At 38.9% G+C, this 72,089-nt stretch overlaps 1 protein-coding gene across 2 annotated transcripts; it reads right to left on the reverse strand.

Moving 5' to 3' along the window:
• Positions 1-15,477: 15,477 nt before the first annotated feature.
• Positions 15,478-52,951, reverse strand: Ttk (TTK protein kinase). 2 transcript variants are annotated; one of them, XM_051207864.1, is made up of 22 exons: positions 52,870-52,951; positions 51,702-51,855; positions 49,621-49,834; positions 49,209-49,315; positions 45,770-45,913; positions 45,212-45,326; positions 44,985-45,057; positions 44,798-44,892; positions 41,852-41,939; positions 40,567-40,684; positions 36,911-37,041; positions 34,854-34,987; positions 32,873-33,011; positions 30,264-30,356; positions 24,696-24,853; positions 24,427-24,578; positions 23,357-23,481; positions 21,331-21,411; positions 18,438-18,614; positions 18,012-18,096; positions 17,398-17,495; positions 15,478-15,751 (listed from the first exon to the last, which is right to left on the reverse strand). In XM_051207864.1, the coding sequence occupies exons 2-22, from the start codon at positions 51,853-51,855 to the stop codon at positions 15,677-15,679; spliced, it is 2,556 nt and encodes an 851-aa protein (XP_051063821.1). In that variant the 5' UTR covers positions 52,870-52,951; the 3' UTR covers positions 15,478-15,676. The 2 variants fall into 2 exon arrangements, with proteins under 2 accessions (XP_051063821.1, XP_051063814.1); XM_051207857.1 differs by having other exon boundaries at positions 34,854-34,990.
• Between the last annotated feature and the right edge of the window lie 19,138 nt (positions 52,952-72,089).

Raw genomic sequence — 72,089 nt, forward strand, 5'->3', positions numbered from 1 at the left:
TACTTATTTTTGTGCTACAGAGTTCACTTCATTGCTCATGCCCCTTTTGATCCTTGCTGGGCCATCAGTCTGTGGGGCCACCCCCCCCCCCAGCACACCCCACAGCCTCTCCTCTATTTCTCTCCTACACACTCCTAAGTTGCCTTCAAGTTTATGCCCATAAACATAGTGTTTTAAGTGCTCTTGAATGTGTTTCTTTATGTAAGCATGCTAACTTTCCTGTTAATCTTTAAAAACCCATTAGCCAAGCTTGACAATTGGAATTACTATTATGGAGAAGGAAGTTGAAAGGCAAAATTTACACTGTATTTAAGTAGTTGAATTGTAGTCTCTACTGTCTGAGACTGGAAGATAGGGAGAGAGAAAAACAAAGTAAGATATGGAAAAGTAGTTGAACATAGTGCCTAGACCTGCAGTCTCAGCTACTAGGAAAACCGAGGCAAGAGTATCGCTTGAGCTTAGGAAGTCAAGCCATCCCAGGTAACATATGGGGGGGGGCGTAGGAGAGACAGTGACAGAGACAAAGGTGGAGGGGGGGTGCTTAAAATTGAAACAAACAAGAAAAAATTCTTTCTAAATTAGAAAGAGAGTCTGAATATGGTGGTGGCACAGTGCTGCAAATCCTAAGACTAAGGCAGGAGGACTGCCACAGGTTTGAGCACATAGCAAGAGCCTGTCAAAAATAAAATAAAGGCGATGATAAAAGAAACAGTGGTATATATATATATATGTATATATATATATATATATGTATATGTATATGTATATATATATATATGACATGCAAACTGAGCTGTAGGAATAACCAGTTTCACTTTAATTTCTAGTCTTTCTTAAGGTGTGTGTAGTGGGAAGGAAGGCAAAAGATTGGCAAGATTCATGATTGACATTTGGCATTAATTTCTTAAACACTGCCTTTAACATCATGTCCTTGGCTCACCTATATAATACCCTCATGTATCATGATTTAATATTGCAATGGCCACCCCTTCCCCCATAACCAGCAATGTTAACCAGCTTCCAAGTCTCCTCTGTTTCTGCTCCGGGCACTCATGACCTACTTGTTCTTTCTTCCGTTTCCTCACTTGGCAACAGCTGATCTCAGGGCATGGTGTCTATGTCATGGCTCCTGAGTTTAGAAACAGATACCAACTGTGCAAAAATACATAGGGAAATCAAAATATCAACAAGTCCACTAAGCCTAGATTGCACAAGCAGATTGAGTGTTCCTTTGTACAGATTTCAATAGCGTTGGGTTTGAGCAAGGTAAGAGTCCCCTGAGATCCTAGTGCTTAATTTGAGGCTAACTTGGAGTCAAACTAAAAACTAGAGTCCAATTCTTCCCATTAGTTTTCTTCAATTCCACAAACGAATGCAAAGCCATGTGTAGACTAGCATGCAAGCGGTCCTCTTCCAATCCTCAGTACCACTCCTTGATTCCATTCCTTCTCTCCCTTGTATATCGTGATGTTTTAAAAATGTGAGCCAGAGATGAGGAAACAGGGGCATTGACTATCTGACAGCATAGTCTCAAGAGGAGAGAGAGTCCCTATCAGCCCTCACTCTTTGCTTTGGCTGATACAGTTCTCATTTGCAATGTGCATACTCTATCTCTCTGGATGGGCAATGTAGTTTTCTCATCAAGTAGTCTCTCACCTAATTCCCCTTGGCCCAGTCTTGAGAGCATTGGCCTTACTGACACCTCCTTCTTTGTCACCTGATCTGAGTCCTCGTGTAGGTAGAAGGGATGAAGCTGAGGAACAGATCTGTCTTAATTACCAAAATCACATGCTCTGGGTAATGAGCTCATTTGTTCATGTTAAAATATGCCAGGCAGCAGTGGGACTTAAAACATCTTAGAATATTCCTGATCTGTTTCCTGTAAAATAAGTCTATTAAGCCTATTGGTGGCCATCCATAAGTTTTCTTTGTCTACCAGCTATGACTAAATAAAGGAGAAGCTGTGGGCCTACATACATAGTCAGGTATTATACAGTACTACATGGTACTACTAACCATATTATCCACAATACAAAGCTGGAAGGTTTAACCAATTTGCAGGAAATCTACCATCGGTGACTATCTTTGAAGTAAAACGAGATGAGAGTCAAACTCTTTCCATCAAAACATACACCTGTCACACACATACACACAAATGTCTATACCCGTGTGTAGACTGGTGGGCAGTGCTGATCTCTTCGTATCTCCAGAGCCACCAAAGCTATGTTCATGTGTTTACATTTTTCAGCTAGTGTGCTTGGAATGAGGAACACCAAAAAAGTTATATTTTAGGCTTTCACATTTAAAGGGGGAAGAGGGAAAGGAGGAGGGATGAAGGGAAGGAGCAACAGAAAGCAGGGGAGTTGGAGGCACAGGAGAAGGAAGAGAAGAGGGAAAGAGTGGAGGAGAAAGAGGAAACAGAAACATGCTACACTGAATCATAAGGGGGTCAGGATGCCTTGGGCTCAGACTTTAACAGAGGAGTGAGACTCAAAGCTATGAGACCCACAAAGACATCTGCTTTCCTATGGAAAACAAGAATTTCATGTTATCTAGCGTTCTTCTAATGACACATTAACAGATAACATTCTAAGTCTTGACATTGTTCTTGGTGGTATTTTCTCACATATCAAGAACCTCCCATGGTGAATGGCTTCCTACTGGCCAACCTCCTGATAGACAGTGTCCTCTGCCTTCCTATTCCTAATTCCCCCTTGGTTGAAGGAAAGCTGCTACAGTTAATCATGTCAAGTCCAAATGTCACAACATGCAGCACCATAGAGGGGGCTTCTTTACAGTTCTTACCTTTAAGAACAAGGAGACATTTCCTAGAGTCCCTCAGGACTCTGATCATACTTCACTTGTCAGAATTAAGATGTGTACCTATGAGCCTGCTGTGGCTGTCATTCTAGCCTAGGATATGTGCCCTGAACTAAACCAAAACCCAGCAGAAAATGAAACCACCACAGTGGGGTTGGGGCAAGGGGAACAAACCTACTATTCTCTGAGTGGAGGGGAGAGTTAGATCCACTGTAAAACCGAAAGGAAGGGGGCTGGGCATGGTAGTGCAAGCTACAATCACAATGCCCCCCGCCCCTTACCATGATTTTCATGGTTACTATTTTTCTGAGCAGAAGTACAGGAAAAGGGGGAGGTATAACTGACTATTAGAGGCCCTGGGTTTGATCCCTGCACCCCACATTCACAAATCAGAGGAAAAAGGAAAAATAAAGGTAGGGATGGATGACGGACTAGCAGGTGTGGCCAACCATCCAGTCTGAGTACTAACTTAGGCACACATGGCTGGGAAGGAGCTCTTCAAGGCTGACAGGAAAGGGCCTTACCTTCAAAGTCAGACCATCTCCTGACCAATAAACACAGGAAGAAATCTATAATAATGGGTATCTGGGGGGTAGATTTTTAGTGTCCTGCAGTAAAATGAAGCACCTTTATTATTTCCTTCATTTCCTATCGTGACCCCATGAGTTAGGGACAGGACTATAATGAGAAACTGAGCACTTAAGTGACAAGGTCACACAGTAGCAACAGTGGGTGCAGGACTGTAACTCAGGTGGTTGCCTCAGATACTGTTCCTTCCATCATCACCTCTATCTTAAGGGTACAGTCAGGGTTCATGAGGGGGCTCAGCAGGAAAAGGCACTTGCCTGATGACTTGAGTTGCATCACAGGAACCCACGTGGTAGAAGAGACAACCAACTTCCACATATACATCCTCCTCCACAATAAATAACTAAAGTTTCCTTATTAATCAATAATAATTAACACACTCATAGGATACTTGTTAAATGCCTGGTACTATGGGCTTTCAAACATCATTGCAGTACATCTTCAGAGCTATTGTACAAGATGTTATCATTACCACACTGTGGATAAAGAAGCCAAAGTCTAGAGAAATAAACACATTATTGTATATACTTATTAAATACTAGTATTAGATATCAAATAATGGTTAGCAAAACTGGGAAATGTGCAATCAACAGAGCAAGGATTCCAACTAATCCTAGCAACTCCAAGGTCAATGCCTTTGGTCACGCCAACAGTAAACGTAATAGACTGTTCAGGTTAGGGCCTGAATGTTTAATTCAAGGTCTGGAAGAATATACAGGTACTCATACTCAGTTCAGTCAGCTTCTGTGATAGTGACTTCTATATCCATTCAGGACTGGGTCTCACTTCCAAAATTAGGTGTTAATTTTTCTTGTTTTGTATATAAATAGAGATTCATAAAATGAACAAAAATTAATATGACTTTTTAAAGCTATGATTATATTTAAGGTGACGAATAGGATGGGTAAATCAAAATTCGTATCAGCTCTAACAACAAACAGCAATTCCCTGAACTGTTTATTAAACTCGATGGGCTCAATTTCTTTTTTTTTAATCACAAATATTGTTTTATTAATGCTTATCAATGTATGCACAGAGGGTTTTCTGTGATGTCAGATAAGGGCCCTGGTAGCAAAGTCACCATAGAGATAGGTGCTCGAGTCCCTTCATGGGCCTCACAGGTTGTCAGGGGGTTCATTTGGGAAATTCAAATTAACTTCCTTGTGAATTGTTTATTAAAAAGCATCAGTCCTCATACAATATGCTCTTGATTATTAGTGGATGGGTTCAATTTCTATAGAAAACTATGTAACTTAGCCTAAATTACACGATTCTGCCTCCCACTCAAGACAGGGTCTCATTATGTAGCCCTGGCTGACCTGAAACTCATTATGTAGACCATGGTGCCTCACTCAGACTCACAGAAATCAGCCTGCCTCTGCCTCTGCCCCCAGAGTGCTGGGACTAAAGGAGTGTGCCACCACACATAGCCACAATTCTAAAAGACTAACTTCCCACAGATTTCCACAACATATTATTTGGGGAGAAAACAACTCTCAGACACCTACTGGTTTCTGTCTGGTGAAAATCTGTCAGCTCAGACAGAATAAAGGAGCTTTTCATTTGATCCTCATTGTCCCTTGCCTCTCCTGTCTTAGGCCTTGAATTGCTTCTCATCCACTTGGGAACAATAATCATTGAAATGCCATGCCCAAGAGCATGGGTTTCTTCTCAATGCCCAGTCTCTGTTTCTCCTCCTGGCATCTGTTTCCCTCTCTCCTTCCTTTATTGTTCCTCCCAAAACTTCCTGCATGCCAGACAATGGCTGCCCCAGGTAACTCACGAGGAGTCCAAAAGGTGTGCCTCACAAAAGCTCTTTCCTCCCAAACTTCCTACATGCCAGCCTCAAGCTGCCTCCAGTACTCACAAGGTGCCTGGCAAAGGCCCTCTCCTTCCTGTTTGCTTAAGAAACAATGGAAAAGTTGCCATTAAAAAAAAAAAAAATCAAGTGTGAGCACTTAGGGTATTTGGCAAAAATACCCTGCGAAGGGAACACTGTTGTCAAGGCCCTTCCGTGAAGAGGCCGGTGCCTAGAGCCGTGGTAGGACCTTTGAGAGTCCATGTCCCCTCCCAAATGTAGAGGATGGTCTTATGAGGCCAGTTTTGGAAGCACTGCTGCAGAATAAAGGAAAATAATTACATATTGCAACACCAAGGGATTCGATGTCATGAAACACCAAGAAGCTAGTCATGGACTAGATGCACACACAGTGAAGACTGTGGACGCGAGACACAATGAGCAGCTGCTGTGCAATTCATTAGACCATGTGAATACTCAGACTCAGGATAGGTTCAGAGGGGCTGGGCTCAGAAATGAAGCATGGCTTATGCTGCTATGGGCGCACAGGATATGAGTAAGCGTGAGGAATTCTGGGTTGGGCGTGGCTTGGAATGACTGACCCGGTGGAAGAGAAGAGAGGGCTGACTAGAGCAAAGACAATGCAGAAGAACGGGAGTGCCTGTGATGCAGAGGGCCCAGAACGCCATCTGAGGGGGGGGGGCGCTGGGGAGAAATTAGGACTGAGTGCTGGAGAGGAGGAGGAAGCCTTCAGGGTGTGTGGGATTGCTGGTGAGACAACTCTTGTAGCAGGTGCATCTGCCAATGATTTCCCTCAGCCGCCCAGAGGCTCTTATTCAGAGGGCTTGCTAAAAGCAAATTGTTGGGCCCACCTCCTGAATCCAGAAGTCAGGAGTAGAGACAGAGTGTCTGCATCTCAACCCAGCGACTCTAATGCCGGGTCACTCCAGAAGAAGCCATGTTGTGCTGGTTGGACTAGAGACCACCTCAACTATGAACTAGTGCCAGGACAAGGGTCGCCGTCTAAAGAGTGGAAGTCGAGGAACTGGTGTGTGGTTGGAAATGGGTATGAGAGAATGATGAAAATGGAGAGATATTTAAGTGTTCGACTCAGTGGACCCAAATAGCAAGAATAAAAGGGTAGGTTCTACGAAGAGCCATCTCTGTTGCAGTAAATCTTTGGTAAAATGGAACCCTTCCTGCTGGTTCTGTTGTTTCTGGTGATGCGAAATTAAGCAGCAACAGACAGCTAGTGAGGACTTAATGAAAGCAGACCTTCACAGGAGGTCTGCCAGACACATGCTCTAGGCACTGTGGGATAGATTGGGTAACTGTGATTGGCAGTGTCCTCCAAGCTAACCTGACCCACTTACATGCTTGTCCCAGGCTGAGCCCTATACCATTGTTTCATATCATCCATTTGCATAGACTCTACACCCAAACCAGAAATACCTGTTTAGGACCAGAATGACAGCTGTTGTCACTGCTACCTCCACCCCCACCCCAGGGCTGGGAACTGTGAACCTTGACTCACTAAGCCAGTGGCTCCCAAACTTTTGGGATGGGCAGCACCCTCAAGTTTCTCTCGCCCTTACTGCCAGGGGATATCTCAGCCCTAATGTAACTTGGGTAAGCCTAAGACAGAAGGAGTCCAGTCTGGGATAGAAGCATTCAGAATCCTTGGGGGATACTTCACTGGGGATAGCAGCAAGAGATTACCCTCTTCCCCTGTTGGCAACAGAGTAGAGAAGGACAGCCCAGTATGCATCCCAGAACAATAAGCACACAGCTACACACTGATGTCCCTGTCTTGTCAGCATGCTTATGACAAATGGACAAGGTTGTGGCCCCTCAGATCACAGAGGACAAGAACATAAACAAGCATAGAAATACTTGACAAATGAACAAGGTTGTGGCCCCTTAGATCACAGAGGACAAAAACATAAACAAGCATAGAAATACTTCACATGGGACCATGCATCTCACAATATTTCTATGGAAAACTAAACCCCAAGTTCTGCATAGTATTCATTCTGTCAGCCAAGGACATTTCCAGAAAAAGTCTGCAAATACATTTCTAAGATCCTAGTGTTATAAATTGGACCATTCACAAAGAATGGTACCCACAAAGATGTTCCTTTGTCTAACATGTTAGAGAGCATCCAGAAAGAGTGGTACCCATGTAGATGACCCCTTAATCTAGAATGTTAGGAAGGATCCTAACCCAGGAGCCAGACAGAGATATTGCTAACACAGTTCGGAAGCAGACAGCAGGGAGACCTGACCTACAGGAACTTTATTTGGTGGCACTCAGAGAGAAGCAATGAGATCTGATGACATGAATCTTCTAGGGCAACCTTTGGATGCCCTAGAGAGTCAAGGGCCACGAGTAAAGTGGGGAGATGAATTGCTACAGGGAACCCATTGATAAAGGTGGAAGTGGCAAGAGCTCTTCTAATAATAGACATGCCCCGGAAGTGGACCCATTGGAAAATCCTTGGGCCAATTAAACTGGATGCCAGAAGTAGTGGCTCATGCATATACTCCTTGGGAGGCTAAGGCAGAAGGGCTGCCAAAAGTTCAAGGCCAGGTTGGGCTACACTGTGAGCTGTTTACTCAAACAAACAAGCAAGCAAATCTACTTGGGTGTGATGTAGAAACCTAAAGACAGGATAAGAGAGAGAGAGAGAGAGAGAGAGAGAGAGAGAGAGAGAGAGAGAGAGAGAGAGAGAGAGAGAAAATGGATTTCAAGTCAAAAATTTAAATACTGGCATTGCTGAATGCCAAACATAAAGTTAGTAAATTTGAAATAATTAAATGACGCAATTATCCATTTGAGGGCAAAGCAAGAAAACATTTTTAAAATAACATGACTTACAAGAATAAAAAGGTTTGATAAGACAGTGATGAAACTATTCAAAATCAAAACTATACATGACACATAAGTGTAAAAGCATAATATAGCCCAAACACGATGACAAGGTTGAGGAGGACAGGGATGGAGCTCAGTGGATGGAGTGTTTGTCCAGCACTCACAAAGCCCTGGGTTCAGTTCCCACCTCTGCATGTCCTGGGGCCTGTTGAACATGGTGGCATATGCCTATAATCCCAGGACTCAGCAGGGGAAGGCAGGAGGATCACTCTTATCTACATAATGAGTTCAGGAGCAGCCTGGGCGACATGTACAAAAACAATTGACAAAACAAAAATTAGTCAATGCTAAATAAATGATCTTTGAAGCTTTGGAAAGACACAGGAATCATGAAAAGGAGCAAAGCCCAGTAGCTTTAGTCCTTAAAAGTCCTTGCTCAGGGGAGGTGCTTAGTCTTGATGTGCCAAGCTTTGTTGACACCCATGGGAGGCCCTGCCCTTTTCTGAACAGAAACAGAGCAGTGAGGCAGAGGGGAATAGGGGGAGTGGTGGGGGGAGAGGTGAGAGGGGAAATTGGAGTCGGAATGTAAAATAAACAACGTCTAAAAATTGCTATCACTTCAGCCGTGAAATTATAGCTCAGTCCAGGGACAGAGTGACTGCATACCGTGTGCAAGTCACTGCATTCAAGTTCCAGTACAGCAGCACTGGGGGTGGGGTGTGTGTGTGTGTGTGTGTGTGTGTGTGTGTGTGTGTGTGTTACATAACAGGAATTTCAGAATTTTTTCCACAATTGCAGGTTCAATAAATCAAAAATAAATAAAAATCCTGGTGCTAGGGGCTAGAGATGGCTCTGTGGTTAAGAACACTGGCTGCTCTTCCAGAGGAACTGGGTTCAATTCCCAGCACTCACATAACAATTCACAACTATCTATAATTCCAGTTCCAAGGGATCTGACACACTCATACAGATACAAGTGCAAGTGAAACACCAATGCACATAAAAACAAATACATCTTAAAAAAAATTAAAAACAAAAAAGGCCTTGTCCTCAGGTTGTGGCCTTATACCACTGTGATGAGTCTGTAACTTCACCAATTACAACATCAAATAAAGAAACAGGCAGCATCCTGCTGGGGTGACTGACAGTGGGGAGTCATGTTATTGGGGCAGGGACCTAGGACACATCTCTGTACCTTTCTCTGAATCCTGCTGTGAATCTACAACCACTCAGAAGCAAAAGGAAGAAAAGGAAAAACCACCATGCAAGGAAAATCAGACTACAATAGGGAAACTGAAAGAAAAGAAAGCCTTTATGAAAACTATCTTTAGATAACTAAAAGTTAATGTATGTCTACAGACTTTTGCTAAAGGGCATAAAGATCAATGATTACATTGAGAAAAATAAACCAGTAGTTTGAAAACGGTAAAATGAATGATTGTGAGTGCTTCCTGCTCCTGTGTCTACATCCGTTTGATATGACAGTCCTGTCTTGCTTTGGGAACTGAGTGAGCACAGTCCTTAGAGGTTCCTGTACAGTATGCCTGTCTGCCACCGTGGGAGTAAGTCCAGTTTCCCCTCTAAAGGATGTGCTGCCTAGCTACAGGAGATGCAGTTCACAGCCTCCAGCTCAGCTGCCAAACAGCCTGTATCCTGTGACTCATTGTGATGTGTGTACCAAGAAAGACTGGCCATTCTGCTGATGGTGATTTCTAATATATTTCTATCCTTCCCAAAGACCTTCATGGTTCATCTCAGCTCACCAGTGGAAGCTGTACACACGTGAGTCAGGTTACCATGGATCACCAGCCCCAGCTTAAAAAGCCAACCAGACAACTCAGACAACCATGAAAAGCACGTATTTCTTGTTCTAAAATAGGAAGTTTTGGTGGGGCAGTAGTAGGTCATCGAGAAAACACTTGTCTCCCCAAATTAGAAAAACAAAACAACAACAACAACAACAAAAAAACCTACAATTGTACATTTAAAAAAAAAAGTTTTTTATTTTTCTTATTATTTTTAATTGTGCATGTCAGGCACACATGAATGTAGTGTCTGTAGAGCCCAGAAAAGGGTTCAGGTCCCCAGGCACTGAACCATCTGATATGGACATAGAACACTGAACTCAAGACCTTTGCAATAATATTTCTCTAGTCCCAAGTGGCTCATCATGCAGTAAAACCTGGCTGGAAAATGATTAGCATATTAAAAAAGATGTTATAAGCTGGGCATTGGTGGTGCATGCCTTTAGTCCCAGCACTTGGGAGGTTGAAACAGGCAGATCTCTGTAAGTTTGAGTCCAGCCTGGTCTACAGAGCTAGTTCCAGGACAGGTTCCAAAGCCACAAAGAAATCCTGTCTTCAAAAACAAAAAAACAACAACAACAAAAAAAAAAAGATGTTATAATACTTAACCTATGTCAGAATTAATATTAGAAAACCCCATGTCATTTACCGCATGGGAATTTAGGATGTAGTAGCACATGCCTGTAGTCCTAGCACGCTGGAGGCTGAGGCACAGCAGGATCATGAATTCAAAGATAGCCTCCTATCTCCAAAAAATAAAAACAAACAAAACTAAAGTTAGAAAGAAAAAAAAAAAAGTGTCACAGGCATCAAATAATCAACTTAAAAAGAGGTTTGTGTGGCTCAGAGCTTGGAAATCCCAGTGCATGGTGGGATTAGCCCTGTAGCTTTTTGACTGTGTGCAGAAAGGCCATCATTGTAGGTAGTGTGTAGTGGGGCACAGTGTTCCCTTCATAGCAGTTGGGAAGGAAGAGAGGAAGAGGCTAGAGTCCCACAGGCCCCTTCAAAAGAACACATCCACAGGGATGCTTCCCAAACACAGCATGGGCTGAGAAGGCTTTAACACACAGGCCTTTGGTGGCACTGTAGACACCAGTTTTAGCATTGTGCCTGGACACAGACTGAACTAGTCAACTTTTAAAAATATCATTATTAAATGAAATAATATAATAATATAAAGGCATTCTAGGGGTTTGTTTGTTAACATATCTAAAATGCCAAACCCTCAAACAAGTGTTAACTGAAGACAAGGAATGTAGCTCAGTGGTAGAGGGCATGCTTAGTGTATACACAACCCTGACATACACACACTCAGACACATACTAAACCACACCCTTGTAAATCAAAGATATAAAACCCAGACCACTTAGCAATGCTGAGAAATAGAAGAATTCAGCAAAGTGGCTGGTTATAAACTCAATATACTAAATCTAGTTACAGTTCTGTGAAACTAGCATCAAAAAGTTAGCAAATATAGTATTTGTTCTTAGATTAACTTAGTTTTAGAAATATAAAATTTGAAAGATACTTTTATAATAGTGACAAAACTATAAAGTAGCCAGGGACATAGCAAACAAGATAGAAAATTATAAAGTCCAAGGAAAGAAACAGAGACACAAGCTAAGACTCACATGGTGTTTGTAGCTAGGAAGGTTCATCATAAAAGTATTACTTATCTCCAAACACTCTGCATGTTCAATGCAATTATAAGCACAACCTAAATAGTTTTTCATGACATTTATTGCATGCCATATCCATGACATAAACTGAAATTTGTTATGAAAAAATCATTGGCTATAAATAGCCAATACTTTTCTAAGGTATATATTTGCAGCACATGAACTGCTTATGAATGAATATTAGTCTTTGTATACAAAGAATATTTTTAAGTAAACAAAGGACAATCCAAAAATAAATTTGGCACAGACATGCTAATATCAGAGAGGAATAAAATGGACTCTTAATAACTGGAAAACAAATGTGAGTGCTAAATAAACATACCACAGAGCCAGCCACAATCCCAGCTATCAAGAAGCTGAGGCAGGAGGATCATAAGATGGAGGCCAGCAAGCCCCTACGACTCAAAATGATATGGCAACAAGCTCAACTCTGTTCCTCAAGGGAAAAATGAGATACATAACAATCTTATCATGTGAAATAGCCAAAATATTTAAACTCATTTATTGTAAAAGATATTGTGCATCAGTAACAGTTCATTCAGTAACAAAGGGACTATTGATTGGCACAGAATTTTGAGGAAGCGTTCGTCATTGTTTTGTAAGTAGAACATGTTTCTAACATAATGTAGTTCTCCTAATAGATAGAGAGCTGCATGCATGACCTGTGAGCTATGAGCTCTAGGCATGTGTTTCATTTCTTAAAATGAAAACTGCAAATATACAATGTTTACTGACAGGAGGTATTCAAAATTTTTTAATGAATTATAGTTTAATAGACTGTGTAATATGACAGAGTATAAAATACACATATAGGTATATTTTGAGTAAAATCGAATGAACAGTGAAAGGCAAGAGGAAATCTCAGAAGAACATGCATCACAATAGCACTTTCATAAAAGTCTGAAGTCAGCCAGCCCCAAATCACCGCATATACAGCAGTGTTTCCCTATTCCTGGCAGAATATATCCTGTTCTCATTGCTCAGATAGCATAATGTATATCCTATATTCACACAGGGAATCAGTAATATTAAACTTGAAATGGATTTAAGTATGGAAGGAATTTTTGTTTCCTTTATACACTGCTGTAGGAATGTCAGGATCATGGAGGTATTCTGAAAAACTCTGCTGTCCAGCCAGGGGCCTTCATCTCCCATTGGCCATGTGTTATTAACTATGTTAATTATTTAGATTCTAGGAAGTGGTATTTTAAACAGCATCACTAACCAGTTGGTGCCGCTCAGTTTTGAAAGCTACACTATATATTGCAGCAATTCAATGTAACAAAGCAGTAAATGGCTCATTAGCTGCTTACAGACTCTTTTCATAGAGCATCCTGTTACTTAGCAACATTTAAAGAGAGATCCATGAAAGACAAAAAGAGATGGAGGTGAAGGGGGTATAGGGGGAGGGGAGGTTACATGGTGGGATCAGGGTTAGCCAGGGTTATAGAGGGGATAAAAAAATTTACTAAAATACACCTACTTCAAAAATCTACCAAAACACACTTACTAATGTCAATAACTGATATGCTAAGTGAAAAAAATAAAAGATAATTTAAACATCTGCCAGCAAGAAATAACTTTAGTCAGTCATGCTCTTAGGAAATAAGATACATTTTATCCAGTGCATGTGTGTGTATGGTCCTAGTTAGCGTCTCTTGCTATGATAAAACACTGACAAAAACCAACTTGGGGAAGAAAAGGTTTGTCTTCCAATTCCATGTCACAGTCTTTCACTGAGGGAAGTTTGGGCAGAAACCTGGAGCCCGGAACTGAAACAGAATCCATGGAAGCATGCTTGCTTCTCATGGCTTGCTCAACAATTTATTGCTGTTGTTTGTTTTTCTATTTTTTTTTTTAATAGCACCCAGGCCACTTGTTCAAAGGTGGCACTGCCCATAGTGAGCTGGGCCCTCCCACATCAAGCATTATTCAAAACAGTTCCCCACAGACATACCCACAGGACAACCTGATAGAGGAATTTTCTCAATTAAGACTCTCTATTCCCAGGTGACTCTAGTTTGCATCAGTTTGACAAAAACCTAACCAGCACAGGGGCTGGGAAAGAATAGCAATATAGTGTTTAAGGATGTGCACTTACAGCTCTTTCTTGTGGCACCTCCTAGGTGGTTGACTGTGACAAGCTAACTCTTTCCCAGCCATGGCTGTGTGAACTCACTAAAGTGGATAATGAGTGCAAGCTTCATACTTACTATAGAAATGTGAGCCCACACAAGTAGCTGCTGGGCTCTGGGTGAGGAGAGGTCTGAGTCAGTGATGGGAATGACAAACAGGCTTTCCCACGAAGCAAGGTATCCTGACCCACGGCAGTGCACTTGCTATTGAGTAAGGGTATTTTTGTTATAGATTGTATAACAATCTATATTATCAAATAAGTCAGAATAATTAAATAAGTATTAAATAAGTCAGAAAGCAACAATGACTTAGAAATTTGTGGCAGGGACTCTCAAGGATGGCCCCCAAGATTGCATCCCAGGATTCCCATTAAAGGATAAGACACAGTGACACACTTCTAATAATGTTGCCAAAGGGAAGGGGAAGTCACTTCCAAGATTAGGGTACAAAAATACTGTGGTTTCTATCCTGGGCTCACTTGCTGTCAGCTGGCAAGGAACTGAAAGGTCTTTCCCCAGAATCTAGAGAGGAGCTGAGGCCTCCAGGAACTCAACCCTCCCGGCCACTCTCCAAGTGAGCTGGGGTCGCCTTCTGATCCACTAGAGCTTCAGGTAAGATGGTTCCAGGTAACAAACAGTCCGAGGGCGCCGGTAGAGAAGTACCGACAGAGATCTACATTTTACTCCCATTCCTGATTTGCAGAAACAGTTTTAGAGTTTCAGAGTTTTGCAGGATGATTTAGTAATGCAAGGAAAGATAAATAAGAGCTGGTTAGTAAGAGCAATGGGAATAAAATATTAATGGCAATAAGAACCCAGAAGGACAAGCCCAAATGAGCATCAGTGAGGGCAAAAGGAGCACTCATGGGGATGACTTACGAGTTTGGTTACCTGGTAGAAATGGTAAATAACAAAGGCCAGGACCTTTGTACCAGAGAAATCCCATCCAGGGAAATTCTCATCTATATATAAACCCCACCGCTTTGACCTCATTTGATATCACCCAAGTGGTTCTAGGAACCTGGAGCATTGGTCTTTAGAGTACTGTGCTAAATATACAGTATGAGCAGACAAAAGTCTCATTTGCAGGTAGCATAGAAGGCTTGGTGTGTGCCCTCACTCCCCACACAGATAACATGACAACACAAGCAAAGACAACTAGGCAGAGAAGACAGACATCATCTTAACCGGAAACAGGGGAAATGTACCTGGGAATACAGACCCTTGCCTTGCAGTGTCTGGCTTTTCTGTGGGTTCTGAAAATCTGAAGTCAGTCATCAGGCTAGCATGGCAGGTGCTTACACACTGAGCCACCAACCTAGCCCTGTCTTAACTTCAGATAATTAGGAAATCTATATACAAATCTTTTTGATGTTTTCTTTTGCTTTCTGTGAGACACCATTTCTTTTGTATCCCTGACTGTCCTAGAACTTGCTCTGCAGACCAGGCTCTGTGAGTCTGAACTCACTGAGATCCACCTGCCTCTGCCTTCTGAGTGCTGGGATTAAAGCACTTTGGAAATTTAGCTGTTATACTTTATTTACTAGGGTATCTTCTTAATCTAGTTCTTCTAAGAATTGCTACCATGCCAATAACACACTGAACTGAAGAAAACAATTGTGGTGTCTGTCATGCTAAAAAAGCTTTATTTACATGGGTCTTCAAAGTAGACGTCCACTTCAATTACAGAGATCTTAAACATTTCAGTGTCCTTCTACTGCTTCAAGCATGAAATGTTACCAGACAGATTATAATTTTACAGAAAAGCATAAAACAAAAGCACATTCTATAATTTAATATATACAGTGCCATTAGTGGTTAACTTTACAGTTTATTTACTTATTTATTTTGAGGATAATTTACTGAAGGTTTTATTGATAAAATTCAGGCAAGGTTGTTTGCTAACATAGATTTCCACAGAGGTTCAAGAGCATTGCAGACGAACAGACTTAGTGTTTTGGTTTGTGAGTAGCTGTGCATCATTTTATTTCTCCCCTTTTATCAAAAGTCTTGGATGATGAAGAGTCACCACAATTATAGCGCTCATATAGAGTCTGAAATAAATCACAAGTTTTGTTTTTCAATATTTGAGCTCAACATATTAGTAGATCAGTACAGATGATTTTTCTGGATATAAAGAAACACATCGCAATCCTTCCATAAGAGAATTATAATATAGCACAATCAGCATATACATAGGCCTATGAGAACACTGAAAGCCCCTTACGTTTCCTTAAAGTAACTTACTCATAGATTCCAACGTAACAAATATTCATATATAATTTCAGAATCTATTTACACTAATGAATGAAGACATTAAAAGTACTATGTAAATATGTCTAATTAGGTTCCCTGGTCCTTTGGCGTACCTTTGAAGGACAGGTTAACAGGTTTCCTACCTGACAGATGTCCTAGACCCTACCTGATTGTGAATACTATTTGCATATATGTGTATATATCTTGCTGAGTATTTTAATTCATACTTATAACTAATACAATGTAAACATGATATAATTATGTTACTTCATTTTTACAGAATAGCAAGACAGTGGGTATATGTCCAGTACACATGAATTATTTTTCAGAATGTTTTTGATTTGCAGTTGACTCTCGATAGGGAACCCCTGGATATAGGGGGCAACTGATTATTAACAGCTTAAAAAGAAAAAAGGCTGAAGGCTAAGTCAATATCTAACTTATAGGTGACAGATATATTTGCCTTCAAGTAATATAAAATCTCAGTGATGGGGTGATTAATTCACCTTAATTTCAATTAACAGAACATTTTGAATAGTATACTATTATGATCTTAAGATATGGAGACATGAAATAAAAAACAATGAATATAAAAGCATTTTGTTCAACTTAAACACCCCAAGACTAATGAGTCAGTCATCAGCATATGAAGGAAAAAAAAGCCTAAGGTCCTACAAATATACGTAGTATAGAGAATATATAATAAATTCATCCCCAAATGAGCCCATATCAGTAATATAGGTTGACTTGATCCCAATCCAGAAAATAAATATTATTAGTTCAAATTTCCATAATTTTATGTTATTATGATTCAAATATCTAATTTGTAACTGCCTGGCAGCTAATCTAGCTGATAAGCAATCACAGATATTGAAATTACAAAAGTATTTGAAAACAATGAGATCCAAGCATCACTGTGGATCTGAGTGTGGTGTCTCACATTTTTATTCCCAGTACTCTAGAGACAGAGGCAGGTGGATCTGTGAGTTTAAGGCTAGCCTTGTCTAAGATCCAGACAATGGAGGCTGCATAGTAAAACAGTGTCTTGAAACAAAACAAAATCAAACCTCATCACTACCGTGAACAAAGTCCCAGGAAGCTGCCAAGCATGAGATATGCTTTGGAGAATGTGCCAATTGCTACAGAAACTATTGCACATGACAATTACTGTCATTTTCCTAAGACTGCACTAAAAATTGATTTCTAGAGCTGTGCTAAGAATGTCGTTGAGACAGTCTAAAAGATAAATTCCTACTTATTCCAGCTGGAACCCTAAGAACAATAACAACACAAATGAGAAACACTCAGTAAGTACCAACTTAAGAGAAATAAATTTCATCATAGATGTGAACAGTTAACTTCCCCTTTGGCTATATGTGTCTTTAAGTGTCTAACTCACTGCACTACATTAAAACATGGAATTAATGTAGGTGGATGTACTTACTTTGGCAGTTTTCAAAATGGAGTTAGGAGAATTCAGACCAACCAGTTGACCCAGAACATACTTCATCTCATCAGTGGCTTCTCTAGTCATCTGGCTGCCTGTAAAAGGAATGTAATCAACAAGATGCAGGTACTAATAAGAACAGTATAAATTCATTTGAAAATGCACATTCTGACCAGGTATACCCCTGTAATCCTAGCCCTCAGGAGGCTGGAATAGGAGTACTGCTCTAAATATGAGGAAACACCCTACCCCCCCAACCAAAGCAAACAAAAGAACTTCATTCTGGAGACAGGGGAAAGGGATCATAAATTCAAGGCCAGCCTAAGCTGTAATAGTAAGATTCTGTCCCCAAAACAACAACAACAACAAAAAATACACCCTACTTAATGAATTGTACACTAATTTTCACAATCCCAAATGTAGGATAGGAAAGATTAAATAACATAGTTTTTTTTTTAATCAACATTATTAACTTTATTATTTAGCAAACTACCAACTTCCTTGAAGAAGACAGGGTATAAAGAGAGTGGCCAATTTAGATTCTGGTTTTCTACAGTTAACACACTATTCATGTTGATAATCTGGTAAAGTAACCTTTAAGGAAGGAGTACCTGGGTGGGGTTGAATTTGAACATACGGATGTGTGAGCAGTTCAGGAATGGATAATCTCTCTTTAGGGTTCCTCACTAAACATCGCTTTGGGGAAAAAAAAAAAAAAAAAAAGATCAAGTTTTCATGCATGTTGCTGACAAAGTAACTTTCCAAATGACAACATACTACAGAAGCTGCACCAGACATCCTACTCAGACAATGGTAAGAAGTTTTCTGAGTCACCTTTTAGAAATCTCCAAGTGTTCATTAAATTAAAAAACACCTTTCACAGTAAGCATGCTTTAAAACCAACTCCCGCCAGGAACTACTCTGACCAGGCTACATTCAACATAGATGTATAATTCCAATCACCTCAACTATTTCTTTTAAACAACCATGAAATTGTGAGACATTGTCTTTCTATATCCACACACTGTTAATGTTACCTTTAGTACATCTTGAAGATCTTTTTCTGGAATATCAGGAAATTCAATTTCATGACTAGGGTCAATTATGGCATGAAGTTTAGAGATCTGGTTAATGATATGCTGAAATGGTGTTTTCCCATAAGTCATATAGTACAAAATGCACCCCAAGGACCAGACATCACTTCTGGGGCTTATCTAAGTAGAAGAAAAGTTGCTTTATTTTAATATAAAATGTAACACAAGAACATCATGTATCTATAATCCTAATGATACTTAAAACCTCAACGAATATCAAAGTATAAGATCATGCTTATATGACAAAACATCCTTTCCTAGTTTTCACTACATTTAATCATTTTATAGAGAAAAAATAACTTTAAACCTTTAAAAAAAATCTCAAAACTATTTTTAAAGGAAATAAAGAAATTCTTGGCATCTTGTGAAAATATAACACTAAAAAATAACATACCCATAAATTTGAATTCACTTATTTGTCCCAGATTTGTATCTGAACTCACTAAACACACACACACTTAAATTGTACAACCCTAATCTCTAGAGTATAAACCACAGATGCAGGCTGGACAGAGTCAGGGGCAAACCAACAGCAAAAATAAAATAAGGTAAAGTCTCTTTTTCTTTGTAGGTTTATTTCTTTTTATTTTATGAGTACATGTGTGGACATGAGCTCTGGAAACTGAGTCCAGGTCCTTAGTAAGAGCAGAAAGTACTCTTAACTGCTGAGCCACCTCTTCAGCCCACGGGAGTTTCTGAATAAGTACTAGCAAGTATCAGGTATTCTCCCTAAGCCCAATACTATTAATGTTCATGGTGTTAAGTCACATTAGGAATAATAATCACAGCAACAGGAAAATGGAGAATAGCAAACAGAAACATATAATTTCCACAAAGAATAAATCTAAATCAAAGAATAGAGAAAGCTGGTGAAGGATGGGGGAAGGAAAAAAACAGGGACATTCAAACCTTTTTTTTTGTTTGTTTGTTTTTTGTTTTTTTAAAGAAGGAATGAAAGTAAAGATAAACTATAATTAATATTAGGAAATAAGAGCAAAACATCACATACAGAAGAGAAGAGAAAGCTAATTTAACCACGGTAAACAATATTACCAACTAAGAAAAAGGACAAACTTAAAAAAAAAATTATGTGTGTGTCTGTGTGCATGCCATGTGTATGGCTGTCCACAGAAGCAGGAAGAGGGCATTGGATCTCCTGGAGCTGGAATTACATGCAGTTACCCAACTAAACTTGGATCCTTTGCAAGAGCAGAATCTGCTCTTGACCACACAGAGCCAACTCTCTGGCCCCAAAGAGGAATTTTTAAAAAGTTACTGTTATCACTGAAAACTGAGCCAGGTGGTGGAAAGATCTGTAACCCTAGCATTTTAGAAGGTTAAGGTAGGATAGCCTGGACAATATAAGGAGACTATGTCTCCAAAAATTATAATCTCTAGGTATAATTTAAAACCTAAAAGTGAAAAAGACAAATCTTGCTGGACGGTGGTGGCGCACACCTTTAGTTCCAGCACTCAGGAAGCAAGAGCAAGCAGATCTCTCTGAGTTCCAGCCTGGCCTGATACAGAGCAAGTTCCAGGACAGCCAAAGCTATACTGGGAAGCCCTGTCTCAAAAACAAAACAAAACAAAACAAAACAAAACAAAACAAAACAAAAAAGACATAAATGAAATTACAAACCTTAGAAATTAGTAGGCACTTAAGATACTATAATAAAACCTGTAAATAACAGCCAAATTAAAACTCAGTAAAACTTTTTATCTTTTTAAAAGCAAAGCCATGCTACATAAGCCACACTGTCATTAAACTCTAGATCCTCTAGCCTTAGCTTCTCAATGGTAGATTTTAGGTTTACAGTATTAAAACAGTAGTTTTACTCCAAGTATAAACACTAAATTTAAACCAGTTGTGATTTAAATTAAAAGATAGGGAGAAATAATCAGGGCACAGAAGGAACTTATTTTAAATGCCTGCTACACACAGTGAGCTGGATGCTGCACTGAAGACTCTTTTCTCAGTTGTTCTTTGCTTTCTTGTCAAATATTCACAAGACCAGATCACAGAGAGGAAGCCAGGTAAGTTATGTCAGTACTGAAGAAGCCATGTTCTTGCAAACACTGCAGCAGTGTAAGAAAGATCAGCTTGGTAGTTTGAGGAACCCTGGGCAGAGAAAATGGGCCTCTCTGCCCTTGATGATAGGGGACCATCAAGGAGGCTAACAACACTCACCAGGGCTGAAATACAGTTCCCACCCGAAGGCCAAGAAATTTTATATGCCCTGTTAAATTTGGAAATGTAGAACTCACAAGTAAAGAAATGATTATTAAAATGCACAAGACTAGTTTCAATTCCCAGTACTACAAAAACAGTAAGTGTAAAAAATTTAGAAAGGAAACAAACAAGAGGACTCCAAAGGATGTCAAGGAGTATCATTTCTGGTGTCTAAATCAGACCTATTTGTTAAAATTGCCTTTAACTTAAAACTTCCCAAAGCTCTCTCCTCAGGTCTACTTTACATGAGCACACTGTGAGGAACCATCACACAAAAGAACAGCATTAAAGGACAATCTCAAGTCAATAAGGAATGGTGAAACTTGTGCTGGAGAGACAGCTCAGTGGTCAAGAGCGCAGGCAGCTCCTCCAGAGAACCTGGGCTCCATTCCTAATAGCCACCCCACGGCTCACAGCCATCTAATTCCAGCCTCCAAGAACTCTTCATACATGTGGTAAACAGATCTGTATGTAGGCAAAACCACCACACACACATAAAATAGTAAAACAAACAAAAACAAATTTAAAAGAACGGTAAAAATGAATCCCAACAATTTACAAAAGGTTCAGTTTGCTGCTGCCAGGTGAACGAGCTATTTCCAGTACCTTGGTCTTGACTTTCCCATTTTCTCTTGATGAAGACATGTCTCTAATTGCTTCTGGGGGCATGTAATTAACTGTGCCAACCTATTTGTCAAATCACAGAAAACAGAGAAATCAAGGAAAACATCTTTCTAGATTTATAAACACATAAATGTCAGATTCTTGGAAACTTGGATAACTAGTGAGTTAAGTGACAGACTTGAAATATTCAAATAACTGCCAAGAAAATAAAAATATATGTAAGATCACATTGCAATTCCAACAAAAACTATTGGGTTGAGAATGAATTGGCTCATTTCCAAATGCTGTGCTTTCTGTAACTATGTTGGAGAACTAGTATTATCTGCCTTTACAATTATCTATGCCCATTCTGAATTCTGAGGGATTTGAGAATCATTCACTTCCATATTAAAATAAATTCAATATTTCCCCCTTCAGTAAAACCAACAAATGTATATATAAATAAAAAGAACCAGCTAGCTTTACCTCCCAATATTCTTTGTTCCCTATGTACACACTGAGATGGGCTGGAAAATTAAACCATATAAGAGTTTCTATAGTCAGAAATGATACAGCATAATCCTTTAGACCAACAGTTCTCATCCTCCCCTTTGGGAGGTCAGATGATCCTTTCCCAGGAGTTACATATCAGATATCCACATTATAATTCATAACAATAGCAAATTTACTCTTATAAAGTAATAATGAAAATAATTCTATGGTTGTGGGTCACCACATCATGAGAAACTCTATTAGGGTCACAGCATTAAGAAAGGTTAAGAACCACACTGCTTTAGTTCTGAGAACAACAACAAAAATGCCTGCATGGTAGAATCATGCCATAGATAACTTCAAGCTTATCCATAAATCAATGTTCACCTGTACTTTTGATTCAAAAAGTAAGGACTGGGCTGGGTGGTGAGGGCTCGCGCCTATTAAAGGATTAACCCAGCACGTCACAGGTGGATCTCTGTGAGTTCAAGGTCAGTCTGGACTACAGCCCTATCTAGGGCTGTCACACAGAGAAATCCTGTCTTGAGAAACAAAAACAAACAAACAAAAAAGGTAATGACTGACTGTTGGGTATAACATTTCAAGTGCATGCTGTCCCCTGATTTTTCCTAACAAAGTCTGATTTTGTTTCAAGAATTGACAGACCTACATCAGAAACCTGCATTCATGGATACAGCATGAGAGGTCAGGTCAAGACTACTTTCAGCTCTATCTTCATGTCACTACTTTCTTTTGTTATGAAACGGCTTCATCACTTGCTACTGCAGATCTTACTATAAGAACACAGCTGGGGCTGCAAAGATGAGGTTGCTGCACAAGCCTGACAATCTGACACTGGTACCCAGGACAACAGTGGAAAGAGAACTGCTTCACCAAGCTATCCTGATTCTAAATGCACAGTAGCATGCTTGCACTTGAGCACATACACGCATCACGCACGCACCCACCCATACCCACACCCTCACGCGCGTACACACACAACACCACAAATAGTAAGTAAAATAACTTTTTAAAGTAGCTGGGTGGAATGTTTCAGTATTTCCAACAAGGCTCTTAAAAACCTCCCCCAATTTAAGTGCTAAGAAAAGCAGGAAAACGAAGACCTCTCTGCTCTGTTATATGAGAAAAATCATTCAAAATTTGATATATTTGTCTGATTTTGAACTGCTTTTCTAAACAAAATTGACTATGGTTTTGAATCTTTTATAATCATCATTTTTGTTTTTTAAAAAAGACTTCAAATTTTTTTGAAGAACATGGCCAGTAAAAAATATAATAACGGCAAGATGCTTAACATAAAAGGGAACTAAACCTTAGTAGCCAGTCAACAGTAAAAGTTCTACCTGAAGCCAGACATTGGGCTCACACACACCTGTAATCCCATACCTGGGAGGCATAGGCAGCAGGATCAGGAACTGAAGGCTAACCATTGATACAGAGCAAAGCCAATTCTGTTATGTAAAACCCTGGTTCAAAGCACTAAAACACAACCCAAAACAGCAAAAAGGTGTCCTACCGGAGAATCTTTCACAATGCTTGTTGTATCTGGCTGCATTTGATTTGCAATCCCAAAATCAATTAGCTTTAGCATTCCATCAACTATTAGAAAGTTAGCAGGCTTCAGATCACTATGAACAATGCCTTCAAAATAAAATTCATTATGTTAGATGAAGTAAAACATTCTATAGACAAAAACATTTCACAATCTCTGGGTTAAGCCAGTTCTTTTAACCAGTCAACACATTAATATTCATTTATTACACAGTATATATCTTCTTACCAAATACAGTGTGCCAGGGGCCACTCTAATTTGTCACTTGTAATGAATACTTTAGACCTGTTTGCAATGTTAAGTAAATGAGTAAGGACCATTGTCATCCTCATTTTAAGTTTGAGAACACTAATGCAATCTGACTTTAAGTGAATTGCTAGCCCTAAAGTGAGGAGGAACTAAAGCTAGGCACTTTGGCTATCAGTGTGTGGTGGAATACTGCTCACACTGCCCAGGACAGCATCACCCATCCCGCCAGACAGTAACACCAAATGCTTCCCACACCACCCAAGAGCCCTAATCGCTGACTAGTTATTTTTTATGTTATAAAAAGAGAAGCAGAGAAAACACATAAACTGAACAAGTTTATTTTAAAGATAGGGTAAAGAGCATAGAAAAGCTCTGAAAGAACTAAGTACACACACACACACACACACACACACACAAAAAAAAAAAAGGAGGGGGCTAATAGTAAAACACAAAAGCAATAACAAAACAACTTTGACACAAGAAAATAGAAAATTCTTTGGAGATTGCAGTACTGACCATCACCCTATTTTTAGGATGCTCAGACCCTCAAGTCTAGGACCTACTACAACCCAGGGACTTGAAGGTAAGAAGCACCAGTTACTATCAAGGAAGATAAGGTCACATTGTACATGTAAGGATTTAAATTTGTGTTCTGTGTTCTGTGCATAACCAGTCTTAAGAAATGGGGTTGTCCCTTAGGAACTGATAAAATAAGAGTATTTCTCTAAGATGACAGAATCAAAAACTATTTAAATTTTACATATATGAAGAGATTTTAAAATAACCATGCTGATGGATTGTGTGTACTGCCTCCAACATGTTTTTCCAGTAGCTCTTTCGTTCCCATGGATTGATGGATTTTTTCTTCTTAAGCCAACTATTCAGGTCAATGTTTCCACATTCCATTACCATGTAGATGTATTGCTCTGTGATTTCACTGCAGTTAAAAATGAACAGAAACAACAAAACAATAATTGCCTACATTAAATTTACTATTTGCCTAAGAATTATGGCAAAACAAAGTTTTCTTTTTAAAATAAAAATGGGCCCATACTAGTCATATAGTCGGATGATCTTATCACTGTGTTGCTGTAGTTTGTTCAAATAAGCTATCTCATTACGGTAGCTGTCAATAGTTTGGTTGTCTGCATCTTCTAGGTTTACATATTTGATAGCATATATTTGCTTCTTTTCATTCAATACCTGGAATACCTGCACAGACAATAAAGAGGAAAGTTTAGGACACACTCTCCCTCTATAAACCATCACAATGCTTTTTCATTTTAGATCAACAATTTTATGACGAAAAATTTCTGAAATAAATACTGACATTCTGGGCCTACTTGGAATGTGGAAGTAAAAATTGATGATGACAGAGTAAGTGCCCAAATGGCCTAAGCCAAATTTAAACATGAAAAATTATAGCCTATTCATCCATTGCCCACATGGACAGCCCCTGTGGTAATGGACATTCAAGTAACTAAACTGTACAAACACCTGAAGTTTTCCACATCAACATCAAAGAAAAGCAACTTAAATTTGCCATGTTCACAAAACTCTTGGGATGCCAAGTATAAGCCATCATTATCCACTTGTGGAAAGTAGGGTAAGTCACATTTTCAGTTAGGTTGGCAGGAGCGATAAAGTTCTTGTGAGTCAATCTCTAAACACCAGTAAGACAAACAATACTCTGAAAGAGGCAAGCATACTTCATGTTCAGCTTCCAGCACATACTCACTGCAGTGGTGCCTTGAGACTTCAGTAATTCAAATCCAAAGCACAGAGCTGAAACACATGTGCATCCACTTGTACCCTATGGCACTGAAAGTGTCATTTAACTGTGACTACTCCATAGATTCTTGGGATCAATGAACCTAAATGTATGTGAGGCTCAAGGACTGAAACTGCACACATAAGAAGAACTATCAGGCCCTAAGTAGAGCTTACTCATCTTCAATACCAGCTTTTCCAAAAGAATGCACACGGTAAGGGTTTCATTAAACCATTTCATACATAACTCTCTTCCCCACTCACTTCCCTCCCCTGTCCACTACCTCATGGTCTCCTTCCCAAAGGCATCTCTCTTTCCTATCATTCCTATTCAATTACTCTTACCCCCAACTCCTTCCTCATGCTTACTGAAAATTTGATAAAGAGACCATGAAAAGAAAACTATTTATTGGAAGACTTGCTACGTTTGGTAATATACCCCAAGCCTACATAGCTTATATTTGGCCTCAGCATGGCAGTTGCTGGGATTATAGATGAATGCTACAAAGTCTAATGTTTTTCTTATTTGCAAAACATTAATAAGACAGTCTTAAACAAGACTTGTTATTGTTAGCTGGCTAATAGCCGAGAAGGAATATTCAACAAAAGAACGATGTCTCTATTCACTTGTAGACATCAGACCTAACTATCACTGATCAGTCAAACATTGCCATCTTGATAGTAAGTATAGGGAGAGGGCACAAACAACAAATAAACTATTCAGAGAATGTGGTTAATAGGAAAGCTACGACCAGGCATCGTTGCACACACTTTAATATCAGCACTTAGGAAGCAGAGGCAGGTTAATTTGAGTTTGACAGTAGCCTTAAAAGAAAGAAAAAGAAAACTACAGTAAAAAAATAAAGAATGGAGAACAGAGGTGATTGGAAGGTAGGAGTATGATCAAGTACTCCTTGGCTGAGAGAACACAAGCAAAGACATGAAGACAGAGATGGGCTGGCAATATTCTCCTGTGATCCCAGCATTGGGGAGGCTGGGGCAGAAGAACTGCTACAAATTCAAGCAAGACACCATGGGAGAAAGACAGGAAGTGAAGATACAGACCAGGTCAGAACAAATGCTGAGTGGGCTTATTATTTATTGTAATAAACTAAGTAAAAAGGTAATAAAAAACTAAATTCTGAAGCTACGCAAGAGGTCGGTAGAACAGCAAGGCTTGCTGACTGGATAGATGTGTATATGAGAATAAGAGCAGTCAACAGGTTTTACACAAGTAATTGTAAGAATAGAGTTGCTATTTATTGCAACTGGAAAAACTAGAGAGCAAGTGTTTACACATCCATCTTAAACACCTAGTAACCAAGACACGATGCTGAGCAGTCAAGTTTGGAAAGTTCATCTGGAAATGAGAGGACTGAACTGGAAATACAAGTTTGGAAACTGTAAGCATAAACACAGCATTTATAATCACAACACTGGAAGAAAACACCAAAGGAAGGCTTGAGTTCAAAAAGAGAAGAAAAGTGATCAAAGCCCAAGCAGTGAGGCATCATACCTAAGGTTCAGGGAAGCGAGGAAGAGTAAAAAAAGACCGGTCAGTGTAAGAGAATAAATACAAGAGTTTATGTGTCTGTATGTGCTCATCTATAATAAGAACAACCCCCAACTGTCTACTAAGAAACCTAAAAGTTAAAGCACATGGATGGCAGCCTGATGATCTTGAACGTGGCTCTATTGGTTAGTGACAAAGGCAGATATGACTGCAGAGGGACGAGAATCACAGTCTGTAAAGCCAGCACTCATAATGCTTTCCTCCTTAATCAGGTAAATAAGAGCAGAGCTCAGGGCTCCAAGCAGAAGAAAATCAAACTATTGAGACTGAAATAATTCAGAGCCCTACTCTTTAAAAGAACTAATGACCAGATGAAAGAAACAAACATATGCATGGTCTAAGGAATTCAATCCAAGACCCTGAAAAGACAATCTCCAAAGTGAGCAAAACAGTAAAGTGGAGGAGAAAGTATAAAATATGGAAAAAATTTACCATGGAAACTGAAACATTGAAAAGGAAAAATAATAGGAATGAATGTTCAGTAAAAGCCACACGAAAAAGCATCATTACTAAGCGAGATTATGCAGAAGAACAAATATTAGGGGTGGAGGACAAAGCTGAGAACATAATACACTTAGACATACATAAATAAAAGACATTTAATGCACACAGGCAATACTCCTAAAAAGTCTGGGATACATCCAAGAATCCAAATCTGAGAATTCATAGATTAGAAAAAAGGTCTGTGATGAATTCACAAAGAATAGACAAATGAAATTACAGCAAGAAATGTCCCAAAGCTGGGGAAAGAAGCAGATATCCAAATAGAAGAGGCAGAGAATGTTCCATGATAAGTCACAGTTAATGTATCAGAACACAAAGCAAATAAACAATATAAAAAGCAGCACAGGAAAAATGCCACTCACACATAAAGGCAGGGGTCACAGAGTACTCTGTGTCATCTGCAATCCTTAAAGCCAAAAAAAACTTAAAATGACATTATTTCAAGCCCTGGAGCACCCAAGAACCAAGAATGCCAAACATTATTCGTCAAAATTGGTGGACAAATAAGGATATTTTAAGACAAATAAATTAAAGCAACTTATAAAACCAAGCCAGTACTGCAGAAAAAGGGAGAGGGAGAGAGAGAGAGAGAGAGAGAGAGAGAGAGAGAGAGAGAGAGAGAGAGAGAGAGAGAGAGAGAGAGAAAGAGAGAGAAAGGGAGGAAGGGAAGGAGGGAAGGAAGGAAAGAAGGGAGGAAGGAAGAAAATACAGGAAAGAAGAATGTTTCTGCGGTAGTCTGAAAGATTAGTGTCTCCTGCAGCTTTTGAACAAACACGCCCCAGTTTGTGGTGGTGTTTGGGAAGGGTTAGGTGACGTGGCTTTGCTGGAGTAGATCACTGGGATCAGCTTTGAGAGAGAGCTTTTACAGTTTGCCCTCTCTGCTTTGTGTGTGAGGGGTTCAAGGTGTGAGCTCTCTGCTTCCTAGTCCTGCCTCCATGTTTGTTGCTTGTCATATTTACCACATCATGGACTCTTCTCCCTCCAGAATAGTCAGCCAAATTAAATTCTAAGTTGCCTAGGCTTTATCACAGCAACAGAAAAGGAACTAATACAGCTTTTTCCAGAGGAACACATGAAAACACACACTCCATGGAAGCAAAAAGAAGGGCCAGAAGAGAATCAAGTGTCTAACACAGCAAACAGCAAATGCCCAAATCAATGTAAGAGAAATATCAAAAATTCTGTCGACCAGAACATAACCTAACAAATTCTTAAGAAATATCAAGTCTGTTTCAATAATAATCTTACATGAAAACAGCCTCAACTTACAAATAAGACAGCACACTAAGTGATTAGAAAACAAGAATCAATTATTTTTTGTCTTCAAGAAACACACGTGGTGAATAAAGACATCAAACAAACAAAACTCAAAAGCCCTCAAAGTGCCAAGCAAACATAAGTATTATTAACAAGAAGTCATAGCTATTCTTCTACCTAATAAAGTAGACTTCAAACTAAAAGTAATCCAAAGAGATAAAGAGGTTGTTACATGTTAATAAAAGAAACAATTTATCATGAAATATAACATGTGTAAACATTTATGGAATGCAGATTGATGCCAATGTCATAAAACAAACACTAAAAGACATAAAAGGCCATGCAGGTCCTGACACATTAATAACGGGAGTCTTTGATACCCAGTCTTATGTTTAGGTAGCTCCCCCAAGCTAAAAATAAAATCATTTCAGAAATAAATTATACCATATATCAATGCATTGTTATATAGAACATCCTGCCCAACAAATACGGAATCAGTCTCAGCACATGTAACCTCCCCAACAGATCACACCACACTGCACTCAGCACACCTTAACCAATGAAACCCTGTGGTAACCCTTGCATCACATCAGGGTAAAAATAGAAACCAATAACAAGAAAAACTATGAAAATATTTGGAGACTAAACAATATACTTTTAAAGGAAAGTCAAATGAAAATGACAATTCTTAAAAAAAGAAACACGGCTTCCAAGAAGGATCAGCAATTAGGAACATTACTTTCTCAGAGGACCCATGTTCAGTTTCCAGCACCCACATGATGGTTAACAACTGTGTATAATTATAGTTTCAAAGGACCCAATACTCTCTTTAGGGCTGCACAAGCACCCTACACTCAGCGGGGAGAGGCAGAAGGAGTTCTGTGATACACAAACATTTAGGCAGGCAAAACTTAAAATCTGTAAAAGAAAAAAATTAATTAAAAAGAAACACAAATAGCTAAAGAATACTTTTAGGTGTGAACAAAGCCCTGGAAAATATATATTAAAATTACTTTGAGATACTGCCACATTCCAGTCAGAAAAGATACAGTCATTATGAAGGTTTCTTAATATTGCCCAGCTATATCATTTGTAGACATATTCTCAAAGGATGCCATATCCTACAACACAGACACTTGTACATCCATGGTAATTGCCATTTTATTCACAACAGCAAGAAATGAAACCAACCTAAATGTCTGAGTGACTCTGAGCACAACAGCAGATCACGTTCTCATGCAACTTTCCAGTCTCCTTGTGATAATACATAATGGTTACTGGCCACTGCAAGCCAATGTTAATGTGACATACAAGGATCTGAGAGCACAGGACACTGAGGAAAAGGCATGAGACTGAGATCCAGTCATAAGTCTAAAGAGGGTAAGTTATTTGAAGGGAAGAAGAGAGGACGATATGAGGCAGCTTTTCTAGCTACTACAGGCAAACAACGGCTTCTAGGAGATAGAACAGCTTCCATACTTGAAAAGACAGAATATTTTTTATTCATTTGATACTTACCTTACTTGAACCTCCACTGCCTATCTGTTTTAATATGGAATAAATTCTTCCTTTAACAGAAATGCATTCATTTACTGATGAGGATCCTGAAATCTAAACAATTAAAACATGTAAATATTAGTTCAAAGAAATATATAAATATTAGTTCAAAGAAACATGTCTAAGAAACTAGTTTGCATTAGGTATAATGAAATGCTCCCAATTTTGGCCAGCCTGATCTATAAAAGACTCTCTCAAAAAGAATCTAAAACAACAACAGAAGCCATAAAAGATAAGTATGTCATAAGAGAAAAGTATGTTAAATGATTTCCAAAGGGGCTCCCACTGGTTTTTACTTAATCTGAATAGAAAATTTAAGAATGCCACTTAATATACAATTGAAAAACTCATGAGTTACCCATTTCATCATTCTCTCCTATTTCTTTTCCTTCCTTTACTTCCACATACATGCAGTCAGGCCCCCTGCTCATCCCATTTAACATTATATAAAAACAATGTGCTAAGGTGCAGCAAGCTCCAGTCAATTAGATAAGGACATTTCATCAACGTCCATCCCTCTCTTCTATCCTGACTGAAGTTCAAGACGTTATGTAATTTCTCCAAACCTCAGCATCTTCCCAGGCAATCTATCTGATAGCATCTAAGTGATGCACATCATGCCCTTCCCTTTCTTCTAACTGGAAGGTCTCACTTTGTCTTATAAAGCCACTAAGATGCCATAGTTTGAGACAGTAAAGCTGAAATGAAGAGTTTTTGACTAGCCAAGTAACTAAATTGAATCAGTCTGAATAAATTTCATTTTAACTGAGTCATGTTTTAAATCCAAAATGACAGGAATCTACCATGTAGTCTCCTTATAGAAAGACAGATGGGTTCTAATTTCTTTATTCTCAGGACTTGAAAGACTTCAGTCAGAGCTGTCTCCCGTGTGTTCTCTTTGTTCCTCCTTAAATAGCATTTCTTAGGCAATAATGACTTTGACACCCTTACCACTATTGTGAACACTTTTCAGAATACAGTAACACCAGCCACCTCTACCTCAATACCAGCAATTTCCTCTAGGATCCTTATCCCCACCCAGCTCTCCTCACTGGGGCCAGAGCTTCCAAACTACTAATCAGATCATTACGCTCTGCTTCTCTATGCCAGTCTAACTTCCAAAAGCCCAGCAAAGCCTTGAACACTGTTTTTTCCTTTACCAAGCTATAGGACACACCTGATTCCTTTTTAAGTCTCTTGTGGCAGTAGTCTAGAACATTCTCCAAGCCCCCTTCCTAGTCACTTTTGAATTGCCTTCTAGATTTTAAACAGAATAGGATTTGTTACCACTAATGGGTCAATAAACAGATCTTGAACCAACATAAATCTCCCCCTCTCCCTCTGGAGAAAGGGTCTATGTAATCCTGGATGTCTGGAACCTAACTATGAAGATCAGGCTGGTCTCAAGCTCACAGGGATCCTCCTGCCTCTGTGTCCTGTGTCCTAAGAGCTGGGACTAAAGGCATGTGCACCATGCCAGGCTTTCCTTTCAATTTGTAACTTATATGATTTCAAGCCTGCGGACTCTATCAAGTCTTTCCATAACTAGTATTATATAATCCATCATCAGGTAATCTTGTTGTTTTTTGTCTTTTTTTTTAAATAATGGCAAAATATACATAACCCAAATGTTGCCTTTCTAACCATTTTTAAGTGCAATTCAGTAGTATTAGATACACTGGTCATTGTGGAAAAATCACTACTGTTTATCCCCAGAATTTTGTCATCAAATATACTGAAACTCTATATCTATTGCCTATCAATAACCCTCAATTCCTCCCTTCCAGGTATGAAATCACTTTTCTACTGTCAATTATTTTTAACCAGTTGGTTTTAATATATGATCACTGTTTTGGTTATTTCACTTAACAATAGAAGTTAATGTTTATTAACATTCAAGTGTCTGGCCATGTTCTGCTTTAGAGTTATACACGTAATTAATGTAACCTTCACAACTATTCTAGCAGTAGGTCGTGCTATTTCTCCATTTGTTACATGATGAAATGGGCACAAAGAGTTCATGTAACTTGCCAAAGATCACACAGCTGGTGAATCACACAGCCAAGAATCACCTTCATGAAGTTTCTCTGAAAGACCCATGTTCACACTGCACTCAGAGGTACTATACAATAATTTAGTAACTTGGCACCTTGTTTTTTTTGTTTTGTTTTTTTTTGTTTTTGTTTTTGGCCAAATAGTAATTCATATGCCAGCAAAATCTTTGTTAGTTTACAACAACACATTCTAAATACCTCAAACTGCTATGCTGACTATTTCAAAGATTCACTTTTCCAAAGGAATTGCACATTAGCAAAGGAAATGAAGCTGTTCATAAAATAGAAAGTGAGCTCCATTACAAGACAACAAGACAAGTTTAACTAAACCATTCAAACTAGATCCTTGGGCCTACTCACTGAGAATAGGTGGGAGATACTCTAATCAAGATGTCAGAAACTTTCCTAAGAATGGACGGGTTCTGAAGACCTTTGTTGACAACCTGATATTGTGAAAGCAGAATCTGTGAGGCTGACTGCACCTTAACGTGCCACCATGAAGCAAGCTCAACAAACCTGCAAGTTTTGAAGAGGAGTATTGAGACCCTGCTGCTGTGGCTGTGGCTGTGGCTGTAGGCAGGCAAGCTGGCCGTAAGGCGTGGATGATGATGGACAAGCAGGTAGAAAGTCATTCTTTACAACTGGAGTCTTAAAACTAGAAAAGATTTTTATTTTCTTTAATATAAAACTATTAAATTAAGAGGATGATTTTTAAGTCTTCATATACTTTCAAAATGGAGTCACATAAACCTAAAATTGCCACATTAGCTAGTTTTTCGTAAGAGCCGATATTTATGTTTTCTACTTATGGCACATTACCTAGTTTTCAAAATAGCTATCACCACCAGATATTCAACTTCAGGAAAATTGTTCTGGAATCAATTTTTATCTCTTGGAAAGAAATCCTTGTTAATAAAATATGCAAATTGAAATTAAACATATGGATAAGGAGAATTTTTTTTTTAACAGTTTAGCCAAGGCAAAGGTCTGCTACAGATTTTAGAACTGTTTTTAAACAATAATGTTCTATGACAGTCTGCTAGAAATAGCCAAGAGCCAATTATGACACCAAAGAAGTTTGATGTTTCAGCTTGTGTGTCTGTTCAGTACACATTCACACTTTTCTCCCATTGTTTTTTCTATTATAGCTCCAATATCGGTAATAGAAGTTGGCACAAAAGAACTCTAAAAATATTAACAATAAATAACTTGGGGCTGCAAAGGTGGCTCAGAGGGTAACAGTGCTTGCTGTGTAAGCATAAGGACCTGAGTCAGAAACCCCTACACCCACGTAGAAAATTGGGCATGACTATGTTCAGGACCATAACCCTAAAGTGTGGGGTCACAGGCACAAGTATGACTAAGGCTTGCTAGCTGCCAGTTTAGCCCCAGGTTCCACGAGAGATCCTATCTAAAGGGAATAAGGTAGAAAACGACACCTCACTATGGCCTTCAGTTACATGCACATGCAACAGCACATACAGACGAGCATACATATAAACACATACACATATAAATAACTTAGCAAAAGCATTATTATTTTAGCTAGCAACCATTCTTTGAAATAGCCCACAATGAAATAAAAGTAGGTAGTAATGAAACTGTAGTATATAGAAAAGAAACTGGTTATAAAAAGGACAGTTCTAATTAGGGTAAAAAATGACATTCTGCAAATAAAAATCTAAAGGCATTAAGGAGTAATATTATCCCTTAAAAACATTAAAAATAAAGTTGGGCTGTGGTGGTACACACCTTTAATCCTAGCACTTGGGAGGCAGAAGCAGGAGGATCCCTGTAAGTTCAAGGCCAGCCTGGTCTACAGAGCTAGTTCTAGGACAACCAGAGCTACATCGAAACCCTGTCTCGAAAAACTGGGAGGTGGAGGGGTGGGGGTGGGGATTAAAATTATAGCCAACAGTTGAAGCCAATAGTAATTTTTCTTTGAAATGTCACCATTTTCTTTCAAAAAACCTTTAAAAACCCCTTTTCATCAGTCCTGACCATCCAGTTTCTCACACATCGCTCATTCCTGTCCCAAGTCCTGTATCTCTGAATACTTTCTAAACCATGTGAATTATATACCTGACCTCTTTCAGAGGCCATTCCATTAAAAAAACCACTCGCTACACAAAAATATCTATCTCCTGATTCATTCTAAGAATGCTAAACTTCTTTAAAACATGTTTCCCAGTACAAAGGCATACATGTTATCAAGAGAGAATGTGTCATTAGATTTCCAAGCTCTAAAGATTACACTGACAAAGATTACTACTTCCACAATAGCCCTTAGAAACAGAATTACTATACATCAAGACAATACATGTGCAATCATAACCACTTTCCCCTTTGCATTTTATAGGTGACAAAACGGATATTGGGAAAGAAAGTAATTTCAAAGTATAAGAGAGCAGGTTCAAGAAAGTTCAGTTTAGTCCTAAAATTTGTCTTATTTCTATTTACTACCTTGCATTCTGAGCTCAATATAAAAGGTAATTACCAGCTCATGTAATCATCCAAGGAATTGCTACTAGGTGTCTCACAAACAGATTTTGGATCGATCCATTTAGGAGCTGACATTGGAGGTGACTGCTTTGAAACTGATGAGGCAAGTTGCTCAACAGTGGCACACTTCTGCTAAAAGAAAATTTAAAATTCTATAATTTAAGAGCTTTTAAATTAGACAATGATACAACAATTTAACAAATATAACCTTTTACAATAATAAAAATATGAAAAGCAAAACATAAAACAGGTGGGCATATAGGTGTTCACACACATGTGCACATGTACAGGTGAGTTCACTGGTCAACTTAGGGTGCTCTTCAGAGGCCATGCATTGAAGGGAGATGCCATTCTGTATATATGTTTCTCTTATTGGTTAATGAATAAAGCACTATTGGCAAATAGGAAGGCAAGCTAGGCAGGCCTAGGAGACAAGAAAGATTCTGGGAGATGTAGTAGAGGAAAATCAAGACATAGGGACTTGAGAGGAAGAGGCCCGACTCTCTCTCCAGTAAGATAAGACCATGTGAAAACACTTAGATAAATAAAAATGGGTTAATGTTTAAGATAGCTAGCCAATAAGAAACGCTAGTAACAGGCCAACAGCTTTATTATATCTAATACAGCATCTCTGTGTTATTTGGAGCTGATGCAGCTGTGGGACCAGGCTGACAGGAAAACTGCTTGTAACAATGCAAGTATTTATCTAAGACCTGAGGCTCATAGATTACGCTAGGTTGGGCCAACAGACCCACCTGTCTCCATCTCCCTACAAGCACATGCTACCACCCCTGGCTTTTTACACTGATGCTTGTGATCAAAGTCAGGGTCTCATGCTTGTGCTCCAGGTACTGACTGAGCTCTGTCCCCTGTCCAATTTTCAGTATAATTTTATTACAGTTCTTTTATTCTAAACTTTTAATATACTCTATTCCCATTGGTTATATATCAGGAAAGCATACAAAATTATAAAACAAAAATATTTATACAATATTCTTCTATCTACAGAGACAAAGATAAACATCAATTTGGGGACAGTCTTACTTTTAAAAAGTATTTGCACTAGATTACACCGATTTCTATTATTATTTCAGACTAAACTTAAGAATCATAATGGATAAATGTATTCTGCTTTCTGTACCAGAGTCCTCTGACCTCTCTTCTTGAAATGCTTTTCTCTTTCATTTAAGACCTCCTCATGTGTACACAGGAGTGCAGACATGTACACTGGGATTAGTGATGAATATGTGATTAAGACACTGTTAGAGAAAGTTAATGAGCATGAAATGTCGAAGACAGTGATAAGAGAGGAATGTGTGCACTTGTTATTTTGGAAGTAAGAACTGAGCAAATAAGTGTGTGTGGCTACCAGTGAAGAATGGCCATTAGAGAGGAGTTAAGGATTTGAAGGCCAGCACTAAGACAGGTGATACATGGGATGGGTGTAGAAGCCAGAAGAAATCAGGAATTGCTGGCTTTTTTATGACCCAGAGCCCAGTATTACTTGGGTCGTTGTAGACCAGTGGTTCTCAACCTGTGGGTCGCAATCCCTCTGTTTCCAAAAATACTTAACATTATGACTCATAACTGATAAATTACAGATATGAAGTGGCAATGCAAATAAATACTGCTATGGTTGGGGTCAGCACTGGAACTGTATTAGAGGGTCACAGCATTAGAGGTGAAGAACCAATGTTGTAAACAGTCTCACTATGCAGCCTTGGCTGGCCTGGAGCTCAATATATACATCAGGCTGGCCTTGAACTCAGAGATCTCCAGGAACAGCCAATGCCTCAGGCCCTTGTGATCACCTGCATTCACAGGCACATACCCACACATAACAAAAAAATTAACAAAACCACAATAGTCTATTAGCAAACTGACAAAAATAGAATTTCTCCTGACATGTACTCTTATTAAATCTATAGGTGCTATTGATCATAGTATTCTGAAAAAATAACATCATGTAAATAAACACTTTAAAAGCGCAATACCCCGCACAAACATCAAACTTCAGACATGTTACAGTATGTCCTTTAAGGGAACAGTTACCTCTTTATGAGTCTTCGGGGTTACCTCTGGAAAGTGAAACTGGTTCTGGCTCACACACTCGGACTTTCTTGTGGACTGCCATGGTTTGTGCTTTCTTTCTGCAATCTCTGGTTCTTGACGCACTTTAGTTTCTGAAATTTTTTTGTTATAACTAAAAATTAGTATTTGATGATAAAAATAATTAAGGTCAGGTATGGTGTCGTTGCCTATAGTCTCAGCTACCCTGGAGGTTGTAGTAGGAGAGGAGCACTTGAACCAGGGAATTTGAAACCACCCTGAGCAGTACAGCAAGACCCCATTTCAAAGCAAAGCTAAACAAACCCAGAATACGTAAGTAAACTCAAGCAATAGGAGGGTGATAAAAACTATGCTTCATTTCACTCTGATAAAACAAAAGGAAGAGGGGAAAGAAGGGTGGAAGGAGTCAGATTCACAAAACTGCAAGGCACTAACTTCCCTAAATAGTTTCCAAGTTTCATAGGAGACTATACCAGATTTCAGTGCTTCTGTTTTTTTAATAAATAAGTTAAAATTTTAAATGTGGATATTAAAGTCTTACTAATGAAGAGAAGCTAACTAACCACTCTTCTTAGACCTCCATTTTAATACAGATTTTATTTTACTAGCTTATAATTGACTGTCTTAAAGGCCTAAAAACAGAAAATGCCAATAAGATATTTACAATTCAATGAATACCAAAATTCTAAACTCTAAGTAAAGTATTAACAACTAATGAAAGGCCTAACAAATTATATCAAAATATGATTCATTCCTAAATGTTGCTTGCTAAATACACCCCCCCTCAAAAAAATCAGGGTACCTTGCTATAGTCAAAGAGAAATAGATGCTAACTCAACAATGAAAGGTCATTTGATAAAATTCAATGTTTAGCCACACAAATACACAAAAATATTAATAGTCTACATCTAAAGTAGAACTCAGAGAATTAGATAAAAAGCAACAGTAAAAATCTATAGCAGATATATGAGTTAAAATATTGAAAATGTCTCCTTAAAATAGTGAGGCATGGAATTCATCTGTCATCCCCCTAGCAATGCTAATTCTGGACCTCTTGGAAGCTGCAAAATAACAAAGAAAATGAACAGGATAAGAAAGAGAAAAGATATTTTCAAACATGATTATGTACATATAAAAACCCACAAACTAGGCACTGCATCACATCCTCAGCAGGCTGAGGCAGGAGGATTGTGAAGAGAGCTGGGAAGTATAGCATGACACTTTTGTCTCCAAAAATAACAAATAGTCAAGCACACACACACACAAAAGCCCTAAAGAATATATAAGATTATTAGAATTGTTCATCAAATTTAGAAATGTCAATATAAGTTAAAAAAAAATCAATTTTATATACCAGCAATAAAGTTGAACAAAATTTTGTGAAGCAAAGAGTACTCTTCATTATGACAACATCACTATCAGCCCCCCTAGGGTAAATCTACCATAGAATGTTCAAGAGTGCTGGTGAACACAGCTCTCTTAATGTCTGGAGAATGGAAGCATGCCAGGCTAGCAGCCTGAAAAGCTGAAGAGTGAAGATGACAATTTGTCTCAGATGTTTTTACAGGTTCAACTGTTTCTCAATCAAACTTACATTTTTCAAAGGATGGAAACTGATATATAGATCTTAATATTTTCATGGAAATTCAAATGCTAATAAGAATTGAAATGATCCTAAAGAACAAAACTAAAACACACTCACTAGTACCAACAGGCACGAAGACTCACTACAATAAAGACAAAGCAATTGAAACAGAGACAAAAACCCAAACCAGACACCAACACAGAATCACCTAAGTTTTCAGAGGATATTCGAAATGGCTCTGGGCCAAAAAGACATTAGTATGAGAACAAATCTTGACTCTTTATCTTATTCATATGTTCATGTTAAGTTTAAGCAAAACTGAATCAAATATGAAAGATAAAATGATTACCTAAAATATATAAATGTGTTTAGGATACTGCATAAATCTTGTTTAAAAAAAGAGAAAGTATAAAAACAAAGACTGGCAAGTCAGAATGCACAGAAATTCAGAATTCTATTTCATCAAATTAGCCACCAAATGAACAGTATTAACAAGCATATTTGATATAGATGATTTTTCCCAACAGTATCGAAAGATAACAAGAAAATATGAAATATAGTTTCCAACAAATACCAAGATTAGGAATCTGTTCCCAGTCAGCATCAAAGCAAACATTACTGGGAAGGGAGGCTTCCCTGGGACACCAGACTTCCAGGTGTATGAAAGCACCAGGCAAACACCAGGGCAAATCCCTCCACAGCTCTACAACATGTGAAGAGAAACAATGTAACATCTGAAAGGACTATGGGCTTCCCAAGGATACTAAAATATTATCCCCAGCTCTTATCACAGCTTCGGAAAAGCATTAGCACACACTCAAAGTCACCCAATAACCCTGGTCCTCCCCTGAAAGCAGGGGCTTACTTAGGAGGTCTTTTCACTCAAGTTACCTAGTCTTACTTCCCACTCTATCCATCTGTCTTCCAGTGTTCAACCACACTGGATAGCCCTGTTTATGTTCTATTCTTTTGCCTAAGCTATTCTTCTCTCTATCTGAGCTCTATTACTGTGAGCCCTCACTTAAATGCTGATGGGGTTTCAAATTTCTTACCTTTCATAGATTCTTTCATATTTCCCCTAATCCAAATTAGGTTCTTAAGTTTCCCTCTCCTAAATTCTCATAGCATTTTACTTGCATCTCTCCTAACAATCTTTACATTTTATTCCACATTATGTGTTATTTATTCTACACACATTCCATAATTGACTTGCAATTTTGGGACTCTATTCCTAAAATTATTGGGTTTCTATTACATTACAGTACCCATGTAGTAGGAAATCAAAGTATGACTTAAAATAAAAAGCAAAGTGAGCTGTGATACAGAAATTGCCTTTTTTCCTTTGATGAAAATGGCAGTCAAGCCAACTAAGAGAAATGACTCAGTTATTGTATTTCTATTATATTACTGTCCTTCCTCTCTTTATTTTATGCACCCTTTAGACAAATGGCTTTCTCCCCTATAGGATTCAATACTTTTCATGCATTCTGTAAGAAAATTAAAACAGGAAATAAAGGAAGACAAGTTTTATATCAAAAATAGGTCATTAATCTGTTTTCTCACGCTATGTAGGTTTTGTGTGTGTTTGTGTGTGTGTGTGTGTGTATGTGTGTGTGTGTGTGTGTGTGTGTGTGTGACCACAGAAGTCAGATAACAACCTCAGGTACCAGTTCTTGCTTTCCATTTTGTTTGATACAGGGTCTCTTCTCGTTCCATGCTATACATATCAGGATAGACAGCCCAGGAGTTTCGGGATTTGCTGGAGTTACAGACGTATACTACTGAATTTAGCTTTATGTGGGTTCTCCTGGAGATTTGAATTTGGTCCTCATGCATACATGGCAAGCACTTTAACCACACAGCCACACTCCAATCTGTGTATGTGTGTTTTATTCTTTGATACTTTCAAATGTATCATTTTCACGCGATGGTTACCTTCTCTTATTTCTCCCTCTCCCTAACTGAAACCCTTTTTATTCCCAACAAGTCTCCCTCTGACTTTCATGGCCCCCTTTTGTATACGGCAATCAAGATTGCTTGCATGAGCACTCACCTTCCAATTTTGTGAGGCTTGATTCAGTTTTACTCTTCAAGGTTACTGAATCAGAAATAAGTTCAGAACTTTTTTCACTGGACAGTAGAGAATCTTTGAAATGGATAGTTTGAATGGGCTACACAAAAAACAGAAAAGATTTCAAGTAAGATAATAATACCATAAACAGCAGCCTTCTAATTTGTCGTACTGTTCAATATAATAAAGCTTTATCTATGTGAAAATGAATGCCTGCAAAACTATCTCTCATGTTTGAGTAGGCTCACAAACTCTCAGATAATATAAATTTCCTCAATTACCAATTGCAACATCAGGAAGGGTCATAATCATTAACTCGGTGAATTTGCTTTCAATGGAGGTGCATTTTCTTCCAGTGGACATATTAATATTACTTGTTACACTATTTTCACTCAGAAAAGGAAGTGTTAGGAATGTAGAATAAGCTTATGACAAGAGAAAATGTAATTATCTTTTTTATATTACTATACTTTTTTTTTTTTTTTTTTTAGTATGTGTTTTATTTAGTATGTGTTTATAGGTTTTGCAGTGCTGGGAACTGAACCCAGAGCCCCAAATACGGCAGTGAAGTGCTCTACCACTGAGCCAAATCCCCTGTTCTGATTTTACTATATTACCAAAATAACAGCACTAGTAAAACTTAACACTTGCAGAACCTTGCCAGTAGTTATAAATTCAGAGTGTAATCTTTTTGATACAATGAAATATACCATTCCCTAAAAGTAGAGAAAATTCATTTTTCAAAGCAGAGGTCATTAAAGTTGAAAATTCACACTACAAATGCCAGGGATTTAAGCCAGGTATACTAAGAATATTAGACCCTCTAGTAATCACTGCATCTGGAACGAGTCACTTTCTTGTAAAGTTAATAAAGGCTGGGTCAGAGGAGATTAACTATGATACCAACATGTGCTATGGTTTTTAAGACGCTTTGTCAGAATCATATGATTAAATGCAGCAATAAACAAAACCTGGTAAATAGCCCCCTACTGATTCCCAGACACAGGTCAACTAATCCATTTAAATATATGCTAAGTAATGTACCTCATGGTTCTTCCAAAAGATGACTGATACTTGCTCTAACACCTTAATATTTGAGAGACAGTCCAAGACTTCTGCACCACCTCTTAGTGGAGGTTTCAAACGTCCTGTGGCTTCACCAAAACATTGGAGACAGATAAACACTAGATCCTTTCCCTAAAGAGAGCTCTATATGACTTCTAGACCTGGAGTCTTTGCTTCAAACATTTAAAGTTGAATGAAATACCTTTAAACCTCTTAATTCACAGGAATCATTTCCACTTGGTTTGGATCCAGGAATAATCGAATCTCGGTATTCTGATCCGGATATCTTTCTATTAACCATGAAACAAACAGATTTTAACAGTTGACTTGAAATTGTTTCATTTTTCATTTTAAAATTGGCTTTAAAAACACGTTTGGTATGTATACACTTAGAATTGGAAACATCTGTTTAAAAGACATCTTTAAGAGTGACATAATTCTAATACAAAGGTGACCATGCTTAAAAATTAGGTCCTGGGCAATGACAGATTGATAAGGAGATAGATAATTGCCTATGTCTTCATTACCTAATAAGTTACAGCTGGAGTTAGATAAGAATGTGGGAAAGGAAAAGTATGTAGGTGAAACTACATTTCAGACTTCACACAGATCAAGGATAAGAACATGCAATGAACTGCCATGTGGACCTCTATAATCTGCCATACAGTCTATTGTATAAAGCACATCAAAAAATTCAGTCTGTATGCTTCAACTAGGTATTTGAAATGGAGAAGCAAGAGAAATTAACAGGGATATATAACTTATATGCACATATCCTTCTTAACTATCAATATTCATTCAAAGCCTAAATATAACAGAACCTCAATTATTGAAGATACCAACTAAAATAGTTATACTTCTCAATTTTATTAGCACCTACCACCACATCCAGCATATTCCCATTTCTTATTTGGGAGTAAACACTAAAACTGAGAGTATCTATCAGATGTGATGAATATTTTATCTCTGAAGATGGAGTTGTACTATGTTGTCCAGGATAACCTCCCAACTGTTGATGTAAAAGATTCTGGCTCAGCCACCCTGCTACCACAGGTTACAGGTCTGCACCACTTTACTCAGCAGCCAATTAATTTACCCTATTTCTTTTTTGATGCTAGGGGATAGAGCCCAGAGCACTGCACATGTTTAGCATTTACTCTGCCAGAGCTAGCTTCAGCCTCTCTCCCACTTCTTGAAGCCCTGAGCTCTGAAACAATGAATGAACTCACTATCATTTTGACCAATAGTCAGCCCCTGAAGAGGATTTGTAAAAGTGTGTGCACATGACTTTAATTCCAGCACTCGAGAGGCAGAAGTAGACAGATCTCTGAGTTTGATAGGTCGTGGTTGGTGAGCCGAGTAGACAGGCTCCAAATGACCGGCCAGGAACCAACCAAAAGGAGGCAAACGAAAGCCAGGCAGCCACGAAGCATCAACAGCAGCAGCAGCCACAAACTACAGTGAGAAGCTCCTCTGGGAAAGAGCAACTGCGTCCCAGCCAGCCGCCAATGCCATTCTCTGTCTGGGATACCCAGCAGCATCAAGGACCTCCACAGCATCAGAACTGCCTACACCCAAAGGAGCAATCACCAGAGACTAGGCCCTGCCTACATCTGGAAGACAGAGCAACACAGCCACAGCCCCAAACTACTATTGAACAAAGAGGGACCCCCTGAAACACAAGCTCCATCTGTAATGATCAGAGAAGAGATGGGTAGATAACAAGAATATGTCCAACAACATAAAGAGCAATATGGCACCTCCAGAAACCAGTGCTTTTACAACATTAAGACCTGAATATCCCAACATAGATGAGGCAGAAAAAGACGACCTAAAAAATAACTTTATGAAGATGATGGAGGCCCTTAAGAAGGAAATGAAAAACTCCCTTAAAGAAATAGAGGAAAAGACAAACAATAACAAAAAGTTGGAAGAAATCAACAAATCCCTGAAAGAAAATCAAGAAAAAGCAATTAAACAGGTGAAGGCAATAGTTCAAAACTTAAAAAAATGAAATAGGGGCAATAAAGAAAACACAAACAAGGACATTATGGAAAGGGAAAACATGGGTAAATAATCAGGATCTATAGATGTAAGTATAAATAACAGAATACAAGAGATGGAAGAGAATATCTCAGGCATTAAAGATGAGATAGAGGTAGTAGATTCATTGGTCAAAGAAAATGTTTAACACAAACAATTTTTAACACAAAATATCCAGAAAATTTGGGACACTGTGAAAAGACCAAACCTAATAGGGATAGAAGGAGAAGAAATACAGCTCAAAAGCACAGAAAATATATTCAACAAAATCATAGAAGAAAACTTTCCCAACCTAAAGAAGGGCATGCCTATGTTGTGTCCTGGTCTACAGAATGAGTTCCAGGACAGCCAGGGGTATTCTACAATTTTTGTTTATTTTCAGACCAGCTAATCCCTGCTAATGAAGCTACTCACACATGCTAGGATCAGCATTCTTCCCACTAGAGGTGCTACTCATTAACAAGAAATGCTCAAACACCATAAATTACTCTTCAAAGCTTCCATACTTCATGATCACTTGGTAATTTTCTCATATATTTCCCATTATTTAATAGCTCCTTTAATGAATATTTTAAATGAAGGAAAACTGAAGATATTTCCTCTAGTCACATTTTTGTTCCTGACAGTAATCAGAAATTCATTTTAGCCAGGCATGGTGGTACATACCTGCAAATCCAGCACTCAAGATATGGAGACAGTCCATCTTGGGAGAATATATCTCAAAGGACCAAAAACAAACCAAGAAGAAACCCAGTAACTTCCAAACCAAAGAATGATCAAATTATGCCAAGCCTGGTTGCCACAAACACCTGTAGTCCCAGAAGGCACGGATTATGGCAGGAGTACAGAGTTTAAGACTAGCCTAGGAAAATCAGTGAAATTTTGTCTCAAATACAGAAAACAGTAAAAAGAGGGATGTGAATAAAGCTCTATGGCAGAAAACTTGCCTAGCAAGTCTAAGACATTAGGATCAACTCCTAGAACTACAAAGAAAAATAAATTAATCCTAATTTCAATTACTTAGTAAAGGAAAAAAAAAAAAAAAGATATTCTGACATCGGTCTTTAAATATAAAGAAATTTTAAAAACCCAAACTCAAACATACCTTTTTATAAAATTTGGTGCGGCTGAACCATCTGTCTTCACATGGTAATCTGGACTATTTAGAAGGTTAACTGGGACTCTTCCAAAGGGACACGACTAGAAATGATTTGAAAGATTAAGTAATCAATGGGTACACACAAAGAATTTACTACCATCACCTTCCTCAAAGTACACTGAAAATAACTTACCCGTTTAGTTTTGTTAGTTTGTTGTAAGGGATTTCGGTGACTTATTTCTGCATCTTGTGGAGGCACGTTTTCTCTGAATAGAAAGAAAACAGCTATGATTTTTCAGAGAATACTATTAATTCGTATCTTCATTTTACTGTTAAACATAGTTATTATACTTGCATGAAAATATACATATGTGGATATATAAAAGATAACCATGTAAAGAACTGAACACCATTTCTTACCCATATAAAACCCTGGCTATAGCAGGTGGCCCTTTGGAATCACAACTGATTCTCCTATGCTGTGGATTTCCAACCGAACTGGAGAATGATTCTTGGGCACTTAGTACAGTAGATGCTGTAAAAATTTCACAACTGTGATTACATTTACAGAAAAAAGAGTAATCGTACAAATAGGAATATTATAAAAGACAATTTATAATAGGTAAGAGCCCTCATGCAGGATATGGAAACAAGACAATGTCATCAATACATTTTTTCCCAACTATTACTTCAAATGTTCTTTACACAAATGGTTCTACCCCAGGATAAAAGTATATTCTTTACTTCTAAGAATAAAATGCTACTTTCTAACTTTGATCAAATCATTTTTAAGGAGTTACCAACACAAATTTAATGTAGGATCTTTGTTTCTGAATATCTTACCTCTTCAATACCTGTAATTTAACTTTAGGTTTTAAGCAGTATACCTATTTTTTTTTTTTTTTTTTTCTTTTTGTCTTTAAAGTATCCTGAATCCCGATTTTACTCCAGCAAAGCACAGTACACACTGGTAGTCACCTGATAAACTCTTCTTGTCCTCCTCTGAAAGCAGCTGCTTTTTCTGGAGGTGTAAGTTGCATATGGCAATCTCCAGCATCTGGAGTGGTACTGCTCCACTTTCTACAGCTTTATGAAGAAGCTGTTCACCTTTTTTAAGATTGCCTAAGAGAGGGAAAACTGTTATTTGATGCAGCACTTTTTACCCTCCATCTCCAGCTTCATTTAAACCTAAGAGGAAAAGTAGACTTACATTATTGCATAGGCAAATAAATAAGCCATTTCTCACTTCTCATACATATACTCAACTCCTCTCTACCAATCCCTGTTCATCACTGAAACACCACTTAAAGAAATTTAATAAATTACAAAGGTAACTACACCAATTAGAAACATCTTGACTACTCTACATAGTACAGCAGTCCTGGTACCAACCATTTGTTATAACAAACTATTCACAGTAACATTTAATCATCAAGACTGGAAATCTGCTAGAGTCTTCTAGCAAAAGGTTTTACATAAAAAGAAAGCTAAAGGGCTAATATCTGCTGTTAGACAAATCTACACAACTGACAAAATACAAAATAACTAAGAAAGATTACACCTAACTAAATAGATCACCAAGTTTTCTTTCAAATACAAACTTTAACACTAATATTTGATAAGTATCCAATGTGTACATCATGTGTCATATAGGATGTTAAGAACAGTCATGGAACTCATGGGCTATGAGGCTATGAATATGGCCCTTAGGGTATAGACAATATCAAGTATAAAAAATATGGAAAACACTACAAGATATCACCATAGGAAAAGATTTTGTGAAAGAAGCCCCAGTTGCTTGGGGAAATGAAGAAAAGCTGGCAAATGGGACCTTATGACACTAAAGTTTCCATACAAAAGCAAAGAATCATGTAAATCAAAGAAACCACATTTAACATGGGAGATCTTTGCCAGCTATGCATCTAATAGAGGTCAAATATCCAGAATATACAAAGAGCTTTAAAAAAAAAAAAAAACAAGAAAACAACCCAATCAACAAATAAGTTAATGAAAAGACAGTCATAAAGGAAATACAAATGGTCAAATACATGAAACTGTTCAACTTCACTAGCCACCAGAGAAACACAAACCAAAATTATATCAAGAATTCATCCTACTCCAGTTAGAATGTGAGTCATTAAGAATACAAACAGTAATGCTGGTGCAGATATGGACATAAGAAAATTCTTAAACAGCACTAATAGGAATATAAAGTAGTCCAATCTTTGTGGAAATCAGTAGTGAGGTTTCTCAAAGCACTAGTAACAGATCTAACATATGACCCAACTATCTATCTGCTGGGTACTTAGAAGACTGCAACTCAACATGTAACAGAGGTACTTCACAGTACTGTTTACTGCAGCAGTACACACAGCACTGAAGATATGGCTCAGTGTTTAAGAGCTCTTGTTCTTATAGAGAGCTATGGTTTGGTTCATAGCACTCACGTGGTAGCTGGCAACCATCGTAACTCCTGTTTCAGGTGAATCAACACCTTCTTCTGACTTCTATGGGGGCCAGGTGTATACAGGGTTCAAGAACACACATGCAGGCAAAACACTCACACACATAAAATAAAACAGAAAACTATTCACAAGTGCTAGGCTGTGAAATCAAGATGGGTATCTAATAGAGAGATGGATGACAAAATGTAATACATATACACAATGTAATTATTTTCAGTCACAAAGAATGAAGTTATGACCTTTGCAGGAAAATGGATGCAACTAAAGAAATTATATTAAGCAAATTAAACCAATCTTAGTTAAACATCATTTTTTTAAATGACCCTAGACTTCATATAGTAACATAAGATCATGTATATATATGCAAATAGAGTTGAAACTGTCTGGGGTAACAAAGGTGATTAAAGAGGGAAAGGGAGAGAAAGAGGAGGGTGGGGAGAATTTGGGTAGGGAAGATATGCTCAGCATATAATATATGCCCTAAAAAAAACTTTTAAAACTAAAAATGATACTAAGAAACAAACTCTAGTTACTCTTAATTTACAAATTTTGAAGACTAGCAGAAAATGCGGGAATGATAAATCCCTATCTTTATTGAGAATAGTGATAAGATTACATGTACTTGAATACTTTAGCACACCTAAGACTTAGAGAAGCACCAGTAATTCAACACCGTATTAAGTCAGGTCAGAAAATCATTAGAGAACCTGATAAAAACTCTGGAATGTCCTTCTCATCTACATGCACACAGCAGTCTGTGCACAGGCCTCAGGAAGCTCATCTCCTACTAACCTATCTATCCACCTTTCTCAAAATAACCACAATTTTGACCCGGCAGCTACTGCAACACTTCAGTGACTTAGTTTTGGGTTTTTGTTTGTTTTTTGTTTTTCAAGACAAGAGTTTCTCTGTGTAGCTTTGGAGTCTGTCCTGGAGCTCACTCTGTAGACCAGTCTGGCCTTGAACTTACAGAGATCTACCTGCCTCTGACTCCCCAGTGCTGGGATTAAAGGTGTGCACCACTACCGCCCAGTTTAGACAGCTGGGTTCTAAAATACGTTAGTTATCATTGAAAGGCCACAAGGTCTTAAAGGCCTGAGCAGACCTACCATAACGAAGCAAGGAGGTATCAATGTCTCTAAGAGGGAAATATATGTTTTACAAGTACACAATACATTTAGATTGCTAGGACTTAGGAATTCCCTAGGTAAACTAAGGATTCCTAAACCATGTGTTGAATTGAAGGTTTTCCCCCACTTCAACCCTGGGGAACAATTTGCATTGAATAAACCTTACTTTAGACATTACCTGAGGGATTCTACCAGCAGTGATATCTTGACTAGTTAGTGAATGGGATCAGAATACCAGCACAAACAGGCAGAGGAAAAAAGGGAAGACCTGGCCAGTGGGTATTCTGAGAGTACAGCCAAAGGTCCCCAGAATATGAGGGAGGAAAAAGAATAGCTAGGTTTATCTCAGCAGAAAAGATGTCTTAGCCCTGTAACAATAGGCAGACTACAAAGAATCCCATAAGCAAGAAGAAATGCTCTTGCAGTGGTGTACTGGGGAGAACCACCAGCTAGCTCAATGTTACAGCATTAGGTTAACATCCTCCAGTGCTATGACACTACAGACTAGAAAAGCTTATCTAAGCCCCAGCTAAAATGGCTTATCTTTTAGTCTACAAATACTCAATGAAAAAACTCTCCTGCGGGTGTTTCCTGTGTGAAGCACACAAATACAGCGTTTGTGCTTATTCCCATAGAACATTGCTTATAAATATAAAGATAGAGTGAATGCTGTGTATTTATGCTATGTATTTATTCCATGTTCTCATCTGGTCAACTGTAGCATTTTTGCTTTGACTTTTCACTTCAAATCTATGATTCAATATTGATGTTATAGTAGAACATGTTTTCACTTAAAATGTAAACTTGGTATTTTCTGATTACCTTGAGATAGTTCAAACTGTGCAAAAGATACATGCACAAAAGCAAACTTCTTGCAGTTTTCTCTGGCCATTTGAAAGTAGTCATGAGCATCATCAGGCTCTTGAATACTGCAACAAAACAGACCCAAATTTAAAAATTGTAAAGGACATAGCTGTCTACAATTGACAATTTCCCTTTTCAAAGACATGGATTATTCTTTTTTACACAAAAATCAAAAGCTAGGTTATATTTGTGCACTGTTTTAGGAAATTTCTAAACTATGTAACTTTGAGGGAGCTATGTCCACAGAAAACAATTTACATTAGAAACAAAAGTATTGGGTTAAAAACTGTAAATTACATTTTTACCTTCTCTCGTAGTAATGTATAGTACATATACAGTAGGTCAAGTGCAGTTCAAAGCTAAAACTTACGCTTTTAATTCAGCAAGCCTGACTTGGATTCGAGCAAAGCTCTCATTCTGGCCATATTTATCTGGAGGAAGTGCTTCAATCGCTTGACTATAGCGACCAATCAGCTTATTTAAATGCGCATCATTTAGTGGGACACTGTTCTTCTCTAGCTTCAGCAAGAAATTCAACCAGTTCTCTGGGGTGTTCTCCACCATCATAATTTGGTTAACAGTTTCTGAGTTACATGAATAAAGAGAAAAAAAAAAAAATCACAACAGAGGAAAAGACAAATTACATTTTCTTTGAAATTATAGTCAAACATTTACAATACTGTCAATATATTATTTTAATCATGTGTTCATGATTTTATTTACTTTCAAAATCATTTTATACTATTTTGGGTATATGGTAATTTGCTTACACATATGTCAAGCCTGCAACTTTTAAAATCAAGCTTTGTAACATTATGATCCAAAGACACACATGAGGAGTAACAATGGGAAAATGTTACAAGTCTTGTTTTTCAACATTAAGAGCAAGACATTTCATGTGTATGGTAAAAACATATGCAATCATCTCAAATCTGAGCCAAGGTATTGCAGGTAGTGTTACTGGCACTGAGTGGTGAGATGCTGGGTACAGTACAAAGTACATGTACTGTGTGCTTGGAACGGAGGCTTCAGTGCAGCTGAGCAATGCAGCACAGGCAAAAAACACCTTGGATTTATTCCACATTTGCCTTTGAGTTAGATTTCAGTCAAGCATTCAGACACAGTTGCCAATTTTTTTCCTGACCCAGCATTCACATAGTTTTAACCTACAGTTTGAAGAGGTGGAACACAGACTATCTGTTTTATCCTGTGAATAGCCATATGTTGGCCATTCAAATGATATCAGCATTTGAAACACAAGAAAGACTTCACTTGTATAAGAAGCTAATAATGCTTCTTATAAAACTAGTGTACTACACTATTTTCACTCAGTTATCATCATCATCCAGTTAGGGCCAACTCCATACCAGGCTTCATTCTAAGCAGTGGATACAGCAAGAGGTTGGAAACTGTACTCATGGAAAGAGCACTCTAGTGGAGAACAGAATACCCAAGTACACAAACAAATTATACAGGAAATGAGTTAGGGCTGTGTAAATAATACAGGAAAGAAGATAGCTGACACACTCCCACCTCAAGTAGGTAACTATCTGAAACAGGCAACACATAGTGACATTTATAAGACCTGAAGAGGTAATTTGGGACTAATAGGGACCTCTGGCTAGAACAGTATTAAGACAGGAAAGGTGGTGGTGAAGCTGTAAGACTAATAGGAAGATCCTTCAAATCTAGTGTTTGGTGTTAAGATTAAATATAATTTTAGGGGAGTGGAGAGATGGCTCAGCAGTTAAGAGGACTTGTTGCTCTTTCAGAATAGCCAGGTTCCACTCCCAGCACCTATATGTTAGCTCACAACCATCCATAACTCCAGTTCCAGAGGATCTATTTCCTCTTCTGACCTCCAAGAACACCAAGCATGAAAGTGGTATACACACATACGTGCACGTAAACATTCACACATAAAATAACAACGAAAAAGTTAAAAATAATTTCAGTAAAAATTGATGAGCCTTTCTGAGTTCATAGAAGGAACAGAAAAATAAAAAAAAAAAAAAGCCCTGCATGTATATGGACAGCAGGCAGGTTCGCCAACATAGCCAGCTGGCAGGAACAAAAGAGTTAAGAAAACTAACTGTGAGCACACTAACGATGCTTTTTTTTGCTGTTTTGACTTTTTGAAGGCAGGGTCTTATTGTGTTTCCTATACTGGCCACAAACTTGAGATCTTTCTGCCTCAGATTCCCAAGTGCTGACATTACAGGTATGAGCTACCCTACCATGCCCATGATGCTCTAGACAGCAGAAAAGTTTGTAATATTTCTAGACAAAAAAGTTAAAGTATGAAATACATTCTAATGGACAACCATCAATTACTGAAGAAGAAAAACCTATGTTAGGGAACACACAGTGGTTAGTTCCTCTTTACCTTGGAAGCATTCAATAAAGTTTATTATTGTTGTTGTTATTATTTTAAAGAAAAGAAAAACTCACCTGTAGGATCAGCACAGACTTTATTCAAGTTGAGCTCATCGGTCAGGTCTTCCTTTATCTTATTTTTAATATCTCTCACTTTGTTCATTATGGAATCAATTGTCAATTTTCTGCCATTTAATTCTTCAGCCTCCATTTCTAAATTGTAACTCATCTTTCTGAACGAAGAAGGTAAAAACATTAGTTTTGTAAATATATCTAAAGTAATTTTATTAGATGTTAGTAGATCACCAAAATCAAACCAAAACCAAACTAAAAGAAAACATACAAAGACATGAATTTGTCATTTACCTGAAAAGTTTCAATGAGCCAAACACATCTATTCCAATAGACTACCAGTGAGATTACACTGCATGTATCTGGAAGACACTGCGTTTTGTTTGTGTGTGAGTCAGAGTATCAGTAGCCTAGGATGGCCTTGATCTCTCTAAGTCCTGGCTTGGTCTTAACTCCCCACCCTCTTGTCTCACCTCCCTACTGTGAGGATTAATAAATACACCACCACGTTCAGCAGATGCCCTTTAAAAGTCCACTTTACTGAATGTGTCCCTTGCACTTCTTTCCAGAGTTATTTTCTCTAGGCCGTCTATAGATTTCATCATTACAAACGAGAGAAAAGGTAGTAACAGAGGAGACATCAGGAACCCGCTAGGTAATGAGAAGGTAAGTTGCCCCTTTGGTTACCTACTCTGCCTGAGTAAACACCGACATTCAGAGTACTACCCAAGACAAGACATCCCTCTACTGATAACCGACTTTCAGCAGTTTTGTCCCCGACAAAACCGTGATTTGTGCCTTTGTCATCCTAACCCGAGGATTAAAGAACTGTCGCAGTCCTGCGCATATGCCCAACTCATTTGCAGGATAGTGTTTGTAACTGGTCAGCAGTCTGCAGTCTTCCTTCCAGTCACTCTCGTCAGCGATTCTCCACAACGCAGTAACCCAAGGTCACGCCAGAAAGGCGGGGAGGGAGGCAGCTAGGGTCCCCCACGTCCTCGCAGCTCCCAGGCGGCAGGGGCGGGTTCTGCGGGGTGCAGGCCGTCCCGCCGGCGCTCCCCACCCACTTCCGGGCCCCGCTCCCCAGCACCAGCCTCGGGTCCCGCAGGCCGCGCCGCCGCCCCCGCCCTCCTGGCCCGGGGCCCCAGCGCCCGCCAACCGCCGCCATCACCTTCCGCTGGCTGCAGCCGCTCCGCAAGGCCCCGCAAAGCTGCACTCCCGGCAGGAGGCCGCGGGGAAGGCGTAAACAGCGGATCCGCAGCCCCGCTCCCGAACCGCGTTTGAATTTCCCCGCTGACTTCACCGCCGCCTCCCATTGGTTACGTCCCGTCACGTGGCAGCGTCGGCCGTGATTGGTTCCCTGCTCCGCGCCACCTCCGCGGAGGCCGAGTGCGGACACCTGCAAACAGCGCCGGGTTCGCCCAGGTCGCCTAGGACTGGCGGTTCCGTCCACTCACCTCCGGCCCTGGCGGGCCATGTGGCCAGGAGTCCGGGTCTCTTACCTTCGCGCCCCGCAGGCCGTTCCAACACCCCCCAGGCAGCCCCGGCCCTGTCTTCAACCCTGGCCCGCCCGCCTGCCTCCTTCCCTTTGTTAGGGTTCCGGCGCACCCCTCCCCATGGCCGCCCGGCTGAGCTCATCTCTCCACACCCCCTCCCTCCCTGGGATGCTGTCCCAGTTACGGACTCAGCTGCTCTCCGAAGAAAAGCCCCTCGGGGCTTCCTCTCTGATACCCAGCGCTCCTGACTGGCTGTGATTTCACTTAAGATGCAGGGGGGTGAGGTGGGGGGATAGAAGAAGGAAAAAGGCGGCTGTTGTGAACTTGACGCTTGGTTTTGCTGGGTATAAGAAGCTACAGCTGTAACCAGAACTCTCATCTTCAGCCAGCATGAAATGCCTTCTCTGTCTGGCCCTGCTGATAGCCAAATCCGTGGATGCTCAAGTCCTTTAAGTAGCACTGTCTTTACACAACCTGTGCTCTTCCTCTGTATACATTTATTTTCTTTAAGGCAGAGGATGTTTGTTTTTGAGACCTGGTCTTAATGTGTATCCCTGGCTGCCATAGAATTCCCTGTGTATGCAAACCAGGCTGTCCTTGAATTTAGAGATCCACTTGCCTAGGCCACCAGAGTGCTGAGATTAAAGGCATGTACCACACCGCTCTAGGCTTCCGGGCTTCCTGAATACTTTAAGTGGAGCCTCTCTTCATCATTTATAACACATGATATGATATGAATTGATGTTCTACAGTATTATTTAGGGAATATCAAGAAAAAAATTGTTCAATATAGATGCAAGTAAAAATTTTATTTAATCTAAAGTTGGTTAAATCCGTGGGTGTGAAACACACATAGAGGGTTTAGACCAAAATTAACCCTTAAACTAAAGCCTTCTTTGGTCAAGCATAAAAGCTGAAAAGCAAACCTTAAGAAGATCAGATGATCGTCATGTAATGTAACTATAGACCCGAACACAGTTCAGCAATAGTTATAGAAAAAAAAAAAAAAAAAAAAAAAAAAAAAAAAAAAAAAAAAAACAACCCTCAACAGGATTTCTGTGTCCTCTTATGATTCCTATGGTATCACAGCATCCCCAACCAGCAGAAAACAGTTTGGGAAGATTGATACCTAAATTCCCAAATATTGTCTATAAATGTTTGTTTTCATTTAAATGGGGTTGTTTATAAATGGTGAATGATCACAACCAATCTCTTTTTAAAGGTAGAAGGGGATTATGGTATAGAAATGAATACTTTGTATTGAAATGGATTTTTATTTATTGGACAAATTTAAGGTCAATTCTGTGATACATATGTTTCTCTTGTTCAGGTATTATGTTTGTATAGCTCATTTTAAAATGTAATGTATAATTAAATAGAAATTATAGATAGTTACCTATAATAGTCAAAACTTATAGTTAGGTTTGTTAGGTTTTGATAGATATATAGAGACATATTTCAAATGGATAGGCATTCTTCAAACCTTTCAAAGACCTACAGAATATGACATTTAAAATGGTTTAGGGTTTTTCTTAACAGTGAGGCACAACTGCTCTGGGCAACATCAACTACGTCAGAAAGGAAGATGGACATCAAAGAAACACGTTATGGAGTTTGCTTCCTGTATGACAAGACTAGCCATTTGGGTAAGATATTGCTCTTGTCTGGACTGTTTGACTTTATGCTGAATAAAAATGAACATGCTGGACCCACAGGAAGTGACTGCTGAAAGAAGATGGACATTGCTGCAGGGTTCCTGCTTCATGGAAGAATCTGCAGGACACAGAGAAAAGTGACTGACAAATTGCCAATACAGGTGGACAGTTTAAAGCTTCCTGTTATGCTGAGGAGTCTGTCAGACACATATGGCCTATAGGCTGAAGATGGAACATTACAGAAGAACTTTGGGTGATTGACCAAGCAACAAGATGTTTATGTCAATTCTAGAGTTTATATACTATCCTTCTGTGGTCTTTGATGGAGCTGAAGACAGATAGTTATGGTTATAGCTTTCCTTAGTTAGGTTTAAAGTTAAATTACATATAAGAATTTAGACTCACAAAAATAGGATAGATGATAGAATATTTTCTTTAATTCCTAATAATGTTAATGGACTAAATATTGTTAACTAGAGTTCTTATTTGATAACTGTTTTGTTATATGTTTTACTATGTTAAAGCCCTTCTTTTTATTTAGAAAGAAAAGAGGAGATGATGGGAGATGTCATTCTGTAAATATGTTTCTCTTATTGGTTAATGAAGAAAGCACTGTTGGTCAATAGAGAAGCAAGATAGGTGGGACTAGGAGACAAGGAGGATTCTGGGAGATGTAGGAGAACGGCGTTGAAATGTAGGATGCAAGAGGATTAAGAGGTCCAGACCCTCTCTCCAATAAGGTAAGACCACGTGGAAACACTTAGGTTGATAGAAACTAGTAAATATTTAAGACAAAGCTAGCCAATAAGAAGCTCTAGCCATTGGCCAACAGCTTTATAACTAATAGAGTGTGTGTTATCTAAGGACTGATGGGGCTCTGGGATCAGGCTGGCGGGGACGTGCTCCTAACAGGCAATCAATTCAAAAATAATTCAAAGTGGAAGAGAAAAAAATACATTATCAAAATGGTAGGTTAAAATCCAGCTATATCAATAATTTCATTAAATGTACAGGATCAAGAAAAAAAATCTCAGGAGAAAAGAAAGTCTCAATTCACTACCTAAAAGGAAACCAATATATTTGGAAACTTTGTTGTTAGTTTGTTTTTAACTCATTTTGTTTTGAGACAGCTTTCTCTGTGTTGGTCTCAAACTCCTGGGCTGAGAACTTCCACCTGCTCCAGCTTCCATAGTAGCTGGAATAGCCATGCCCAGCTACCTAATTTGAATATGAAGACACAAGTCAGATTAAAAATGAAACAATGAAGAAAGGTACCATGCTAAACTGGTGAAATACTAAAACCAGGAAGTCTACCTGGGCAGAAGCCTCTACCAACAGCTTTAGTAGTTTGTCTTATGTGAGTCAATGGCCTGTGATCTCTGACGGAGGACATGTTTTGAAAGTGTCCTCACACATGGATCCAGAGATGAGTGTGTCCACCAGAAGCCAAGATCAAATGCTTTGAAGTCTAGATGCACATTCTGTATCACAAATCTTAATACAGTTATAAAAACAGACATCATTCTCTGATGTCTGTTTTAAAAAATTACTTATAGTTTAAAAAAAAAAAAAAAACACACACACACACACACACACACACACACATTCCGTACCCAATTTACAGGCTTGGACAGATGCAAACAACTAATAGCTGAAATGGCCTTGCCAAAACTTCATCGTGGAGAAATGGGATGTAATTGGAATATTAAATCTGCTCTGTATAGAAACATGATAATTGCACGGCATCACCTTTGTATTCTTCGTCTTAACCAGGCAGTTTGTCTGGAGAAAACTGAAAGTAAAACAGAAAGAGAAAGGAAAGTGACAGTGACGTATCTGTTGAGCAGTAAGATGACACCCCTCTCTGTTTTACTTAAAGTGCTGAACATTTCAGGTGAACCAGACACGGTCTTGCATCTTCATGATAGAGTATGGACTCATCAGGTTTGTTGCCAGAACAGAATCCTACAGACTGTGTGGCTTAAACAACAGATACATTTTTCTCAGTCTGCAGTCTGGAAACCCAAGGCGAGATACTAACGGGGATCATTCCCTATAAAGCCTCTTCTCTTAATATAGATAAGGTATCACCCTGTCTACACAAGGTGTGTTTGTTGTTGTTTGTTTCCTGTGTGGGGACAGAGACAAATTGTCTGTGGTAGCTCTTCCTGTAAGGATGCTAATCCTATTGGATTAGAACCCCACCCTTATGACTTCATACCCCCTTAATTACCTCTTACAGGCCTTACTTCTAAGTATAATCACATTGTAGATTGTGTTTTGGGAAGATATATCGTGGTTAAATAAAGATCAGGATAGACATAATTCAGTTCAGAAGGAATTATATCTAGGGAGAGTGGAAGAATTAGCCTAGTGTTTACAAGCTGACTATCCCTCAGTAATGTTTATGACTTTGAAATTTTGTTTGCAAAGTGAGGGATCAAATCCCAGGGCTGTCCCTAAGGAAGGGTTGTTAGTCACTTTTCCCATTGCTGTGACACAATCTCCAATGAAGACAATTTAAGGAAGGGTTTATTTTGGCTTACATTGCAGGTAAGTCTTTGCAGGAAGAATATGAGGCCGCTGGTCTGATCACACCCACTGTCAGAAAACAGAGGGATGAGTGCTGATGCAGCCCTCTTTCTCCTCTTCAGTCAGTCCAAGAGCCCAGCCCATAGGATGGGGCCACCTACACCTGGGTTTTTGCACCTTGATCAACCCAATCTAGAATCTCCCTTGCAGGCATTCTTGAAGGTTGTCTCCCAGGTGATTCTAGATCTTGACAAGTTGATAATTATTAATAACCATCAGAGTAAGATTTAGCATTTAATGGATATGTGTTGTAAAGACATACTGGAGGACATGAGTGTACCAAAAAGCTGTGGAATAATTAATTAAGCAAAACCAAACAATGCGAAATGCCCTCTCCTCCATTTTCATGACATTTTCAAGTTCCCTTCTCCCTTTATTTTATGGTTGTAAAGATCAAACCCAAAGCATCACTGTGATCTCCAAACCACGCTGTCTCTTATTTTTGCTCCTAAGCTTACGTTGCTATTTTAATTATATTTCTAGGCTCAATGCACCCCATTTATTTTAATGTGTAGCTGATGGTTAGACATGGGGCCTCATGGATACTAGGCTAGTACTCTACCACCCAATTGCCCATTTTTCTTGTCATTACTCTTAAACACATCTGTCTCTCCTTGACACACATATGATTATGCCTTAATACTTTATCTCTTCACACTTACTCGGTTCTACTTCAAATCTCCCTCTAAAAATACAAATTAGATTTTTAATGTCTTTGATGTCTTTCCTTTTGTTATATCAATGAGTTCAGCTTCCATTTTAAGCCACATTTGTATAGGTGTGTGTGTGTGTGTGTGTGTGTGTGTGTGTGTGTAGTCCAGAGGTCAGCCTCAAATGTCATTTGCTTTCTCTTGAGACAGGCAATTGACCTCGTACTGGCCAATTAGTGTAGACTGACTAACCAGCCGGTGAGTTCTGAAGATTCCCAGTTCCTGCCTCCCCAAGTGTTGGAATTACAGGCACAGGCTACCACACCCAGCTTCTGTACAAGGGTTCTAGTGATTCAACTCAGGTCCTTATGCTTGGCAAGAAAGTGCTTTACCAACTAAGCCCTCTCCCCAGCCCCTTGAGCCACATTCTAAACCTCTTTCCACCACTACTATCTGGGGTTCTGGTAAAACAGAAGTTATCCCTCCCAAATGCTTTTCACAGACCTGGCATAATGTTGCTCATGCTCTAGCATCCACCACCTCTGCAGGCACACATTAAATCTTGGCTTTCATGTGGTTTCTTCCGGGGAGCTCCACAAAGTCAGGTCTCCTCATTACATCCCCTTTACATATCTGACTTCAGGTCTTAAGAAAGTCTTAATACTTGTCCTTGTCACTACTTTTCTTTCTGGGATTCCTGAAACTCAAACTGTATGAAAGGATTAAACTACGTCAAAAGCACAATTTGCATAATAAATTAATTATCTTAGATGCTTAGCACCAACTCATCAAAATCTGCAGTTGGAAAGGCACAGTGAAGAGCAGACTCACTCATGGAAACTACCACTCGGAGTGGTAGAGTGTGTTATAGCATTTTGTTGTAGGAAGACACACATGCACAGTTGGGACCTGAGCTCAGGAGAGTGCAAAGGTCTAACTGGACTAAGCCATAGGTTAAATATTGCTAGTTCATTAACAAGTGAGAATATATATGAATTCTGTAATACACCTTTGAAGGAAGTCGATATATAAAACAGACATGATTGAAAGAAAAGTTTTAGATTTATATAATAATTATTTAGATTTATATAATAAATCATTCAATCAAAATTACATATTTTGACAAATTTTATATTTGATAAAATCACACATAAGTGTCTGTATCAACCATCCTTCTAAATTTTCCTTGGATTCTTGTATCAGGCTTTCTTTAGGAGGGCCACCAACCAGCTTCCAAATTATGACACAGAGACGTCTTATTAGTTATGAATGCTTGGCCTTATTTTGGCTCTTTTAATCTGTTTTTCTTTATCTACATTTTGCCTTGTAGCTTTTTATCTTTCCTTCCGAATATCTTACTTTCCCGATGTTTCCATGTCTGATTGGCAGCTGCCTGGCTTCTGCACCCAGACATGTCTCTCTCTTTCTCTCTAGTTCTCTTCTTTCTTCTCTCTTTTTTAAAGCCTAGATTTCTCCTTCTACTTATTTTCTTTGATCAGCAGTTTTGCCTATCCCTCTCCTGCCTTGCTCTTGTCTGTTCAGCTTTTTATTAGACCAATCAGGTGCCTTAGTCAGGCAAGGCGGCGAAACAGCAATACATCTTTACATAATTAAACAAATGCAGCACAAACAAATGTAACACATCATTACATTGTTAACAAATGCAGCATTAACAGATGTAACACATCTTTGCCCAGTTAAAATAATATCTTACAACAGGTCCTTGACTATTTCTCCCTCCCACATATCTCTTCATCTATGGCCCAGGGACACATGGGTCTGCTTAGCTTGCATTTTGAATAATTTCCTACAGATGGAGTCATAAAATAGTGATTCATTTTGCCTTATTTTGTCTGATTCCATGATGATTTTGAGACTCATTCGTGGAGTGGTATGTGTTGATTTTCTGTAGGCAGACTTTTCCTGTGCTGGCAGCCACTCAAGGAAAACCACTCAGGCTTAATATTATTTGTAAATGCTTGTTCAATATCTCAGGCTTATTACTAACTAGCTCTTAACAACTTAACCCATTTCTGTTAATCTGTGTACTGCCCCAAGGCTGTGGCTTTTACCTCTATCCCATTCTGTGTGTCCAACTTTTTCTGTGTCTGGCTGGCGACCCTCTGACTCCGCTCTTGCTCATCCCATCATTCTCAAATTGGCTTTCCCGCCTAATTTTATCCTGCTCAGCTATTGTTCAGTCAGCTTGTGTATTAAACCAAACACAGGACATATATCCTACGGCAATTGTCTGCTCCATTTTACTGCCAATATTATTCCACTTTATGACAATAACACAGTTTTTGCTAATCCGTTTCTACGATTGTCCACACTTAGATTCTTTTCACTTTGGGGTTGTTACATGTACAGCTGCTAAAGGAATTCACATATAAGCCTTGGTATGGGTATAGTTGGCTTTCTCTGGAACAAATACCTAGGAATAAAAAGGCTCCATCATATGGTAGGAATATAGTTTAAAATTATGTTTTCCAAATTATTATATTGTACATTCCTTCAGCCAGCCTTGCATGGTGCTTTCAAACTCTCCATACCCATGCCAACACTTGGGGTGGTGAATCTTTTCCATTTCAGCCACTGGGCTACATTTATTCAGTACTTCTGAGAGCCCCTTGAGATTTGCACGTGTTCACATAGAAGAATGTGTAGCTCCTCCATAATAATGTGGTTCTTTCCAACATCTTTCCCTGCTGCTCCTTGGCTCATACTGGATCTGAAAGAGATCTCTACTTCCCCGTTGCATTGCTATTATTGAAACTCTATTATATCGCAGATTGTGCATGTATATGTAAAATTGTCATAGGATATAGCCTTTAGTGTAAGATACAGACCAATAGAAATGTGTTCCCCATGAACCTGTGGAAAGGTAGTAGTAGCTAGACAGCCAGTCAGAGGAAGGAACTCCTTCAACAGAGTTGAAGTGATCTGCAGAAGTGTCCTAGTCACCCCCCCACCTCCAATGAAGGCAGTAGTTTAGATATTCTCTTCATTAAAGAGGACATGAAGAGTGGGCTTTTGTGGAAGGCCCATGAGTAGGGACACTTGACCTTTTCTAAAGACCAGTTTGAGGGAGCTCATCTTAAATTCTTGCAGAATGAGGAGGGCAGTGATGGTAAAAGATGGAAGGCAAAGCAGATCATATGCGTTAACTTCTCAGCTCATGGTGGGTCTTTGCTTACAGTACTCAGCCTTCCTAGGAAACATAACAGTGAAGCCATGCTCTTCAGGAAAATCTCCACTTCTCTGCAAAATCTACCCCTTCCCCTCTTTTTTTTTATTTTACATATTAATCCCAGTTCCCTCTCCCTCCCTCCCATGCCTCCTGACACCCCTCCCCTCCCATCCCCACCCACTCCATAGGGAGGGTGATACCTTCCAGGAGGGATCATCAGAATCTCTCAGAGTCATTTGGAGTAGGGTCTAGGCCCTCCCTCCTGTGCCTAGGCTAAGGGAGTATCCCTCCATGGGGAATGTGCTCCCAAAGTCCTTTTGTGCACCATGGATACATCCTGGTTCCACTGTCAGAGATCCCTTAGACTGCCCAGGCCTTCTAACTGAGACCCATGTTCAGGGGATCTGAGTCAGTTCCATGCTGGATTCCCAGCTATCAGTCTGGGGGATCCATGTGCTCCCCCTTGTTCAGGTCAGCTGTCTCTGTGGGTTTCTGTAGCCTGGTCTTGATCCCTTTTCTTGTCACTCCTCCCTCTCTGCAACTGGATTCCAGGAGTTCATCTCAGTGTTTAGCTGTGGGTGTCTGCTTCTGTTTCCATCACCTACTAGATGAGGGCTCTATGATGATATATAAGTTAGTTATCAATCTCATTATCAAGGAAGAAGGGCATTTAAGGTAGCCTCTCCACTGTTGCTCAGATTATTAGTTGGGGTCATCCTTGTAGGTCTCTGCACATTTCTCTAGAGTCAGTTTTCTCTTCAAACCTATAATGGCTCCCTCTTTTGGTATCTCTTTTTTTGTTCTTGACTATTCGTGCCCAGACTCAATATTCCTAGTCCCACATTTTCTCCTCTCCTCTCCTTCTCTTTCTTCTAACTCCCTCTCCACTCACTCCCCCCCCCCCAATATGCTCAGGAGATCTTGTCCCTTTCTCCTTCTGTGAGGGACCTTGTATCAATCTCTTAGGTTCCTCCTTGTATCCTAGTTTCTCTGGCAGTGTTAATTATAGGCTGGTGATCCTTTGCTTTGTCAAAAATCCATATATGAGTGAGTACATACCATGTTCCTCTTTTTTGTAACTGGGTTACCTCACTCAGGATGGTTTCTTCAAGATTCCATTGTTTTTTTTTTTTGTTTGTTTGTTTTTGTTTTTGTTTTTCCCCCACTGAGTAGTATTCCATTGTGTAATGGAATGTACCACATCTTCAGTTGAATGTATCCATTCTTCAGTTGAGGGGCATCTAGGCTGCTTCCAGGTTCTTGCTATTAAAAATAATGCTGCTACGAACAGAGTTGAACACATATCTTTGTTGCATGGATGTGGCTCATTTGAGTATATGCCTAAGAGGGGGATTGCTGGGTCCTGTGGTAGACTGATTCCCATTTTCCTGAGGAGCTGTCATACTGATCTCCAAAATGGCTGTGCAAGTTTGCACTCCCACCAGCAGTGGAGGAGTGTTCCCCTTTCTCCACATCCTCTCCAGCATGAGTCGTCATTGGTGTTTCTAATTTTAACCATTCTGGCAGGAGTAAGATGATATCTCAGAGTTGTTTTGATTTGCATTTCCCTGATAGCTAAGGATGTTGGGGGCTCTGTATATGTTGGCAAGCACTTAATCTTTGATTACATTCCAAGTCCAAAGTGGTCATTTTCACTTCTTCAGATCAACTTTTCACTTTTTCCTCCCTCACTAGCTTCTGGCTCATGGGTTGCCTCAGGTCCTTCAGCTCAGTAGGATAGTTCCTGGCTTCAGGGCCCTTCATTTTGTTGTAATTTCTGTCTAAATATTCATCCACAGATTTTTATATACTCAGGAGTTGCCCTTAGTTCATCTTTTAGGTTCAAATGTCTTTTATTTCTAAAAAAAATACTAGGTTTTTTAAAAATTTAAAGTTATGTGTATTTTTAGGAGGTTTGCACATGAATGCAGATGCTCACATAACATTGTATCACCCTGGACCTAGAGCTACAGGCCATTGTGAGCCTTCTCCCAACATGAGTGCTGTCTAGCGCCCCCAACCCCTGCTCTGTGTCATGTTTTTAATGAGCATTTGTGTAACTGCAAGCCCTCCATGATTTTCTTCCAATTCTTCACCACATCCCTATACTTATCTTTTCATAGATTTTTTTTTTAAAAAAAATCACTATCCGTAGTAATCTTGCTCATTTATTTAAGTGTGGTTAGTGTTTGTTTTCCTTAACCATATGTATTTTGAGCATGAGATCCTTAGATTATATACTTCTTCATTGTTGTGCCCAACCTACTGAATGGCATCTAGATTAGAAGAAATAGCTGTTACAAGATGTTCAATGGATGTATGTTCATCCATTCTGTATACCACACTATGACTTCTACAAGAACTAGGCCAGAATCTTTTTTTTTTTTTTTTTTTTTTTTTTTTTGTTATTGCTGGTTTGTCTGTACACAGAATATATGTGCTGAATACAAATGATGATGCTGGTGATGGTGGTAATAGTAGCTGTGAAGCTAGGAACAGAGTAAAAACTTGATAAGCCTAGGTCATTTTGATCAGATAGAATTTAGCTGCAGCAGCCTCCTCTGTTTGTTGGGTCATGAACCTGCATCTAACTTTGAGAGAGCCAGAAAACAGCAGCCCCAAATCTCTCTTGGCTGTGTTTACATTTGAGACCACAAGAAGACTACCCAGGTATCAGAGTGTCTTCTTTCTACACAAGGCTGGTTCTTTGCTCCTAAGACTGCCACTGTCGTCCTCAGGAAGTTTCTCACTTGCCATCAGGAACAAATCCAGCCTTAGTAATGTGCCTGCCTCATAGATAGTCCTTCTTCTCCATGGGTCACCACTGGGCTGGAGGTCACAGTCTTCTAAGCACCATGTTCTTAGTAAACCCTACTGCCTCTATACTAACTACAAAGAACATTACTACCATCCACATGGAAGTTCACAGCTACAAAGCTTGTTGATCTGTGACAAAGTGGCAATCATCACAGGTAAACTGAAATACATTTGCCTGAACTCGTCTCCTTACTTGAATAATAAAGGAAGTCTAACCCATGTCTATACAGAGAGCTTAAACCTGTCTGGACAGCAAACAAACCAAGCAAGTGTGCTATTACTTGAGCTCTAGCCAATCACAGACTGCAAATGTATTAGACCATGTCCATACAAAGAGCATGCTAATTGTAGCCAATCAGGTTGTTTCTGTTTGTCACTGCCTTTTCTTTGGCTACAAATATAATTGACACATGTGGTATGGTGGAACATTCTGACCTATCTTTGGTCTAAAGATGTTTTCCTGTCTCAGAGTGTATTCTTTGTCCAAGTATGCTTTATTGAGTTGAACTACTTTGATGTTTTTCCTTTTAATACCTTCCCCTCTCCTTTCTCCCCATTTGCATCTAAACATTGCAGGACATCTTTTCATGCACTTTGATGGTCTCTGGCATGCTCAGTGATTGCCCTTGTCATTCCTAGATACCATCTTCATTTGCCCAGACCCTAGCCTGACCCAGGCTTTGAGTGTGAACCAGCCATGAAACTCTCCTTGAGCCTGCTTTTCCCTCTTATGCATTAGGGTATGTGGCTGAGGGGCTTGCTATTTCCCTTTCCCCATCCTTAGAATGGTTCCTCGGAGGAGACTCAACAACCTCCCTTCAGTTAGAAATCTATCATAGCATTTCACAATTTACCCAACATGCTACTAGCCCAATCAATATATGATGCTCATGCTGCCCCAATCCTCTTTGGGCCCCATAAAAACAGCTGGTGTTACAATTTCTCCAGACATGCTCAGGCAGGTGCAACCTGTGGGAGCTTCAGCTCAGATCCCAGCCAAGTCTGTGCTACCCAGATGCACAAGAAAATCTTCACATGAACTCAGCTGTGACAAGCCTTGGAGTCACAGAAAGTCACCCACACCCTTGGCATTAAAGACAATGTCTCCAGAAAGAAAATGATCTTTCGTTTCTTCTATAAGGGGCCTGACAAAACTTGCTATTGGGTTGCAAGAGCCCCAATCCTTTCTTAAGTTGGTTAGGAAAAAAAATCTCCACCTTATTCTACTGTGTTATGGTATGGAGTTTCCTTCCTAAATAATAAAACATGCGTTTTTGGTGATAGGAGCACTTTTTTGCATTGTTGCATTCTGTTCATTGCAAAGATTCATGGGGATTTTTTTTTTTTGTTTTACCCTATGCAAAGATGCAATGAGGCATTCAGTATATACGATAGAAGTCACTCACATCTCTGATCAGAGTGGAACTTGCACAGAGATACCCAGCACAGTGGCTATCAGAGGCTCACTCCCTAATTTACCTGACAGGTCTAGGATGTCAGGGAATATTCTGCAGCCAGACTAGTCAGAATCACAGACACCTCTAAGGTGGGGAAGCAGGCAACCAGGGAACCTTTCTACTAAAAAAGAGTCAGGATGAGAAAACCTAAGAGGTCCCTTCCCCCACAATGCCACCGAGGAATGCAGGGTGGATATGGATGGGAGGAAAGCAGGTGGGGTTACTGAGATAAATGGTAATATTTATCTTGCCTGCATAGGTCTCCTATGATTTTTAAAAATAAAGGTAGAATAATAGGAACCCAAAAGGAAACCAAAGAATTCCTGTTATCAAATGGACACTGAGTTTTAAAGTTAAAAAAAAATTGAAATCATATTGTAATGGTTTCAACATTTGATTTGGGTAACTTAAAATTCTGGGCTTCATTCATTGGGAAATAAAGTACATATTACCAGGGAATCGCATCAATGGCCCATACAATTATTGTATCAGTAGAGTAGTGATCAGTCCTAGGTTTCTGAAGGAAACCTCACAGAGGGCAAACTTCCATGTGGTGACCAGCATGCTTCACCACAAATAGTTTCATGAAGTAGGCAGTATCTCTTTCTCATCATTATTTTCTTTTCCAAATAGGAGACTGAAGTCTAGACCAGATTGAATATCCCTCCAAGAAAGACCCAAACCGACATCTGCTTCTCATTCCATTTTACTTTCTATATTATTCAAATCTATACATTTGGTCACTAAAAATAGCTATCAATGTCTAAAGGGGGTTGGATTATATGAAAATAGGTAAAATTCACACACTTAATCATGTTGGGCATGGTGACAGGGTGCATGTTCCTGCACTAGTAAAATAATGTGTGAACAGGCTCAGTAGGCAACTGAGCCGGCCACTTTCCTATGGCTCTCCAGGAGGCCTCCTCCTGTTGTAGTTCAGTTGGCACATGTTCCCTTTGAAGGACATCATCACTTCCACATACTCCACCCTTTGACCCAGTTTCTACCAAAAGCTGGCACCATGAGTATGGCGTCTCACACACTGCACAAGTTTTGCACTTGTCTGAAATCTGCCTCAGCAACTTTCAGACTATTCAGTTCACCCCGGAAGAGGCAAGGCTGGTGAAACACGCTTACAAGGATGTTATCAAGTCCATTTTCTTCTATTCTTTCCTACCCAGGCCAGGCAGATTCACAAAGACTTTCTGAAGCCATGGAGATTGCCTGCGACAGAACTCCAGAGGTCACCTCAGAGGCTTCAGGCATGATGGCATTCCACACAGAAGAGTCTGCTTACTGAGAACTTTCCGGGAACTGCGGGCCTATGCTGTGATTGAAATGGATAGCCCTTTGACATTTGTGAGGTACACAAGAAGAGAACAAAAGGAACCCCACATTCCACTTGTTGAAGTATTTAAGTGTCGGGCTAAATAGCTGTCCAATAAAATATGCCCTTTCCTCCTACCAAGCCCATACTGTTAAATAATAGTCAAATTAAACTATATGTTTAAATATGTGGGTTTTATGTTCTGGTGTTTGGCAAAATATAGGACACATTTAATGTTTTTATTTCTTTACACTTTAGACATTTTTGTTAATGAGCCAGTAATCTTTGAAAGATTAGTAACACGAAAGTACATAATTTATAAACATAATTTACAAACTGATTTTAAAATTTGTTATTTCCATCAGAAATTTATCTCTTGTTAAGTTGCTATAATTAAGATTTTTGCTGGGTCTGGTGGTTCATGTCTGTTATACCGGCATTGGGGAGGCTCACGTAGTAGGACTGCTGTGAGTTTGAGGCCAGCCTAAGGTCCATGGTGAGTAGGATGGTGGCTACACTCTCTCAAAATGAGACCCCTTCTCAAAGAAATAAAATAAAAGGAATGCAAGAATGCAAATTAAAAAAAGGATTTTCTATAAAACTTTTGACTGTCAACACAAATATATTTTAAATACGTTTTCAGAAAAACTAAATATTGTTAAAATTATTTTACACTAAAAAGTAATTTTTCTTTAAAATGATCTATTAAAATTAAGAACCACACTCAGTCTGGTGCAAATGAAAACTGTAGACAACTAAGATAAACTGTAGATAGATAAAAATTATTTAGAGTTAAAATTTTAACTCACTGTTCAAAATATCTAAATCTTAAGATCATGTTTTATCATATGTCTGCATTAGTGTGCAAACCAATTTTTCATATTTATGTTAAAACTTTATCCATTCTAGAAATATAAAAAAGCATAATGTAGTCACTTGAGAAATTATCAATTTGTGTGTTTTATTTATTCCTGCATGGCTGAAATACTATTTCAATATATAATCAATATAAAACAACAAAGTCTTTTATATTCTTTCACTCTGTCTTAAAAAAAAATTAAACCCTTGCAAGTGTAGTTGGCACTGGTCATATTCTCAGCTGGATGAGTTATATTTCAGATGTCCAACAGCCACAATCTCTTCACATGGCAAGTATTTCTTGGCTGTCCTTAAACAATTGTTGCAAATATTGCATTCATCAGTGAATCTTTCAGATCCATGAAAGATACCTTGAATTGATACATGAAAACTGATACATGAAAAGAAGCAAAAATCTAGTTCACACTACTGGGAATGACTGAGCAGAAGAACACAACATGTCATTTTCTTTGTCTTTCCTCTTATCCCGTCTTTACCATTCCAGCTGTCTGAGCAGTAGCCACTATACATGCTGTTAGTGACAATATCCCCAGGCTTTCACAGATGTGGGCATTTTTATTTAAAAAGACATAGGACAGGATTTTGAAAAAGTATTTATTGGGTCCCAAGTAGGGTTTTCCATGAAAGTTTCTATTTAGTTATTTCAGGTCTCACTGTGTACAAATAAGCACCAGCTAATCAATAGTGGAGATCAGCATTTGTGCTAATTTATGGGTTGCCATGTTTGTGTAAGTCGTGACCCTGAGTGGCACCTTCACAGGTATGAGGGAGGATCAGGGTATCCCCAAGACTATTGAGATTTTTCTAGGAGCACATTAGGACAGGAAATGACTAAGATGAACCAGGCCTCTCAAGACTGTGTTAGAGGAAAGTAGATGGGCTGGAGATGAACTTTAAATCTCTACATGGCAAGAACAGTATTCCAAGAATGAAATGAATGGCAGGGCAAGGTGCAAGAACCTGCCCAATTGGGCACCATTAGCAAAGTGATGATTTGCAATGCGCATGATTCATTAACTACTGCTGACCTAGTTTTTTCACAGTCGTCAATTTCCTCAGTAAAGATACAAATTATTCCAGTGGCTAGTTACATGTTGTAACTCACCCACCAGTTCATTCCTTTATTCAACATTTGTCATTTGTATAGAGCATTTATTTATTGGAAGATGGTTCTTAGGACCACAGTACAAAGGTGACTAGGATGTCATTCCTAGTCTTGCCATTGGGTAGTAATGGACCTCATTTTGGTTGGAGGTGGGGTTTCAAAACAAACTATAAACTACTTGAATGATTATAACTTTTCCTCATGGAAAGAAACAGTTTTTTGTTGTGTGATATTTTGATCGTGTTCTGACAAAGCTTGTTTGGAGCCAGAGGGTGAAGTTAACTATTAGCCAATCAAAATTAACCATAGAGGTTTTGGAAGACTGAGGACAGATAGGAGGACAGGAAGTAGTAAGGCAGGACAGAAAGGGATCTGGTGCTTCCTCTGTTTGGAGGAAGGAATGGAGCAGGTAGGAAGAACTCAGTGGCTTCTCTGTTTCTCTGATCTTTCAGGCTCATACCCCAATATCTGACTCCTGAGTTTTTATTGATAAAGAATAATTAGAGTAACACTTCAGTTTTTAATGGCTATTTCTTTTCTTTCTTTCTTTCTTTTATGTATTTATTTATTTTTGTACATTTGAAGAAAATTTTAGAACAGTGGTTCTTAACCTTCCTAATGCTGTGGCCCCCTAATATAGTTCTTTATGTGTGGTGACCTCCCAACCATAAAATTATTTTTGTTGCTACTTCATAACTGTATTTACTACTGTTATGAATGATAATGTAAAGATCTGATATGCAGAATATCTGATATGTGACCTGCTGTGAAAAAATTTCTCAAACCCAAGGGTTCTCAAGTCACAGGTTGAGAACCACTGTTTTAGAGCATTATATGTAGTTATTTAATTAAATTATTATTAAGAGATATAATTGTATCTTATTTCTGATGTCTAAGCAAACTTATGATGGAGAACTATTTCAGTAGTGAAAATACCATTCTTTAAATAAACTTAAATATTCATCCCACACAACTGTGTGAAATAGATAGGGAAGGCATTATCTTCATTAATCAGATAGAGAGACTAGCTCTATTGACTTGCCTGTTGCCACACATATCAGGCCAGAGACACACAGAACCTAAGTCTCTACCGACTGCCGATAAAGGGTGCTTTCCACCATAACACAGAACCGTCCTACTTGCTGCTGGTGAAATCTGTGATCTTAGCGCATAATGTTCTAAAACAGAATTCCACGAGTAAAAATAAAGTGTGTTAGGGTCTAACTAGGACCCTATAACATGTACTCAAAATGTATGTATTTTCCCTTATTTATTCTAGATCAGAAAAGAGTAAGTAAATGCACACAACCAGAAACTTGCCAAGAATACACAATTTTGTGGTCCAACATTGGGAAGTGGCTTAAGTTATTTTGTACAAAAAATAATCCTAATAATATAGGAAATGTGGCTGAATCCATTTTTTGGGGGGGGGCAATAAAATGTTGTAAATGTGGTGGTAAGTTGTCAGTTCTGCTAGATACTTGATTTCATTTTTTTCAACAAAATGATTCTCTCAGTAGATAATGAAGACATAGTATTTCTTCCACCTCCTGTTCCTAAGTCATAAGTAGAAAAAAAAAGTTTGGGTGTGTACTTTGTCACTGTTAAAGCACTGTAACTTAATTCTACATATCTTATGGTAGGGGCAACACAAGTTATAAGAATTCGCTTTTTTTCTCCAAAAGATATCCATTAGCCCCAGATAGGCAATTGAGTGGTGTCATAGAAAAGAAAAAAGTTGTAGAAGGCAGTCATGTGACAGAGCTGGTATTTGGGAAGTTGTCTGTAGCATTTAGGATGGGATTGGCTTGATCTGGTTGCCCTGGCATAGAGAACAGAGATTCATGTAGGAATCCAAGCAGGTGGTGGTGGGTTGTTATAGAGTAGTGGAATAGAGAGACACAATATATCCTGAAGGTGTACTTACACTCAGTGATGAGTCAGACTAGCAGAGGCAAGCTGGAGCAGCTTCTCGCTACTCACAGGTGCCAAGTGTGAGCATCTCCTTCCAGATAGGCATTCACTGATGAAATTGCTGCTGGGCTTAGTCGCAGAGAGAGTATTTAATCATAGAAACAAACGAACAAAAATGCTGCCTCTGAACCCTCTTATCCCCAGGCCCAGTTAAATGTTTACTGGTACATCAATGTCAGCAAAAAGAAAAAAATATAAATATAAGTCATTTTGGACATGGTTTGGTTTATGTGGAGTTCTCCTTCTGTGCCCTCATGCTCAGCTCTTCAAATTCTTTTCCTTGGGCTCCACTCAAACCTTTCTCTTTTCAACATCCACTGCTGCTGTTTGCAGACTAATTGTCTCTTTCTTATATCACTCAAAACAGTCCGGCTCCTCTGTTGAGAGTATTGATGTTGAAGTGCATCTTTCAAACATCAAATCAAGGATGCTTTCTAAAATAGATACTGGGTATTGTCATGTTCATTATCTTTTATATGGAGTGTATACAGAACAGGCCCACATGCCTCAGTATGATTTCCCAAGGTCTTTATTCTCCATTCCACCATTTGATACTCCTGCCTTGGTCTTAACACCTGGCAACTTTTCAACACTTCTTATCTGTGTACAGTGTTGTCAAGATAAGCACAAATTTAATTTGTCACCCTTTAAGCTTTTTTTTTAAAGAACATCTTGCACTCATTTGCTGAGAATTTATACAATATGTCTTGACCATGTCTAATTTTTACTTTCCCTTGGCGAAGACTGGGTCTTAATGTCTTCACTGTGGGAAATGTTACCCTATTTTGTGACAGTTCTGTTAACTTGCTCCTGGAAGGAAGGCTCAACAAGAGTCTAGTTCCAGTTGGTCTGTGATCATGTCTATGGGGAATTGTCTTAATTACATTAATTGATGGGAGAAGACTCAGCCCACTGTGGCCACCACTGTTCTCTGAATTTGGGTTCTGTCTGTGGAGTTATACAGAATAGGTGAGCACAAGTAGGTAGGTATGCAGGAATTTACTTATCTCTGCTTTTGACTGTGGTTACTTCAAGTACCTGCCCTGACTCCTTTGCAATAATGAATGGTTACCTGGGATTGTAAGTTGAATAAAATGCCCATCCCTCACTTTTTTGTTTTGAAAAATTGTTTTTCTGTGTATGTAGTATTGGCTGTCCTGGAACTAGCCCTGTAGACCAGGCTGGCCTCTTTTTTTTTTTTCCTTGAGACAGGATTTCTCTGTATAACAACTCTAGCTGTCCCAGAATT

This window comes from Phodopus roborovskii, unplaced genomic scaffold (assembly GCF_943737965.1).
Source record: "Phodopus roborovskii unplaced genomic scaffold, PHOROB, whole genome shotgun sequence".
Lineage (NCBI taxonomy): Eukaryota > Metazoa > Chordata > Mammalia > Rodentia > Cricetidae > Phodopus > Phodopus roborovskii.

What these genes read in the sequence shown, in the direction of transcription:
- Ttk (XM_051207857.1), bottom strand. Translation starts at nt 51,855, where the DNA reads ATGAGTTACAATTTAGAAATGGAGGCTGAAGAATTAAATGGCAGAAAA. An exon ending in AAACTAACAAAACTAAACGG is followed by an intron (nt 44,893 to 44,984) that starts GTAAGTTATTTT and finishes AATCATTTCTAG; the next exon opens with TCGTGTCCCTTTGGAAGAGT. An exon ending in GCACCAAATTTTATAAAAAG is followed by an intron (nt 41,940 to 44,797) that starts GTATGTTTGAGT and finishes CATGGTTAATAG; the next exon opens with AAAGATATCCGGATCAGAAT.